This window comes from Scyliorhinus torazame, chromosome 6 (assembly GCF_047496885.1).
Source record: "Scyliorhinus torazame isolate Kashiwa2021f chromosome 6, sScyTor2.1, whole genome shotgun sequence".
In the NCBI taxonomy this organism is placed as follows: Eukaryota; Metazoa; Chordata; class Chondrichthyes; order Carcharhiniformes; family Scyliorhinidae; genus Scyliorhinus; species Scyliorhinus torazame.
Window position 1 is genome coordinate 5,331,277 of NC_092712.1, and position 60,948 is coordinate 5,392,224.

Below are 60,948 nucleotides of genomic sequence, written 5' to 3' on the forward strand. Positions count from 1 at the left end.
AGGCACTAGGACCCTGGGGAGCCGGGCTGTGGACACAGAATCACAGACAGGCTGCGGCAACTTCAAAGCGGGAGCTGCTGCTGCCACTGGATAGAACCCATGCACTTTAAGGTAGGTAGGGCTGTAGAGGCAAGAATGTGTTTTGTTTTTACAGATGGGGCACCCGACGATGTGGAGTTTGAGGATCTTGGCGATGGTGGGACCGGGAGAACTCCGCAGAGGCGAGACAGAAGAGTCCTTCGACTGACCGGGTTAGGGTGACTGAGGGCAGGCGGGTGTGTTTAACCTGTGAGGGGGACGTTCCTTTGGGGAGATGGTGGTGGCCCAGGAAGCTGAGGCTGGACATGAGGGATCGGTCCTCGGACTGGGAACGCCTGGACACCAACACCTAACGGACCATCACGGGGTCACCGGGTAGGATCACCGTTTGCGGGGATAAGGGGTGGGCTTCTGACCAGGGCATTTGTTTGTGTTCATGGGGATCTACCAAGACATGTCCACAAGGGGCATTAATCACTTTTGTAAGGTGGTGGCAGAACCCAGGGAACGGGATAAATTGACCGCAGTGGGGAGGGATGTGTAACGCCCAGGGAAGGGATGACTGTAGAAGCTACCGAACTGCTGGTTCAGGTAAAGCGACCCCTGCCCACAGCCCAACCGATCGACCCTCACAACTGTCCGATCACCACCAGGGGGGGGCCTGAGAATGGTTTAGTGTTTGCCCCCACAAAGGAAATGTTGTACAGGGGGTACATTATGCTGTCGCCTCAGTTGGACTAAACCTCTCAGCTGCAGGTATCGACGATGGAGGATAAATGAAGAGCCTTCAACGGGAAGAAGCGAAGTGCAGCCAAGAAAGGAGGATCCTTGGTGAAATAAAGAGATGCAATTGTAAATAGTTGTATGGATTCGCGGGTTTCAGTTACTTGATTGTGATATATGTACAGGGACCCTTACGTTTGGGGTTCCGGTGAAATGTGTACTTGATTGTGATATATGTACAGGGACCCTTACGTTTGGGGTTCCGGTGAAATGTGTATATGTTACTGTCTGCTTGAATTAAGTATGGTCTTGTCTTTCCCTTTCATTGAAACCAGGGGTAGCCTAGATTAAGGGAACTGTCTTGGGAATTGTAATTTCGCATGTTGTTGGGGGGGGCCTACGGTCCACACAAGAGGAAATGATTGCCCTTCACCTGTGTCGATACGGTCCAAGCAGGTAGGGACGTATCGAAGGGGCATCTGTAAGGTTTTCGGGCAATTCGGCCTTTTTGGAACTGCCCAAGAATAAAAACTCAGAGACTGTAAACTGACTTTTCAGCCAAGAGAACGGAACCAGTTTTCCCAGCAGGCCTGGTCCGCTGAGCTGAGTAGGGAACATAAGTATTTACAAACCCCCCCCTAGGAGCTACAAGGAAGAAGGAGCCAGACAACGAGATAAGATCAAAACACAGACCAAGGGGCACGGGAATACACAGGGGGCCTGCCTGCAAGCAGGACAATGGGATGGTCATAGCCCCATGCAGATGTAAATGACCTGGCCTCCACCAGAGCAGAATCCAATCAACACCCCATCAACATAGCAGCTATCTCCGGAGCAGATGGAAGTCTTTGAAAATCTTCAAGGGAGCTCAACCTCGTTATCTCAAAAAAACAGACTGGAGGCGGACCTAGGGGAGGTACTCCCATCTCGACAGGTCTGACCGGCTCAAAGGGGGCGGGACCAGCGGGAACTTTAAATCTTACCTTTTTCAATGCAAAAGGGGCTGGCCGATCACAGGACAAAGCCAGGTAAAACAATATAAAAGGGGCTGTGTTTTCGATTGGGGGGCTCTTCGTTCTTGGCTCGACCTCTGCACCCCTGACTTGACCTCTGCAGCCTGTGACCGTAAGTATCCTGCAGCAGCTTGCGAAACTCCCTTGACTTTAATAGTGGTTGAGGCTTTGGGGAAGGGAACTTGTTTTGTGCCTTGTGATATTGTTAAAAACTGTGTAATCATAAGAATTTTCGTTGTGTCCGCTATATTACCTTTGAATAGACTTAGTGTGTATTAGAGCATAAGATTTTATTGTGTTTCTTCTGTTGATGATTTTGACCTGGGTTTTGCAATAAACCTTGATTTGATGATAATTGGAGTCGTTTAAATTCTTCAATCTTTCACCAGCGATCTCTGACCAAGTCATTGTTAAAATACTCCTCACCTTAATTCCGGGTTCAAGAATCGAGGGTCATCTTGAGCGATTCACTCAGGACAGACTGCTGGTTAGGAAATAAACAGCAGTGTCCTATTCTCTCTCTTGGGAAAGCTACTCTAGTGGAGTAGGAACCGGGTGGGTGTTGTACCACCGGCAAGAGAGAGAATCACCTGGGTATTGGTAGGGGTCTGGAGATCTGTGTGATATAAGTCTCAGGCTGTCGGTTAGGAATAAACGGCAGGCTTGAATCAGTGCTCTCTTCAGTGGAAGTGTCCCAGTGCGACATCCCCTGGCCTCTGAAGTTTCAGTGCCAGCTGGAGAGAGACACACACAGATATTCAAACCCCAGATATCGGCCCAGTAGTGGAGTAGCGGAGATGGCACCCTCTACACCTCCGGTAGTGATGCAAACACTTCACTAGCCATACCTACCAGTTTTGTTTGAATCTGTAATACCCACATGTCCTGTGGCCATTTCATTTGTTTAGCCACCTTCTCAATGAAATGAAAAAGGCTTCTACCTCCTTCTCACCAAACCTTGGCAATGCTTGGACATAGTTAAATAGATCCCCACCAAGCCATCGACTATCACGCTCTTCCTCACTATCATCCAACTGTACGTTTCCCTTTACGTCCACCAATTTTAATTGACTGTCATGTTTCATGGCCATTTTCTGAAGTTCAAACTCTCTCTCTTTTTTCCCTTTCCTCTCTCTTTTTTCCCTTTCCTCTCTCTCTTTTTCCCTTTCCTCTCTCTCTTTTTCTATTCCCCTGATCTGTATCTCCCTTTCTCTTTCTTTTTGTTCTGCTAGGGCTATTCTTTCTTTGTTTCTTTCTTCTCTCTCCTTTTCTTTTTCCTCTTTCCCTTTTTTTTCTCCCTGATCTGTATCTCCCTTTCTCTTTCTTTTTCTCTCATTACGTATTCAAGCTGCTTTAATTATTTTTCATGTTCAAGTTGCTTGATTTCTAACTGAATTTTTGCCATTTCTAATGAGTCAGACTGTATCTCAGGCAATTTTAAATGCTCAGCTACCGCGGTAAGTACCTCACCTTTTCGCATTTTGTCAGGTAATGTTAACTGCAATGTTTTTGACAAATCTAACAGTCTGCTTTTAGTCTCTGTCCGTAAGGTATTGCGTGTGACCGTCTCCACCCCCAAAAACTTCAGAGTCTCTGAAAGAGCCATTGTCCACAACACACTCCCCACTTAAACTAGAATACCACACCTGAAAAGCACCCACAATATGCTCACCTCTCACTGTCTTTAAGTTCACTGAGCCAATCCAATAGATAGACTTTTATCCCCCTCGAGCTCCCAATTTGTTATGGCCCAGGGTTTAGAGAACCCCAAAGGGTATCATGGAGTTCACCTGACCCACAACTTTTAATAGATTGTGGTTATGGGGAGCAGACGGGCCTACCTTACAGGTGTGATGCAACAGAGAGTTAAAGTACTTTTAAATTAAAACAATGTTTATTTATGAAACCAGTTAACACTTTATAAACCCCCAGTAAACATCTTAACAACTATCAACACCAATAGATTCCCCAAAGAATACAGTACTCTATAAGTAATTCTTAATTTTTCCTTGCAACATCCATAAGACAAAAAAAAAGCTTTTTACAGAAAGACATCAGGTTTAAATTCTCTACAGAAACAGGTATCATTTTTAAATCACCAAAGGATCTGGAGACAGTCTTTAGATTGCAGAGAGAGAGAGAGACTAATGCACCTTCTTGCTGTGACTGCAGTGACCCAGCTCTCAAAACGAAACTAAAACACACCCTGCAGCAGTAAAGGTGCTCTCACAACACACCGTGTAGCAGTAAAGGTGCTCTCACAACACACCGTGTAGCAGTAAAGGTGCTCTCACAACACACCCTGTAGCAGTAAAGGTGCTCTCACAACACACCGTGTAGCAGTAAAGGTGCTCTCACAACACACCGTGTGTAAGGTTTTCGGGCAATTCGGCCCTTTTTGGACTGCCCAAGAATAAAACTCAGAGACTGTAAACTGACTTTTCAGCCAAGAGAACGTAACCAGTTTTCCCAGCAGGCTTGGTCCGCTGAGCTGAGTAGGGACATAAGTATTTACAAACCCCCCCCTAGGAGCTACAAGGAAGAAGGAGCCAGACAACGAGATAAGATCAAAACACAGACAAAGGGGCACGGGAATACTCAGGGGGCCTGCCTGCAAGCAGGACAATGGGATGGTCATAGCCCCATGCAGATGTAAATGACCTGGCCTCCACCAGAGCAGAATCCAATTAACACCCCATCAACATAGCAAGGTGAGAATAGCAGCCATCTCCGGAGCAGCTGGAAGACCTTTTGAAAATCTTCACAAGAGAGCCTAACCTTGTTATCCTAAAAAAGCAGACTGTCTGGGCTCAGTACATTGCGCTGGAAAAGCCCCTTGAAGATAAGCGGTAGAAAAAACCAAGTTGGAGGCGGACCTGGGGGAGGTACTCCAATCTTGACAGAAGCCACCGGCAGGAACTCACTGGGTGGAGGGGGCGGAGTCGGCACCAAATTCAAATCGCGGACGGTAGAAAAAACCAAGTTGGAGGCGGACCTGGGGGAGGTACTCCAATCCTGACAGAAGCCACCGGCAGGAACTCACTGGAAGGAGGGGGCGGAGTCGGCGCCAAATTCAAATCGCGCAGGTCTGCCTAGCTGGAAGGAGCGGACCTGCGAGGAATACCCGGAAACAAACAGCTCTGACCGGCTCAAAGGGGGCGGGACCAAGGCGGGAACTTTAAACCTTACCTTTTCAATGCAAAAGGGGCTGGCCGAACACAGGACAAAGCCAGGTAAAACAATATAAAAGGGGCTGTGTTTCGATTGAGGGTCTCTTGGCTCTTGGCTTGACCTCTCCACCTTTGACTGTAAGTACCCTGCAGCAGCTTGCGAAACTCCCTTGACCTTGATAGTGGTTGAGGCTTTGGGGAAGGGGACTTGATTTGTGTTCTGTGTCATTGCTAAAACTGTGTAACAATAAGATTTTTTGTTGTGTCCGTTATAGTACTTTCTGAATAGACTTAGTTTGTGTTAGAGTTTAAGATTTTATTATAATTTCTTCTGTTTGATGATTTTGACCTGGGTTTTGCAATAAACCTTGATTTGCTGATAATTGGAGTCGTTTAAATTCTTCAATCTCTCACCAGCGATCTCTGACCAAGTCATTGTTAAAATATTCCTCACCTTAATTCCGGGTTCAAGAATCTAGGGTCATCTTGAGCGATTCACTCAGGACAGGCTGCTGGTTAGGTAATAAACAGCAGTGTCCTATTCTCTCTCTTGGGAAAGCTACTCTAGCGAAGTAGGAACCGGGTGGGTATTGCACCACCGGCAAGAGAGAGAATCACCTGGGCATTGGTGGGGGTCTGGATATCTGTGTGATATAAGCCTCAGGCTTCCGGTTAGGGATAAACGGCAGGCTTGATTCAGTGCTCTCTCCCGTGGAGGTGTCCCAGTGCGGCATCCCCTGGCCTCTGAAGTTTCAGTGCCAACTGGAGAGAGACACACACAGATACTCAAACCCCAGATATCGGCCCAGTAGTGGAGTAGCAGAGATGGCACCCTCTACACGTGTAGCAGTAAAGGTGCTCTCACAACACACCGTGTAGCAGTAAAGGTGCTCTCACAACACACCGTGCAGCAGTAAAGGTGCTCTCACAACACACCGTGTAGCAGTAAAGGTGCTCTCACAACACACCGTGTAGCAGTAAAGGTGCTCTCACATGACAGTTGGTTAGGCTGCAGCCTCCTGGGGTGGCCACTTCCAGAATACAAAATGGACATTTGCAAAGATTGCAGGGAAAATGGACAATGTTAAGAAAGCAAGCAGGTTCAGAGCCTGTCTGCATATTGGAGAAACAGCTCCCAGCCAAGACTGAAACTGTCGGTCCATTAGCATATGGATGGCCCATCTCCGGGAACAAAGGAAGATACTTAAGTAACCGATCTGGCCCCAGACCTCGCGGCGCCAGTTCCCCAAACCGAAAGCAGAAAACAAAGCCAGGCCAACGGCCACCTAGGACACGCCCAGCCATCAGGGCACCCGCCCCTTTATTGGTCAAGATCAATGCGGATGATCGAGATACGGCCCACTTGCTTGGGGCCAAGTTCAAGGCCCCGCCCAAAAGCGCGCGGAGCCCCCCTTTGGGTATAAGAAGAAGGCTCCAAGAGAGAATCGCTCTCTTGGACTCGGCTCTCAAAATGGAGAGACCCGTCCACCAGCTACACCAGAGGCAAGTCAGTCCAAGGTCAACGCTCGCTACCAGACCGACGACCTTAGCTGTTCCCCTTCACCACTTCGACCCCAGCAGCCTCAGAACCGAACAACGGCCATTGTTCCTCTGTCTGAGTGGGCGCCGGAAGCTAAGTATAGGCGTTAGCAAGAGTGATAGTTTCGTCTGTAGTATTTTGTGCATGAGTACATATTACTGTGTGTGTAAATAAATAGTATTGACTTTGAACTAACTAACTGGTGTATTGGCTCTTTGATCAGTATTCGGGTTTGAACCTTGTGGCGGTATCGAGAGATGCCTGGCGACTCTAGAGCAAACATAATTAGGATTAAGGAAGACGACCATATTGTCCGCCATCTTCAGAGCAAAGCAAAGAGAGCAACAAGGCCACAGTTGTTCACCAGAATACCAGAAGGATGTGGAGGCTTTGGAGAGAGTACAGAAAAGGTTTACCAGGATGTTGCCTGGTACGGAGGGTATTAGCTATGAGGAGAGATTGAATAAACTGGGAGTGTTCTCCTTCGAGAGAGACGGAGGCTGAGGAGCTGATAGAAGTTTATAGAATGATTAGGGGTATGGATAGGGTGAACAGTTGGGGGCTTTCTCCCAGGGAGGAAATTACACTTACAGGGGGCACAGGTTCAAGGTGAGGGGGGAAAGGTTCAGTGGAGATGTGCGGGGGAGGTTTTTACACAGAGGGTGGTGGTGGCCTGGAATGCACGGCCCAGTGAGGTGGGTGAGGCAGACACGTTAGCGACCTTTAAGACTTATCTAAGCAGACACATGAACAGACGGGGGATAGAAGGATACAGGCGATCGGTCTGGATAGGACACGTGATCGGCGCAGGCTTGGAGGGCCAAAGGGCCTGTTCCTGTGCTGTATTGTTCTTTGTTTGTTTGTTCTCGGCAACCTGAGGGTGGGGGTCTCGGTTTGTCAGTCCCACGCTTGTTTTGGGAGGGGGAATGCCTACTTTGTACATTTAGGATCTTTCCTTTTAGTGCTTCCCACTGGTTTTCCACAGATTTATCCATTAGTAATGCTGGCCAGTCCACCTCAGCTAAGTCCCTTCTCATTTCTGCTAAATTGCCTTCCCTCAGTTGAAAATGTTTACACCTGCTTTATCTCTGCCCTTGTCCATGGTGAGGCTGAATCGAACTGAATTGCGATCACTATCCCCGATATGGTCATTGTCACTTCACCCACTGCCCTTCGTCATTCCCCAAGGTCTAGAATTGCATCTCCTCATCTTGGGTTTGTCAGTAATTCTTTGAAAACATTTTCCTGGACACACTGCATGTGTTTTTCACCCTCCGTTCCCCTTATATTGTTTGAATCCCAGTTTACATTGGGATAGTTAAAGTCTTGTACTATCATTGTCCTCTCCTTCTTCCAGGCAGACATCCACCGATATATTTGATCTTCAATCTTCCTTTCATTATTTGGGCGTCTGTAATGTACTCCCAGTATATTGCCCCTTTTGTATTTCTATGTCAACCCATAAAGCCTTGTTTGTTGACCCGTTTAGCATATCAGTTCTCAGTTCTGTTCGGACCTCACAAACAGTTAGGAGCTGGTTTAAACACTCTCTCCATCCATCCTGTGAAGGTTTAAATCTCGGATTGAAGGCTGGGGAGCTGAAGCTGACCTTTCTCTCTGCAGCCTGTTTAACCTGAGCCAATTGACCTGGAAGTGAATCTTGATCTGCAAAAACGGCAGACAAGCAGTCGATGTCTGGAGCAGTCGATCTCGGTTTAACTTCTCAGGTAGAGAATGTTAAAGTTGTCTCAGTGAGACTGAAAGTCAACCTGGTGGAAGCCTGTCAGGATGGAGCCGAGCTCAGTGGGGGGATTCTCAGAGTGAAGACCCCGGTGGTTAAAAGTGAAAATCTACAGGCTCTGGTTGAAGACACCATTAGAAGATCGCTGGCTACAAAGACCACTACCTCAGCAGCAAAGAGCCATCACACGCCGTTTAATTCCCATTACTTTCAATCCTTTCCTTACCCCCACCGTGTGTCTGTATTGTGTGTGTCTGGGTGGAGGGTGGGACGGGGTTTGGAGAATAGTTAGATTAGCAGAGCATTGTTCCATTCTTACCATTATATGTTCATCTTTTTCCTTGTTTCAATAAACAATTTTTAAAAATTATTTTACTTGCATATCTGGTGCTTGTAACTCATTGCAGCAGTTAAGGGTCAAAGATCTCAGCAAAATGCACAAATTATTGGCTAATTCACTTCTGTTGGGGTCTGTGGGGCTGGAGTTGACCGTGTTTCGGATATTGTAACACTGTTACCCAGCAGCTCCCACAATTTCTTCACCAAGTGAGACAAAACTGCTGTGAATGTTCTGCCCAATCCTCTGACTCCATGGATGGATACTAGCCGACCCCATGAGGAATGAAACACCTTGAAACAGCGATGTGACGACAACAGCCGTTTCCAAGCAGCAGAGCCTTTGAGTAGAACATAGACTTTCCCACAATGAGAGTCAAATGCCTCCACTACTCTGGGGGCAGCCTCCAGGACACACATGGCAGGGTTTCTGTTATGATAGGATGTTTGCTGCATGCTATACAGTCTGATGCAGCACAACGATGTGACACTCAATGTAGAAGAGGAGGAAGAATCCTCCTATTCCTCAGAGGAAGGAGAGGAGAGCAAGGGGACACGGAGGCTGAGACCTGTCAGTTGCAGGACCGAGGGTTGTTGCAGAGGAACAGGATGTTATTGTAACCAGGAACCAATCATTCAACAGCGGTTCAGCTCATCGATCCCTCAGGAGATAGTGAGCAGACATACCCCTGCCACTGGACAAAACCCTGCCCTGAACCATTACAGTGGCCAAGCAAAGCAACACAGTCAGCGTATGTGCAAAGTCTGCTGTCTGCAATATCCAGGTCCCTTATGGAGATAATGATGACAAGTGTATAAATAATTGCAATATCTATCCATTATCAATTGCACAAACAATTTTGCTGGAGTAAAACATGGATCAGCAAATGTTCTGGACTATGTTAATGTTCAAAACTATACACTGACCCATTCAGTGGCCTGTTTGGTGCCTTCATACTCGGACACTCCGACACAGCGCTGTCCTTGTTGCCTTGGAGAATGTCTTTCCCCATCCTCAGCCGTGAGGAACGTGTTCACAGAATCATAGAATTTACAGTGCCGAACGAGGCCACTCGGCCCATCGAGTCTGCACAGGCTCCTGGGAAAAGCACTTAAGCCCAAGCCTCCACCCTATCCCTGTAACCCAGTGACCCCACCTAACCTTTTTGGACACTAATGGCAATTTATCACAGCCAATCCACCTAACCTGCACGTCTTTGGACTGTGGGAGGAAACCGGAGCACCCGGAGGAAACCCACGCAGACACGGGGAGAACGTGCAGACTCCGCACAGACAGTGACCCAAGCCGGAATCGAACCTGGGACCCTGGAGCTGTGAAGCAACTGCGCTAACCACTGTGCTGTCATGCTGTTGGTCGGCCTCCTCATTCAGGGACCGGTTGGGGCAATTACTGGGACTGCAAAGCCTGCATTGCGACAGGGGTAGACATCAGTGATGGGCTCACAGATGGCGTCCTGACGGAGGGTCCATGGAAACCGGGATTCTCTCATTTTGCAGGGAACCTGACATCAGCCCTTGGTGTGGTCTCACGCTGGTTCAAAGAGATGTAACAGCAATAGCTTTGGGCCACCTGCGAGATAATGTTGTTCACCATTCCGTCTACAGATCTTGGTGCACTTGCACCAATTGCAGATGTTGCTGCATGTGCCTCTCCACGAGGTAGGCCACTCTCTCTCTCAGGTGGAGATCAGACATTCACCAGGAATGTGGTCAATTCTGGGATAATGGTGCAGAGAGGGTGGGATTTCTGTCTCACTGACACTCACCGAGCTGGAGAAAATGGAAATACAATAGAAATCGGACCTGCTGCATTCCCTTCTGTGATTGGTCCAATCTCCATGCTGCTCTGTGTCACATTTATAGAAAGACCAACAGCCAGGTTTTAATTCATTTGCTTTATTTTATGGAGATGCAGAAAGTCGGGGCCTGTGGACATTTGCTGCAACTGGTTGATTGTCTCTCTGGTTTAATTTAGAGGTCCCAGCGCCATCGAGTTCCTGATAACGTTCATCTCTGCCGCCGATAACTGTGAGAAACAGAATGAAACACAAGTTGTTCTCAATCAACATGGATGGAATCATCTAGAAAGCTTGGAAAGGGCAGGATTTTACAGCCCTTCCTGCCGGCACGGTCTCCCCGTGCCCCCCATGGTGAGCCGCTGTGGTGGGTTCCCTGCCGGTGGAATGGGCCATGCAGGCAACGTGCTGGATCCCCCCTTCTCCTGGTGGCCCTGACCTCTGCTGTGGTCACTGGGGGCAGCAACATCAATATATATTTAGATCACACCCATAACATAAGGACAACCTCCCAAGATGCTTTGTAACAACATGAACAAAGTTAGACACGGAGCCACAGGAGGAGATATTCGGTCAGAGGAGGATTCGAGGAGTTTCGAATGGAGGAAAGTGAGGCAGAGAGCGGGAGAGATGTTTTTTATTTTGTTCCCAGGGTGTGGGAGTCACTGACGAGGTCGCCATTTATTACCCACCCCGAATTCAGAGAATCCACTGACTCTCCACCTCGCCCACTCCCCCATCCTATCCCCATTACCCCACGCATTGATCACGGCCAATCCACATAACCTGCACATCTTTGGACTGTGGGAGGAAACCGGAGCACCCGGAGGAAACCCACGCACACACGGGGAGGACGTGAAGATTCCGCACAGACAGTGACCCGAGGTCCGGATCAAACCCGGGTCCCTGGTGCTGTGAGGCAGCAGTGCTAATCACTGTGCCACCGTGACCTTGTGCAGACAGTGGTGAGCTACTTCTCAAACCGCTGCAGTCCCTGTGGTGTAGGTACACCCACAGTGCTGTAAGGGAGGGAGTTTCAGGCCTTTCCCAGGATTGTGCCGACATCGCGGGATTTGTGCCGGGCACAACGTGGCCACAAGATCACCCCCATTGTGTGCAGCTTTGATTGTACTGGAGAGAGCTGGAGGATGGGGGTGTACAGGGAGAGAGCGGGAGGATGGAGTTGTACAGGGAGAGAGGTGGAGGATGGGGTTGTGCTGAGAGAGAGCTGGAGGAAGGAGTTGTACAGGGAGAGAGCTGGAGGATGGGGGTGTACAGGGAGAGAGCTGGAGGATGGGGTTGTACTGAGAGAGAGCTGGAGGATGGAGTTGTAGAGGGAAGAGCTGGAGGATGGGGTTGTACAGGGAGAGAGCTGGAGGATGGGGTTGTACAGGGAGAGAGCTGGAGGATGGGGGTGTACAGAGAGAGAGCTGGAGGATGGAGTTGTAGAGGGAGAGAGGTGGAGGATGGAGTTGTACAGGGAGAGAGCTGGAGGAAGGAGTTGTACACGGAGAGAGCTGGAGGATGGGGTTGTACAGGGAGAGAGCTGGAGGATGGGGTGTACAGGGAGAGAGCTGGAGGATGGGGTTGTACAGGGAGAGCTGGAGGATGGAGTTGTAGAGGGAGAGAGCTGGAGGATGGGGTTGTACAGGGAGAGCTGGAGGATGGGGTTGTACAGAGAGAGAGCTGGAGGATGGAGATGTAGAGGGAGAGAGCTGGAGGATGGAGTTGTACAGGGAGAGAGCTGGAGGATGGGGTTGTACAGAGAGAGAGCTGGAGGATGGGGGTGTACAGGGAGAGAGCTGGAGGATGGGGGTGTACAGGGAGAGAGCTGGAGGATGGGGGTGTACAGAGAGAGAGCTGGAGGATGGGGGTGTACAGGGAGAGAGCTGGAGGATGGGTGTGTACAGAGAGAGAGCTGGAGGATGGGGTTGTACAGGGAGAGAGCTGGAGGATGGGGGTGTACAGAGAGAGAGCGGGAGGATGGAGTTGTACAGGGAGAGAGCTGGAGGATGGGGTTGTGCTGAGAGAGAGCTGGAGGAAGGAGTTGTACACGGAGAGAGCTGGAGGATGGGGTTGTACAGGGAGAGAGCTGGAGGATGGGGTGTACAGGGAGAGAGCTGGAGGATGGGGTTGTACAGGGAGAGCTGGAGGATGGAGTTGTAGAGGGAGAGAGGTGGAGGATGGAGTTGTAGAGGGAGAGAGGTGGAGGATGGAGTTGTACAGGGAGAGAGGTGGAGGATGGGGGTGTACAGGGAGAGAGCTGGAGGATGGGGTTGTACAGGGAGAGCTGGAGGATGGAGTTGTAGAGGGAGAGAGCTGGAGGATGGGGGTTGTACAGGGAGAGAGCTGGTGGATGGGGTGTACAGGGAGAGATCTGGAGGATGGGGTTGTACAGAGAGAGAGCTGGAGGATGGGGTTGTACGGGGAGAGAGCTGGAGGATGGGGTTGTACAGGGAGAAAGCTGGAGGATGGGGGTGTACAGGGAGAGAGCTGGAGGATGGGGGTGTACAGGGAGAGAGCTGGAGGATGGGGTTGTACAGGGAGAGAGCTGGAGGATGGGGTTGTACAGGGAGAGAGCTGGAGGATGGGGGTTGTACAGGGAGAGAGCTGGAGGATGGGGGTGTACAGGGAGAGAGCTGGAGGATGGGGTTGTACAGGGAGAAAGCTGGAGGATGGGGGTGTACAGAGAGAGAGCTGGAGGATGGGGGTGTACAGGGAGAGAGCTGGAGGATGGGGTTGTACAGAGAGAGAGCTGGAGGATGGGGTTGTACAGGGAGAGAGCTGGAGGATGGGGTTGTACAGGGAGAGAGCTGGAGGATGGGGTTGTACAGAGAGAGAGCTGGAGGATGGGGTTGTACAGAGAGATAGCTGGAGGATGGGGGTGTACAGGGAGAGAGCTGGAGGATGGGGGTGTACAGGGAGAGAGCTGGAGGATGGGGTTGTACAGAGAGAGAGCTGGAGGATGGGGTGTACAGGGAGAGAGCTGGAGGATGGGGGTGTACAGGGAGAGAGCTGGAGGATGGGGGTGTACAGAGAGAGAGCTGGAGGATGGGGTTGTACAGGGAGAGAGCAGGAGGATGGGGGTGTACAGGGAGAGAGCTGGAGGATGGGGGTGTACAGAGAGAGAGCTGGAGGATGGGGGTGTACAGGGAGAGAGCTGGAGGATGGGGGTGTACAGGGAGAGAGCTGGAGGATGGGGGTGTACAGGGAGAGAGCTGGAGGATGGGGGTGTACAGGGAGAGAGCTGGAGGATGGGGGTGTGCAGGGAGAGAGCTGGAGGATGGGGTTGTACAGGGAGAGAGCTGGAGGATGGGGTTGTACAGGGAGAGAGCTGGAGGATGGGGGTGTACAGAGAGAGAGCTGGAGGATGGGGTGTACAGGGAGAGAGCTGGAGGATGGGGGTGTACAGGGAGAGAGCTGGAGGATGGGGTTGTACAGGGAGAGAGCTGGAGGATGGGGGTGTACAGGGAGAGAGCTGGAGGATGGGGTTGTACAGGGAGAGAGCTAGAGGATGGGGTTGTACTGAGAGAGAGCTGGAGGATGGGGGTGTACAGAGAGAGAGCTGGAGGATGGGGTGTACAGGGAGAGAGCTGGAGGATGGGGGGTACAGGGAGAGAGCTGGAGGATGGGGGTGTACAGGGAGAGAGCTGGAGGATGGGGGTGTACAGGGAGAGACCTGGAGGATGGGGGTGTACAGGGAGAGAGCTGGAGGATGGGGTTGTACAGAGAGAGAGCTGGAGGATGGGGTTGTACAGGGAGAGAGCTGGAGGATGGGGGTGTACAGGGAGAGAGCTGGAGGATGGGGTTGTACAGGGAGAGAGCTGGAGGATGGGGGTGTACAGGGAGAGAGCTGGAGGATGGGGGTGTACTGGGAGAGAGCTGGAGAATGGGGGTGTACAGGGAGAGAGCTGGAGGATGGGGTTGTACAGAGAGAGAGCTGGAGGATGGGGTTGTACAGGGAGAGAGCTGGAGAATGGGGTTGTACAGGGAGAGAGCTGGAGGATGGGGGTGTACAGGGAGAGAGCTGGAGGATGGGGTTGTACAGGGAGAGAGCTGGAGGATGGGGGTGTACAGGGAGAGAGCTGGAGGATGGGGGTGTACAGGGAGAGAGCTGGAGGATGGGGGTGTACAGGGAGAGAGCTGGAGGATGGGGGTGTACAGGGAGAGAGCTGGAGGATGGGGGTGTACAGAGAGAGAGCTGGAGGATGGGGTTGTACAGGGAGAGAGCTGGAGGATGGGGTTGTACAGGGAGAGAGCTGGAGGATGGGGTTGTACAGGGAGAGAGCTAGAGGATGGGGTTGTACTGAGAGAGAGCTGGAGGATGGGGGTGTACAGAGAGAGAGCTGGAGGATGGGGGTGTACAGGGAGAGAGCTGGAGGATGGGGGTGTACAGGGAGAGAGCTGGAGGATGGGGGTGTACAGGGAGAGAGCTGGAGGATGGGGGTGTACAGAGAGAGAGCTGGAGGATGGGGTTGTACAGGGAGAGAGCTGGAGGATGGGGTTGTACAGGGAGAGAGCTGGAGGATGGGGGTGTACAGGGAGAGAGCTGGCGGATGGGGTTGTACAGGGAGAGAGCTGGAGGATTGGGTTGTACAGGGAGAGAGCTGGAGGATGGGGTTGTACAGGGAGAGAGCTGGAGGATGGGGGTGTACAGGGAGAGAGCTGGAGGATGGGGTTGTACAGGGAGAGAGCTGGAGGATGGGGTTGTACAGGGAGAGAGCTGGAGGATGGGGTTGTACAGGGAGAGAGCTGGAGGATGGGGGTGTACAGGGAGAGAGCTGGAGGATGGGGGTGTACAGGGAGAGAGCTGGAGGATGGGGGTGTACAGGGAGAGAGCTGGAGGATGGGGTTGTACAGAGAGAGAGCTGGAGGATGGGGGTGTACAGAGAGAGAGCGGGAGGATGGGGTTGTACAGGGAGAGAGCTGGAGGATGGGGGTGTACAGGGAGAGAGCTGGAGGATGGGGTTTTACAGAGAGAGAGCTGGAGGATGGGGGTGTACAGGGAGAGAGCTGGAGGATGGGGTTGTACAGGGAGAGTGCTGGAGGATGGGGTTGTACAGGGAGTGCTGGAGGATGGGGGTGTACAGAGAGAGAGCTGGAGGATGGGGTTGTACAGGGAGAGAGCGGGAGGATGGGGTTGTACAGAGAGAGAGCTGGAGGATGGGGGTGTACAGAGAGAGAGCGGGAGGATGGAGTTGTACAGGGAGAGAGCTGGAGGGTGGGGTTGTACTGAGAGAGAGCTGGAGGATGGAGTTGTAGAGGGAAGAGCTGGAGGATGGGGTTGTACAGGGAGAGAGCTGGAGCATGGGGTTGTACAGGGAGAGAGCTGGAGGATGGGGGTGTCCAGAGAGAGAGCGGGAGGATGGAGTTGTACAGGAAGAGAGCTGGAGGATGGGGTTGTGCTGAGGGAGAGCTGGAGGAAGGAGTTGTACACGGAGAGAGCTGGAGGATGGGGTTGTACAGGGACAGAGCTGGAGGATGGGGTTGTAAAGGGAGAGCTGGAGGATGGAGTTGTAGAGGGAGAGAGCTGGAGGATGGAGTTGTACAGGGAGAGAGCTGGAGGATGGGGGTGTACAGGGAGAGAGCTGGAGGATGGGGTTGTACAGAGAGAGAGCTGGAGGATGGAGTTGTAGAGGGAGGGAGCTGGAGGATGGAGTTGTACAGGGAGAGAGCTGGAGGATGGGGGTGTACAGAGAGAGAGCTGGAGGATGGAGTTGTACAGGGAGAGAGCTGGAGGATGGGGGTGTACAGAAAGAGAGCTGGAGGATGGGGGTGTACAGATTGAGAGCTGGAGGATGGGGTTGTACAGGGAGAGAGCTGGAGGATGGGGTTGTACAGGGAGAGAGCTGGAGGATGGGGTGTACAGAGAGAGAGCTGGAGGATGGGGTTGTACAGGGAGAGAGCTGGAGGATGGGGTTGTACAGGGAGAGAGCTGGAGGATGGGGTTGTACAGGGAGAGAGCTGGAGGATGGGGTTGTACAGGGAGAGAGCTGGAGGATGGGGGTGTACAGGGAGAGAGCTGGAGGATGGGGGTGTACAGGGAGAGAGCTGGAGGATGGGGTTGTACAGGGAGAGAGCTGGAGGATGGGGTTGTACTGAGAGAGAGCTGGAGGATGGGGTTGTACAGGGAGAGAGCTGGAGGATGGGGTTGTACAGGGAGAGAGCTGGAGGATGGGGTTGTACAGCGAGAGAGCTGGAGGATGGGGTTGTACAGAGAGAGAGCTGGAGGATGGGGGTGTACAGGGAGAGAGCTGGAGGATGGGGGTGTACAGGGAGAGAGCTGGAGGATGGGGTTGTACAGAGAGAGAGCTGGAGGATGGGGTTGTACAGGGAGAGTGCTGGAGGATGGGGTTGTACAGGGAGTGCTGGAGGATGGGGGTGTACAGAGAGAGAGCTGGAGGATGGGGTTGTACAGGGAGAGAGCGGGAGGATGGGGTTGTACAGAGAGAGAGCTACAGGATGGGGGTGTACAGAGAGAGAGCGGGAGGATGGAGTTGTACAGGGAGAGAGCTGGAGGATGGGGTTGTGCTGAGAGAGAGCTGGAGGAAGGAGTTGTACATGGAGAGAGCTGGAGGATGGAGTTGTACTGAGAGAGAGCTGGAGGATGGAGTTGTAGAGGGAAGAGCTGGAGGATGGGGTTGTACAGGGAGAGAGCTGGAGGATGGAGTTGTACAGGGAGAGAGCTGGAGGATGGGGGTGTACAGATAGAGAGCTGGAGGAAGGGGGTGTACAGAGAGAGAGCGGGAGGATGGAGTTGTACAGGGAGAGAGCTGGAGGATGGGGTTGTGCTGAGAGAGAGCTGGAGGAAGGAGTTGTACACGGAGAGAGCTGGAGGATGGGGTTGTACAGGGAGAGAGCTGGAGGATGGGAGTGTACAGGGAGAGAGCTGGAGGATGGAGTTGTACAGGGAGAGAGCTGGAGGATGGGGTTGTACAGAGAGAGAGCTGGAGGATGGAGTTGTAGAGGGAGAGAGCTGGAGGAAGGAGTTGTACAGGGAGAGAGCTGGAGGATGGGGGTGTACAGAGAGAGAGCTGGAGGATGTAGTTGTACAGGGAGAGAGCTGGAGGATGGGGGTGTACAGAGAGAGAGCTGGAGGATGGGGTTGTACAGGGAGAGAGCTGGAGAATGGGGGTGTACAGAGAGAGAGCTGGAGGATGGGGTGTACAGGGAGAGAGCTGGAGGATGGGGGTGTACAGGGAGAGAGCTGGAGGATGGGGGTGTACAGGGAGAGAGCTGGAGGATGGGGGTGTACAGGGAGAGAGCTGGAGGATGGGGGTGTACAGGGAGAGAGCTGGAGGATGGGGGTGTACAGAGAGAGCGCGGGAGGATGGAGTTGTACAGGGAGAGAGCTGGAGGATGGGGTTGTGCTGAGAGAGAGCTGGAGGAAGGAGTTGTACACGGAGAGAGCTGGAGGATGGAGTTGTACTGAGAGAGAGCTGGAGGATGGAGTTGTAGAGGGAAGAGCTGGAGGATGGGGTTGTACAGGGAGAGAGCTGGAGGATGGGGTTGTACAGGGAGAGAGCTGGAGGATGGGGGTGTACAGAGAGAGAGCTGGAGGAAGGGGGTGTACAGAGAGAGAGCGGGAGGATGGTGTTGTACAGGGAGAGAGCTGGAGGATGGGGTTGTGCTGAGAGAGAGCTGGAGGAAGGAGTTGTACACGGAGAGAGCTGGAGGATGGGGTTGTACAGGGAGAGAGCTGGAGGATGGGGTGTACAGGGAGAGAGCTGGAGGATGGGGGTGTACAGGGAGAGAGCTGGAGGATGGGGTTGTACAGGGAGAGCTGGAGGATGGAGTTGTAGAGGGAGAGAGCTGGAGGATGGAGTTGTACAGGGAGAGAGCTGGAGGATGGGGGTGTACAGGGAGAGAGCTGGAGGATGGGGTTGTACAGAGAGAGAGCTGGAGAATGGAGTTGTAGAGGGAGAGACCTGGAGGATGGAGTTGTACAGGGAGAGAGCTGGAGGATGGGGTTGTATAGAGAGAGAGCTGGAGGATGGAGTTGTAGAGGGAGAGAGCTGGATGATGGAGTTGTACAGGGAGAGAGCTGGAGGATGGGGGTGTACAGAGAGAGATCTGGAGGATGGAGTTGTACAGGGAGAGAGCTGGAGGATGGGGGTGTACAGAGAGAGAGCTGGAGGATGGGGTTGTACAGGGAGAGAGCTGGAGGATGGGGTGTACAGGGAGAGAGCTGGAGGATGGGGGTGTACAGGGAGAGAGCTGGAGGATGGGGTGTACAGGGAGAGAGCTGGAGGATGGGGTTGTACAGGGAGAGAGCTGGAGGATGGGGGTGTACAGGGAGAGAGCTGGAGGATGGGGTTGTACAGGGAGAGAGCTGGAGGATGGGGTTGTACAGGGAGAGAGCTGGAGGATGGGGTTGTACAGGGAGAGAGCTGGAGGATGGGGGTGTACAGGGAGAGAGCTGGAGAATGGGGGTGTACAGGGAGAGAGCTGGAGGATGGGGGTGTACAGAGAGAGAGCTGGAGGATGGGGTTGTACAGAGAGAGAGCTGGAGGATGGGGTTGTACAGGGAGAGTGCTGGAGGATGGGGTTGTACAGGGAGTGCTGGAGGATGGGGGTGTACAGAGAGAGAGCTGGAGGATGGGGTTGTACAGGGAGAGAGCGGGAGGATGGGGTTGTACAGAGAGAGAGCTACAGGATGGGGGTGTACAGAGAGAGAGCTGGAGGATGGGGTGTACAGGGAGAGAGCTGGAGGATGGGGGTGTACAGGGAGACAGCTGGAGGATGGGGGTGTACAGGGAGAGCTGGAGGTTGGAGTTGTAGAGGGAGAGAGCTGGAGAATGGAGTTGTACAGGGAGAGAGCTGGAGGATGGGGGTGTACAGCGAGAGAGCTGGAGGATGGAGTTGTACAGGGAGAGAGCTGGAGGATGGGGGTGTACAGAGAGAGAGCTGGAGGATGGGGTTGTACAGGGAGAGAGCTGGAGGATGGGGTTGTACTGAGAGAGAGCTGGAGGATGGGGTTGTACAGAGAGAGAGCTGGAGGATGGGGTTGTACAGAGAGAGAGCTGGAGGATGGGGTTGTACAGAGAGAGAGCTGGAGGATGGGGGTGTACAGGGAGAGAGCTGGAGGATGGGGTTGTAGAGGGAGAGAGCTGGAGGATGGGGGTGTACAGGGAGAGAGCTGGAGGATGGGGTTGTAGAGGGAGAGAGCTGGAGGATGGAGTTGTAGAGGGAGAGAGCTGGAGGATGGAGTTGTACAGGGAGATAGCTGGAGGATGGGGGTGTACAGCGAGAGAGCTGGAGGATGGAGTTGTACAGGGAGAGAGCTGGAGGATGGGGGTGTACAAAGAGAGCTGGAGGATGGGGTTGTACAGGGAGAGAGCTGGAGGATGGGGTTGTACTGAGAGAGAGCTGGAGGATGGGGTTGTACAGGGAGAGAGTTGGAGGATGGGGTTGTACAGGGAGAGAGCTGGAGGATGCGGTTGTACAGGGAGAGAGCTGGAGGATGGGGTTGTACAGAGAGAGAGCTGGAGGATGGGGGTGTACAGGGAGAGAGCTGGAGGATGGGGGTGTACAGGGAGAGAGCTGGAGGATGGTGGTGTACAGGGAGAGAGCTGGAGGTTGGGGTTGTACAGAGAGAGAGCTGGAGGATGGGGTTGTACAGGGAGAGAGCTGGAGGATGGGGGTGTACAGGGAGAGAGCTGGAGGATGGGGTGTACAGGGAGAGAGCTGGAGGATGGGGGTGTACAGGGAGAGAGCTGGAGGATGGGGGTGTACAGGGAGAGAGCTGGAGGATGGGGGTGTACAGGGAGAGAGCTGGAGGATGGGGTGTACAGGGAGAGAGCTGGAGGATGGGGGTGTACAGGGAGAGAGCTGGAGGATGGGGTTGTACAGAGAGAGAGCTGGAGGATGGGGTTGTACAGAGAGAGAGCTGGAGGATGGGGTGTACAGGGAGAGAGCTGGAGGATGGGGTTGTACAGGGAGAGAGCTGGAGGATGGGGTTGTACAGGGAGAGAGCTGGAGGATGGGGGTGTACAGGGAGAGAGCTGGAGGATGAGGGTGTACAGGGAGAGAGCTGGAGGATGGGGTTGTACAGGGAGAGAGCTGGAGGATGGGGGTGTACAGGGAGAGAGCTGGAGGATGGGGGTGTACAGGGAGAGAGCTGGAGGATGGGAGTGTACAGGGAGAGAGCTGGAGGATGGGGGTGTACAGAGAGAGAGCTGGAGGATGGGGTGTACAGGGAGAGAGCTGGAGGATGGGGTTGTACAGGGAGAGACCTGGAGGATGGGGTTGTACAGAGAGAGAGCTGGAGGATGGGGTTGTACAGGGAGAGAGCTGGAGGATGGGGGTGTACAGGGAGAGAGCTGGAGGATGGGGGTGTACAGGGAGAGAGCTGGAGGATGGGGGTGTACAGGGAGAGAGCTGGAGGAGGGGGGTGTACAGGGAGGGAGCTGGAGGATGGGGGTGTACAGGGAGAGAGCTGGAGGATGGGGTTGTACAGGGAGAGAGCTGGAGGATGGGGTTGTACAGGGAGAGAGCTGGAGGATGGGGTTGTACAGGGAGAGAGCTGGAGGATGGGGGTGTACAGAGAGAGAGCTGGAGGATGGGGTGTACAGGGAGAGAGCTGGAGGATGGGGGTGTACAGGGAGACAGCTGGAGGATGGGGGTGTACAGGGAGAGAGCTGGAGGATGGGGTTGTACAGGGAGAGAGCTGGAGGTTGGAGTTGTAGAGGGAGAGAGCTGGAGAATGGAGTTGTACAGGGAGAGAGCTGGAGGATGGGGGTGTACAGCGAGAGAGCTGGAGGATGGAGTTGTACAGGGAGAGAGCTGGAGGATGGGGGTGTACAGCGAGAGAGCTGGAGGATGGGGGTGTACAGCGAGAGAGCTGGAGGATGGGGTTGTACAGGGAGAGAGCTGGAGGATGGGGTTGTACTGAGAGAGAGCTGGAGGATGGGGTTGTACAGAGAGAGAGCTGGAGGATGGGGTTGTACAGAGAGAGAGCTGGAGGATGGGGGTGTACAGGGAGAGAGCTGGAGGATGGGGTTGTACAGAGAGAGAGCTGGAGGATGGGGGTGTACAAAGAGAGAGCTGGAGGATGGGGTTGTACAGGGAGAGAGCTGGAGGATGGGGTTGTACAGGGAGAGAGCTGGAGGATGGGGGTGTACAGGGATAGAGCTGGAGGATGGGGTTGTAGAGGGAGAGAGCTGGAGGATGGGGGTGTACAGGGAGAGAGCTGGAGGATGGGGTTGTAGAGGGAGAGAGCTGGAGGATGGAGTTGTAGAGGGAGAGAGCTGGAGGATGGGGTGTACAGGGAGAGAGCTGGAGGATGGGGTTGAACAGGGAGAGAGCTGGAGGATGGGGTTGTACAGGGAGAGAGCTGGAGGATGGGGTTGTACAGGGAGAGAGCTGGAGGATGGGGGTGTACAGAGAGAGAGCTGGAGGATGGGATTGTACAGGGAGAGAGCTGGAGGATGGGGGTGTACAGAGAGAGAGCGGGAGGATGGTGTTGTACAGGGAGAGAGCTGGAGGATGGGGTTGTGCTGAGAGAGAGCTGGAGGAAGGAGTTGTACACGGAGAGAGCTGGAGGATGGGGTTGTACAGGGAGAGAGCTGGAGGATGGGGTGTACAGGGAGAGAGCTGGAGGATGGGGGTGTACAGGGAGAGAGCTGGAGAATGGGGTTGTACAGGGAGAGCTGGAGGATGGAGTTGTAGAGGGAGAGAGCTGGAGGATGGAGTTGTAGAGGGAGAGAGCTGGAGGATGGGGTTGTACAGAGAGAGAGCTGGAGGATGGAGTTGTAGAGGGAGAGAGCTGGAGGATGGAGTTGTACAGGGAGAGAGCTGGAGGATGGGGTTGTACAGAGAGAGAGCTGGAGGATGGAGTTGTAGAGGGAGAGAGCTGGAGGATGGGGTTGTACAGGGAGAGAGCTGGAGGATGGGGGTGTACAGAGAGAGAGCTGGAGGATGGAGTTGTACAGGGAGAGAGCTGGAGGATGGGGGTGTACAGAGAGAGAGCTGGAGGACGGGGTTGTACAGGGAGAGAGCTGGAGGATCGGGGTGTACAGAGAGAGACCTGGAGGATGGTGTGTACAGGGAGAGAGCTGGAGGATGGGGGTGTACAGGGAGAGAGCTGGAGGATGGGGTGTACAGGGAGAGAGCTGGAGGATGGGGTTGTACAGGGAGAGAGCTGGAGGATGGGGGTGTACAGGGAGAGAGCTGGAGGATGGGGGTGTACAGGGAGAGAGCTGGAGGATGGGGTGTACAGGGAGAGAGCTGGAGGATGGGGGTGTACAGGGAGAGAGCTGGAGGATGGGGGTGTACAGGGAGAGAGCTGGAGGATGGGGGTGTACAGGGAGAGAGCTGGAGGATGGGGTTGTACAGAGAGAGAGCTGGAGGATGGGGTTGTACAGGGAGAGAGCTGGAGGATGGGGGTGTACAGGGAGAGAGCTGGAGGATGGGGTTGTACAGGGAGAGAGCTGGAGGATGGGGGTGTACAGGGAGAGAGCTGGAGGATGGGGGTGTACAGGGAGAGAGCTGGAGGATGGGGTTGTACAGAGAGAGAGCTGGAGGATGGGGGTGTACAGGGAGAGAGCTGGAGGATGGGGGTGTACAGAGAGAGAGCTGGAGGATGGGGGTGTACAGAGAGAGAGCTGGAGGATGGGGGTGTACAGGGTGGATCAGCCATGCTCATGTTGAATTATGGAGCAGGTTCAAAGGGCCGAATGGTCTAATCCTGTTCCTATTTTCTATGATGCTGTGAGTTGTTACCCAATGGTGAAGGGACTTTGGACCCAGCCCCTCGCCAAACAATCCATCGGCTGTTTGAGGGAGGGATCACTGATCGGCTCCAAAACCTGAACCAGCTCCATGTCCTCAGGGCAGTACCACAGGGGCAGGTAGGGGGATAACATGGGGAATGGGATCAGAATGTGGACTGGACTAAACCCCAGGATCCCGAGGGGGTGCCGGCTGCCCAGGGGTTTGATCAAAGGTGAGACAACTTCACTTACCAGCTTTAACAGCCAACCCAACCCCTCTCGCTGCCGTAAATCTCCACCTCACAGAGACTCAGGTATTCATGTCTTCCTGGGATGATGACATTCACATAGCGACCACGCATGCGTCGACATTCAAAGGTTTCAGACTCACCAGCTGCGAGTGAGTTGATGGTGGCACATCTGGAAAAATAGCTTCATGTTAAAATGTGAATGTGTGACCCAAGTAGTAATAATAATAATCTTTATCAGTGTCACAAGTAGGCTGACATTTACACCGCAATGAAGTCACTGTGAAAATCCCCTAGTCGCCTCACTCCGGCGCCTGTTCAGGTACACGGAGGGAGAATTCAGAATGTCCAATTCACCTAACAGCATAGGCTGGATTCTCTGGAGCCCCGCGCAGTAATCGCGTTTGGGGCGGGGGCGGAGAAACACGAGAATCGGGCCCGGCAGTTCTCCGGTCGATCGCTCACCGACGAATCACGCCGCGTGGCTGGGGGGCCATTGCCAGAGGCCTTCCCAGCGATACTTGGCTCCCAGCAGGCCGAGTTCCCAGCGGAATGGTTCTAAACACGCCTGGCCGGTTGTGACACACGCGCGGCGGCTACGGACTCAGTCCGCGGCCGCCCTGGCGGGGGGGGGATCAAGCAACGGGGGTGGGGGCGGGTGGCTTATGGGTGGCCGGGGCAGTGCTCGGGTGAGTCAGATGAAGGGGCGCAAGGCAGATCGATGGCCATAGTTTCTTGGTCCTGGTCCGACTCACCATGGTGCTCGGCTTCGCCGCGATTGGCCGCTGCCGTGCGCATGCGCGGACTCTGAACCGGACGTGCGGGGGCCCGTATCCGCGGCCAAAGCTGCGTCAATTACTCTGGGCCCCTGCCAGCCCCTTCACGTTGAGTGAATAACTCTACATTTCTTTCAGGACAGTCGGGAGTAAAACGCCAGCGTTTTCACACTGGCCTGGGGGCATAGCCCCATTTTTGGAGAATCCGTCTTTCGGGACTTGTGGGAGGAATCCGGAGCACCCGGAGGAAATCCACGCCGGCATGGAGAGAACGTGCAAACTCCACACAGACAGTGACCCAAGCCGGGAACAAAGAAACAAAGAAAATAGAAAAATACAGCACAGGAACAGGCCCTTTGGCCGTCCGAGCCCGTGCCGACCATACTGCCCGACTAAACTACAATCTTCTACACTTCCTGGTCCGTATCCCTCTATTCCCATCCTATTCATGTATTTGTCAAGATGCCCCTTAAACGTCACTATCGTCCCTGCTTCCACTACCTCCTCCGGTAGCGAGTTCCAGGCACCCACTACCCTCTGTGTAAAAAACCTGCCTCGTACATCTCCTCTAAACCGTTCCAGTCTCACCTTAAACCTATGCCCCTAGTAATTGACCCCTCTACCCCGGGGAAAAGCCTCTGACTATCCACTCTGTCTATGCCCCTCATAATTTTGTAGACTTCTATCAGGTCGCCCCTCAACCTCCGTCGTTCCAGTGAGAACAAACCGAGTTTATTCAACCGCTCCTCATAGCTAATACCCTCCATACCAGGCAACATTCTGGTAAATCTCTTCTGCACCCTCTCTAAAGCCTCCACATCCTTCTGGTAGTGTGGCGACCAGAATTGAACACTATACTCCAAGTGTGGCCTAACTAAGGTTCTGTACAGCTGCAACATGACTTGCCAATTCTTATACTCAATGCTCCGGCCAATGAAGGCAAGCATGCCATATGCCTTCTTGACTACCTTCTCCACCTGTGTTGCCCCTTTCAGTGACCTGTGGACCTGTACACCTAGATCTCTCTGACTGTCAATACTCTTGAGGGTTCTACCATTCACTGTATATTCCCTCCCTGTATTAGACCTTCCAAAATGCATTACCTCACATTTGTCCGGATTAAACTCCATCTGCCATCTCTCCGCCCAAGTCTCCAAACAATCTAAATCCTGCTGTATCCTCTGACAGTCCTCATCGCAATCCGCAATTCCACCAACCTTTGTGTCGTCTGCAAACTTACTAATCAGACCAGTTACATTTTCCTCCAAATCATTTATATATACTACGAACAGCAAAGGTCCCAGCACTGATCCCTGCTGGACACCACTAGTCACAGCCCTCCAATTAGAAAATCACCCTTCCATTGCTACTCTCTGCCTTCTATGAGCTAGCCAGTTCTGTATCCACCTTGCCAGCTCACCCCTGATCCCGTGTGACTTCACCTTTTGTACTAGTCTACCATGAGGGACCTTGTCAAAGGCCTTACTGAAGTCCATATAGACAACATCCACTGCCCTACCTGCATCAATCATCTTTGTGACCTCCTCGAAAAACTCTATCAAGTTAGTGAGACACGACCTCCCCTTCACAAAACCATGCTGCCTCTCGCTAATACATCCAATTGCTTCCAAATGAGAGTAGATCCTGTCTTGAAGAATTCTCTCCCGTAATCAATGCCATATCACTGACGTAAGGCTCACCGGCCTGTAGTTCCCTGGATTATAAAGGAACAACATTGGCTATTCTCCAGTTCTCCGGGACATCACCTGAAGACAGTGACAGAAGACAGAAGATTTCTGTCAAGGCCTCAGCAATTTCCTCTCTAGTGTCCTTCAGTATTCTGGGGTAGATCCCATCAGGCCCTGGGGACTTATCCACCTTAATATTTTTTAAGACGCCCAACACCTCGTCTTTTTGGATCTCAATGTGACCCAGACTATCTACACACCCTTCTCCAGACTCAACATCTACCAATTTCTTCTCTTTGGTGAATACTGATGCAAAGTATTCATTTAGTACCTCGCCCATTTCCTCTGGCTCCACACATAGATTCCCTTGCCTATCCTTCAGTGGGCCAACCCTTTCCCTGGCTACCCTCTTGCTTTTTATGTACGTGTAAAAAGCCTTGGGATTTTCCTGAACCCTATTTATCATAGATAGAATTTACAGTGCAGAAGGAGGCCATTCGGCCCATCGAGTCTGCACCGGCTCTTTGAAAGAGCACCCTACCCAAGCCCACACCTCCACCCCATCCCCATAACCCAGTAACCCCACCCAACACTAAGGGAAATTTTGGACACTAAGGGCAATTTATCATGGCCAATCCACCTAACCTGCACATCTTTGGACTGTGGGAGGAAACCGGAGCACCCGGAGGAAACCCACGCACACACGGGGAGGGTGTGCAGACTCCGCACAGACAGTGACAGATATAATCTAACACCAACATATGGACTAGACCTGTACTTACTGCTGGGAGCCGAACGTAGCCAGTAAGATCCCACCAATGGCAATGACAGAATGGACCAGTTATTTTTTTGAGTGACGTTAGTTGGGAGAAATGTCGGCAGGAATACGGCAAGGTTCAGTTGCAGCAACCACGACGCACATTCCCACCACATCCACCCCTCCTCCTACACAATCACTGTGGCCCCTTGCTCCCACCCTCACCCCACTGGAGGCTTTACCCTCCTCTCCAACTTACATAGGGTTGTTGTTGCCATTATTGTCCAGCGAGTCTCCAATCCGAATCTCTGCTCCGTTGAGACGTTCGGGACAACAGTCCCCTCTGTTGGTGATTCTGACTGAGTGTATCTCCTGCGACCTGTGTAAATCTGCTCTCCACCAAGGATTCAGGTCGTTTTGTGTAGCCGTACAGGATGATCTCCCCCAATTGGAATCTGTGTTTCCATCCACAGCATTAATTGGACCACTATGAAAATCATAGACACTGGACTGTGTAGCTCGAGCGGTGCCAGATAGATTCACTGCAAGAACAAACACAGTCACTGAAACCTCACGCACCATCATTGCCACATTGATAGACTTTCACTGCAGGAAAGGTGGAACAAGCTGAACATCCCAGATCTGCCAGAGAATCAATGGAAGCAGCAGAAAGCTTAAAGCTCAGAATTGGGACAATATTGGGCTGGAATCTGCTGGGGGAATAACCGCGAGTTAATGACACACGCTGTGGGCAGCAAGGTCAGGATAAGTGCTGCTCTGCGAATTGCGAGTTTGAAAGTTGGTCCACACTGAGTTCTGAGGTCACCCTTCAACATTTTTATGAGACAAACGAAACCCAGCCTGACAATCCTTTCCTGATATGTACGCCCACACGTTACTGGTATCGTCCTTGTGATGTGCGATCAATGACCACTAAAGCGAGGCTGTAGTCCAACTGAAGGCTTTAATAAGCTAGATGATTCCCCCAGCAGCTCAGGTACAGAATGAAGGCTGCACGGGTTCTTATACCCCGCCTAGCAGGGCGGAGCCATCATACATTCTAACCAATAGAAAGCATACAGTTTCCACCAATGGTGCTTTAGCCTATCAAGTACCGTAATACCTATAATACCACACCTTGTAAATCTACCCTGTCCAGTGCCTCTATGTCCATGTTACAGTATGGAGACCAGTACTGGACTCAGTCCTCTAAGTAGTCAAACCAAGTTGCAATACAGGTTTAGTGTAATTTTCATACTTTTCAATTCATTCCCAACCGATAAATAAATCTGGTGTTTGGGGTCTTCCTCAGATCCCTTTGACCCTCTCGCCCACCCAGATCCTTCAATCTCATTGTTTCTGAAAAGTAACAAAAACACTGGTTCCTAGTCAATCGTAAGGGGAGTAGACCGGCGTTTCTGTGGTCGAAAACGAGACTCCTGAATGGTACGTTGCCTCCCAGGTGCACGGGCCAGGGATGTCTCAGATCGGCTGCAGGGCAGACTGAAGGGGGAGGGTGAACAGCCAGTTGTCGTGGTGCAAATAGGCACCAACGATATAGGTAAAAAATATAATGAGGTCCAACAATCAGAATTTAGGGAGATAGGAGATGTTAGAAAGTAGGACCTCAGAGGTAGTAATCTCAGGGTTGCTACCAGTGCCACGAAACAGTCAGAGTAGAAATTCAAGAATAGTCAGAATGAATATGTGGCTTGAGAGATGGTGCAGGAGGGAGGGGTTCAGAGTTTTGGGACATTGGAACCGGTTCTGGGGGTGGTGGGACCATTACAAATCGGATGGTCTACACCTGGGCAGGACTGGAATCAATGTCCTAGGGGGTGCTTTTGCTAACACTGTTGGGGAGGTTTTAAACTAATGTGGCAGGGGGATGGGAACCAGATTAGGAAGTTATTGGTCAGTAAAGAGGCAGCAACTAAAGCCAGTAAGGTACTAGATAATAAACTCAATGTGACTAAGGGGAAGAGTAGACAAGGAAGAGATGATGAACGCAAAGGGACAGGTGGTCTGAGTTGCATTTGTTTCAATGCGAGAAGTGTAGCAGGTAAGGCAGATGAACTTAGGCCTTGGATTAGTACCTGGGAATATGATGTTATTGGTATTACGGAGACTTAGTTGAGGGAAGGGCAAGACTGGCAACTAAATATCCCAGGGTATAGATGCTTCAGGAGGGATAGAGAGGGAGGTAAAAGGGGTGGAGGAGTTGGATTACTGGTCAGAGATGATATCACAGCTGTGATTAAGGAGGGCACAATGGAGGATTCGAGCACTGAGGCAACATGGGTAGAGCTAAGAAATAGGAAGGGGGCAGTAACATAGTTGGGACTTTACTACAGGCCTCCCAAAAGCGAGCGTGAAGTAGAGGTACAAATATGTAGACAGATTATAGAAAAATGTAGGACAATAGGGTGGTCTTGATGGGAGATTTTAACTTCCCCAACATTGAATGGGACTCATGTAGTGTTGGAGGCATAGATGGAGCAGAATTTGTAAGGAGCATCCAGGAGAGTTTTTTAGAGCAGTATGTAAATAGTCCAACTCGGGAAGGGGCCATACTGGACCTGGTATTGGGGAATGATCCCGGCCAGGTGGTTGAAGTTTCAGTCGGTGATTACTTTGGGAATAGCGATCACAATTCCGTAAGTTTTAGAATACTCATGGACAAAGACGAGAGTGGTCCTAAAGGAAGAGTGCTAAATTGGGGAAAGGCCAAGTATAACAAAATTCAGCAGGAGCTAGGGAATGTGGATTGGGAGCAGATCTTTAAGGGTAAATCCACATTTGAAATGTGGGAGTCTTTCAAGGAAAGGTTGATTAGAGTGCAGGACAGACATGTCCCTGTGAAAATGAGGGATAGAAATGGCAAGATTAGGGAACCATGGATGACGGGTGGAATTGTGAGACTAGCTAAGATGAAAAAGGAAGCATACATAAGATCTAGGCGACTTAAAACTGATGAAGCTTTGGAGGAATATCGGGAAAGTAGGACAAATCTCAAACGCGCAATAAAGAGGGCTAAAAGGGGTCATGAAATATCTTTGGCTAACAGGGTTAAGGAAAATCCCAAAGCCTTTTATTTGTATGTAAGGAACAAGAGGGTAACTAGAGAAAGGATTTGCCCGCTCAAAGACAAAAGAGGGAATTTATGCGTGGAGTCAGAGGAAATGGGTGAGATTCTTAATGAGTACTTTGCATCGGTATTCACCAAGGAGATTAACATGACGGATGTTGAGGCTAGGGATGGTTGTTTAAATACTCTAGGTCAAGTCGACATAAGGAAGGGAGAAGTTTTGGGTATTCTAAAAGGCATTAAGGTGGACAAGTCCCTAGGTCCGGATGGGATCTATCCCAGGTTACTGAGGGAAGCGAGGGATGAAATAGCTGGGGCCTTAACAGATATCTTTGCAGCATCCTTGAGCACGGGTGAGGTCCCGGAGGACTGGAGAATTGTTAATGTTGTCCCTTTGTTTAAGAAGGGTAGCAGGGATAATACAGGGAATTATAGACCTGTGAGCTTGACGTCAGTGGTAGGCAAACTGTTGGAGAAGATACTGAGGGATAGGATCTATTCACATTTGGAAGAAAACAGACTTATCAGTGATCGGCAGCATGGTTTTGTGCAGGGAAGTTCATGTCTTACAAACCTAATAGAATTCTTTGAGGAAGTGACAACGTTAATTGATGAGGGAAGGGCTGTAGATGTCATATACATGGACTTCAGTAAGGCGCTTGATAAAGTTTCCCATGGCAGGTTGATGGAAAAAGTGAAGTCGTATGGGGTTCAGGGTGTACTAGCGAGATGGATAAAGAATTGGCTGGGCAACAGGAGACAGAGAGAAGTGGTGGAAGGGAGTGTCTCAAAATGGAGAAAGGTGACTAGTGGTGTTCCACAGGGATCCGTGCTCGGACCACTGTTGTTTGTGATATACATAAATTATCTGGGCGAAGGTATAGGTGGCCTGATTAGCAAGTTTGTAGATGATACTAAGATTGGTGGAGTTGTAGATAGTGAGGAGGACTTTCAGAGAATACAGCAAAATATTAATAGATTGGAGAGTTGGGCAGAGAAATGGCAGATGGAGTTCAATCCAGGCAAATGCGAGGTGATGCATTTTGGAAGATCTAATTCAAGAGCGGACTATACGGTCAATGGAAGAGTCCTGGGGAAAATTGATGTACAGAGAGATCTGGGAGTTCAGGTCCATTGTACCCTGAAGGTGGCAACGCAGGTCGATAGAGTGGTCAAGAAGGCATACAGCATGCTTGCCTTCATCGGACGGGGTATTGAGTACAAGAGTCGGCAGGTCATGTTACAGTTGTATAGGACTTTAGTTAGGCCACATTTGGAATACTGCGTACAGTTCTGGTTGCCACATTACCAGAAGGATGTGGGTGCTTTAGAGAGGGTGCAGAGGAGGTTCACCAGGATGTTGCCTGGTATGGAGGGTGCTAGCTATGAAGAAAGGTTGAGTAGATTAGGATTGTTTTCGTTGGAAAGACGGAGGTTGAGGGGGGACCTGATTGAGGTCTACAAAATTATGAGAGGTACGGACAGGGTGGATAGCAACAAGCTTTTTCCAAGAGTGGGGGTGTCAATTACAAGGGGTCACGATTTCAAGGTGAGAGGGGGAAAGTTTAAGGGAGATGTGCGTGGAAAGTTTTTTACGCAGAGGGTGGTGGGTGCCTGGAACGCTTTGCCAGCGGAGGTGGTAGAGGCGGGCACGATAGCATCATTTAAGATGCATCTAGACAGATATATGAACGGGCGGGGAACAGAGGGAAGTAGATCCTTGGAAAGTAGGTGACAGGTTTAGATGAAGGATCTGGATCGGCGCAGGCTGGGAGGGCCGAAGGGCCTGTTCCTGTGCTGTAATTTTCTTTGTTCTTGTTCTTTGTCTTTGTTCTTTGTTGATATAACCTGACAGATTAATACAAACTACTGAGAGGTGGAACATAGATGAGAAATAGGTGGAGGCCAAGGAGAGATTGTTGGGGGAGACCAGAACTACCTCAGCAGGAGCAGAAAGAGAAACCATTGGAAAGGATTGTCTGGCTGTGATTAGATGGATAAGAATGGACCTGGGAGGGAGCAGCCCCACCCAGCTGGACAGCAGTGTTGGAGGAGGATGCTGAGGTCAAACCATGTCAAAGCTGCAGACAGGTCGGGAGGGATGAGGAGGGGAGTTCACTTTTGTCACAGTCAGAGAGGATGTAATTCTGACTGCTCTGAGCCGTTTCAGTCATGTGGATGGACAGAAAGATGATTGGAGGGATTCAACAGGAAATTTCCTGGATCATTGGCATGGATTTGGGAGACGGGAGCACTTTCTGGGACTTGGGGGAGGAAAGGGAGGTTGGAAAGGGAACAGACTGTATAGATGGAGGGGGTCAAGGGTTTGTTTTTGAGGAGACGGGTGACAAGGCTTAGATAAGCCAATGGAACAGGGCCTGAGCGGAGGAAATCTTCATAACATTAAAGTCTAAGTCACTCCTTCAATGGAAATACTATTCGCTATTAGTGTAAGGTTATCTGTAAACTCGAGTCAGCAGTGGGCCAGAAACCCCCAGATAAAGCCCCCAGTATCTTAGAGAAGGTAACCCAGAAATTGCCCAGGAACAGGAAAATCACTAGATTTCACCAGCAATCCTGGGATTCTTACCGTGTGCAAGTCCAAATTTGAGGATCAGAGTGAAGCAGAGAACTGTGGACAGCATGATCATCCTCATCCTCAGGATCAAAACAGAAGAGGCACCAAATTAGGTTAGAATATACACTGACCCTGCCTCACATCACAAATGCTCTTTTCCCAGCTCCCCCCCAACTCTGCAACACCCCTCCCACCTGGCCCTGGTCACTGTGAATCCTCCCACCCTGTCCCTGGTCACTGTGAACCCTCCCACCCTGTCTCTGGTCACTGTGAATCCTCCCACCCTGTCACTGGTCACTGTGAATCCTCCCACCCTGTCCCTGGTCACTGTGAACCCTCCCACCCTGTCCCTGGTCACTGTGAACCCTCCCACCCTGTCCCTGGTCACTGTGAACCCTCCCACCCTGTCCCTGGTCACTGTGAACCCTCCCACCCTGTCCCTGGTCACTGTGATCACTCCCACCCTGTCCCTGGTCACTGTGATCACTCCCACCCTGTCCCTGGTCACTGTGAATCCTCCCACCCTGTCCCTGGTCACTGTGAATCCTCCCACCCTGCCCCTGGTCACTCTGAACCCTCCCACCCTGTCCCTGGTCACTGTGAACCCTCCCACCCTGTCCCTGGTCACTGTGAATCCTCCCACCCTGTCCCTGGTCACTGTGAATCCTCCCACCCTGTCCCTGGTCACTGTGAACCCTCCCACCCTGTCCCTGGTCACTGTGAACCCTCCCACCCTGTCCCTGGTCACTGTGAACCCTCCCATCCTGTCCCTGGTCACTGTGAATCCTCCCACCCTGTCCCTGGTCACTGTGATCCCTCCCACCCGGTCCCTGGTCACTCTGAACCCTCCCACCCTGTCCCTGGTCACTGTGAATCCTCCCACCCTGTCCCTGGTCACTGTGATCCCTCCCACCCGGTCCCTGGTCACTCTGAACCCTCCCACCCTGTCCCTGGTCACTGTGAACCCTCCCACCCTGTCCCTGGTCACTGTGAATCCTCCCACCCTGTCCCTGGTCACTGTGAACCCTCCCACCCTGTCCCTGGTCACTGTGAATCCTCCCACCCTGTCCCTGGTCACTGTGAACCCTCTCACCCTGTCCCTGGTCACTGTGAATCCTCCCACCCTGTCCCTGGTCACTGTGAATCCTCCCACCCTGTCCCTGGTCACTGTGAATCCTCCCACCCTGCCCCTGGTCACTCTGAACCCTCCCACCCTGTCCCTGGTCACTGTGAACCCTCCCACCCTGTCCCTGGTCACTGTGAATCCTCCCACCCTGTCCCTGGTCACTGTGAATCCTCCCACCCTGTCCCTGGTCACTCTGAACCCTCCCACCCTGTCCCTGGTCACTGTGAATCCTCCCACCTTGTCCCTGGTCACTGTGAATCCTCCCACCCTTTCCCTGGTCACTGTGAATCCTCCCACCCTGTCCCTGGTCACTGTGAACCCTCCCACCCTGTCCCTGGTCACTGTAAATCCTCCCACCCAGTCCCTGGTCACTGTGAATCCTCCCACCCTGTCCCTGGTCACTGTGAAGCCTCCCACCCAGTCCCTGGTCACTGTGAATCCTCCCACCCAGTCCCTGGTCACTGTGAACCCTCCCACCCTGTCCCTGGTCACTGTGATCCCTCCCACCCTGTCCCTGGTCACTGTGAACCCTCCTACCCTGTCCCAGGTCACTGTGAATCCTCCCACCCTGTCCCTGGTCACTGTGAATCCTCCCACCCTGTCCCTGGTCACTGTGAATCCTCCACCCTGTCCCTGGTCACTGTGAATCCTCCCACCCTGTCCCTGGTCACTGTGAACCCTCCCACCCTGTCCCTGGTCACTGTGAACCCTCCCATCCTGTCCCTGGTCACTGTGAACCCTCCCACCCTGTCCCTGGTCACTGTGAACCCTCCCACCCTGTCCCTGGTCACTGTGAATCCTCCCACCCTGTCCCTGGTCACTGTGAACCCTCCCACCCTGTCCCTGGTCACTGTGAACCCTCCCATCCTGTCCCTGGTCACTGTGAACCCTCCCACCCTGTCCCTGGTCACTGTGAACCCTCCCACCCTGTCCCTGGTCACTGTGAATCCTCCCACCCTGTCCCTGGTCACTGTGAACCCTCCCACCCTGTCCCTGGTCACTGTGAATCCTCCCACCCTGTCCCTGGTCACTGTGAACCATCCCACCCAATCCCTGGTCACTGTGAACCATCCCACCCAGTCCCTGGTCACTGTGAATCCTCCCACCCTGTCCCTGGTCACTGTGAATCCTCCCACCCTGTCCCTGGTCACTGTGAACCCTCCCACCCTGTCCCTGGTCACTGTGAACCCTCCCACCCTGTCCCTGGTCACTGTGAACCCTCCCACCCTGTCCCTGGTCACTGTGAACCCTCCCACCCTGTCCCTGGTCACTGTAAAACCTGCAATAGGGGTTCAGTAATAAACCTGTGATGGGGGTTCAGTAATAAACCTGTGATGGGGGTTCAGTAATAAACCTGTGACGAGGGTTCAGTAATAAACCTGTGATGGGGGTTCAGTAATAAACCTGTGATGGGGGTTCAGTAATAAACCTGTGATGGGGGTTCAGTAATAAACCTGTGATGGGGGTTCAGTAATAAACCTGTGATGAGGGTTCAGTAATAAACCTGTGATGATGGTTCAGTAATAAACCTGTGATGAGGGTTCAGTAATAAACCTGCGATGGGGGTTCAGTAATAAACCTGTGATGAGGGTTCAGTAATAAACCTGTGATGAGGGTTCAGTAATAAACCTGTGATGGGGGTTCAGTAATAAACCTGTGATGAGGGTTCAGTAATAAACCTGCGATGGGGGTTCAGTAATAAACCTGTGATGGGGGTTCAGTAATAAACCTGCGATGGGGGATTCCAGCCAATGGGAAACCTGTGATTGGGGTTCCCGTCGGTAACAGGAAATTGCAGCCCTAATGTTTGAGCAGTTTGATAAGGAGTAAATCTGATCCCCAGGAAAGACTATCAACCCTTCAGTTTAGAACATAGAACATAGAAAAATACTGCACAGAACAGGCCCTTCGGCCCACGATTTTGTGCCGAACCTTTGTCCTAGATTAATCATAGATTATCATTGAATTTACAGTGCAGAAGGAGGCCATTCGGCCCATTGAGTCTGCACCGGCTCTTGGAAAGAGCACCCTACCCAAAGTCAACACCTCCACCCAACACTAAGGGCAATTTTGGGCACTAAGGGCAATTTATCATGGCCAATTCACCTAACCTGCACATCTTTGGACTGTGGGAGGAAACCGGAGCACCCGGAGGAAACCCACGCACACACGGGGAGGATGTGCAGACTCCGCACAGACAGTGACCCAAGCCGGAATCGAACCTGGGACCCTGGAGCTGTGAAGCAATTGTGCTATCCACAATGCTACCGTGCTGTCCTTAAGAACAAATAAATGTACACTATATCATTTTACCGTAATCCATGTACCTATCCAATAGCTGCTTGAAGGTCCCTAATGTTTCCGACTCAACTACTTCCACAGGCAGTGCATTCCATGCCCCCACTACTCTCTGGGTAAAGAACCTACCTCTGACGTCCCCCCTACATCTTCCACCATTCACCTCAAATTTATGTCCCCTTGTAATGGTTTGTTCCACCCGGGGAAAAAGTCTCTGACTGTCTACTCTATCTATTCCCCTGATCATCTTATAAACCTCGATCAAGTCGCCCCTCATCCTTCTCCGTTCTAATGAGAAAAGGCCTAGCACCCTCAACCTTTCCTCGTAAGACCTACTCTCCATTCCAGGCAACATCCTGGTACATCTCCTTTGCACCTTTTCCAAAGCTTCCACATCCTTCCTAAAATGAGGCGACCAGAACTGTACACAGTACTCCAAATGTGGCCTTACCAAGGTTTTGTACAGCTGCATCATCACCTCACGGCTCTTAAATTCAATCCCTCTGTTAATGAACGCGAGCACACCATAGGCCTTCTTCACAGCTCTATCCACTTGAGTGGCAACTTTCAAAGATGTATGAACATAGACCCCAAGATCTCTCTGCTCCTCCACATTGCCAAGAACTCTACCGTTAACCCTGTATTCCGCATTCATATTTGTCCTTCCAAAATGTCTATGTCTCTTTGCAGCCGACAACAGCCCTCCTTACTATCCACAACTCCACCAATCTTCGTATCGTCTGCAAATTTACTGACCCACCCTTCAACTCCCTCATCCAAGTCATTAATGAAAATCACAAACAGCAGAGGACCCAGAACTGATCCCTGCGGTATGCCACTGGTAACTGGGATCCAGGCTGAATATTTGCCATCCACCACCACTCTCTGACTTCTATCGGTTAGCCAGTTCGTTATCCAACTGGCCAAATTTCCCACTATCCCATGCCTCCTTACTTTCTGCAGAAGCCTACCATGGGGAACCTTATCAAATGCCTTACTAAAATCCATGTACACTACATCCACTGCTTTACCTTCATCAACATGCTTGGTCACCTCCTCAAAGAATTCACTAAGACTTGTAAGGCAAGACCTACCCCTCACAAATCCGTGCTGACTATCCCTAATCAAGCAGTGTCTTTCCAGATGCTCAGAAATCCTATCCTTCAGTACCCTTTCCATTACTTTGCCTATCACCGAAGTAAGACTAACTGGCCTGTAATTCCCAGGGTTATCCCTAGTCCCTTTTTTGAACAGGGGCACGACATTCGCCACTCTCCAATCCCCTGGTACCACCCCTGTTGACAGTGAGGACGAAAAGATCATTGCCAACGGCTCTGCAATTTCATCTCTTGCCTCCCATAGAATCCTTGGATATATCCCGTCAGGCCCGGGGGACTTGTCTATCCTCAAGTTTTTCAAAATGCCCAACACATCTTCCTTCCTAACAAGTATTTCCTCGAGCTTACCAATCTGTTTCACACTGTCCTCTCCAACAATATGGCCCCTCTCATTTGTAAATACAGAAGAAAAGTACTCGTTCAAGACCTCTCCTATCTCTTCAGACTCAATACACAATCTCCCGCTACTGTCCTTGATCGGACCTACCCTCGCTCTAGTCATTCTCATATTTCTCACATATGTGTAAAAGGCCTTGGGGTTTTCCTTGATCCTACCCGCCAAAGATTGTTCATGCCCTCTCTTAGCTCTCCTAATCCCTTTCTTCAGTTCCCTCCTGGCTATCTTGTATCCCTCCAATGCCCTGTCTGAACCTTGTTTCCTCAGCCTTACATAAGTCTTCTTTTTCCTCTTAACAAGACATTCAACCTGTCTTGTCAACCATGGTTCCCTCACTCGACCATCTCTTCCCTGCCTGACAGGGACATACAGATCAAGGACACGTAGTACTTGTTCCTTGAACAAGTTCCACATTTCACTTGTGTCCTTCCCTGACAGCCTTTGTTCCCAATTTATGCACTTCAATTCTTGACTGACACAACATCGTATTTACCCTTCCCCAATTGTAAACCTTGCCCTGTTGCACGCACCTATCCCTCTCCATTACTAAAGTGAAAGTCACAGAATTGTGGTCACTATCTCCAAAATGCTCCCCCACTTTCAAATCTATCACTTGCCCTGGTTCATTACCAAGTACTAAATCCAATATTACCCCTCCTCTGGTCGGACAATCTACATACTGTGTTAGAAACGCTTCCTGGACACACTGCACAAACACCACCCCATCCAAACTATTTGATCTAAAGAGTTTCCACTCAATGTTTGGGAAGTTAAAGTCACCCATGACTACTACCCTGTGACTTCTGCATCTTTCCAAAATCTGTTTCCCAATCTGTTCCTCCACATCTCTGCTACTATTGGGGGGCCTATAGAAAACTTCTAACAAGGTGACTGCTCCTTTCCTATTTCTGACTTCAACCCATACTACCTCAGTAGGCTGATACTCCTCGAACTGCCTTTCTGCAGCTGTTATACTATCTCTAATTAACAATTCCAACCCCCCCCCCCCACCTCTTTTACCACCCTCCCTAATCTTATTGAAACATCTATAACCAGGGACCTCCAACAACCATTTCTGCCCCTCTTCTATCCAAGTTTCCGTGATGGCCACCACATCGTAGTCCCAAGTACCGATCCATGCCTTAAGTTCACCCACCTTATTCCTGATGCTTCTTGCGTTGAAGTATACACACTTCAACCCATCTCCGTGCCTGCAAGTACTCTCCTTTGTCAGTGTTCCCTTCCCCACTGTCTCATTACACACTTTGGCGTCCTGAATATCGGCTACCTTAGTTGCTGGACTACAAATCCGGTTCCCATTCCCCTGCCAAATTAGTTTAAACCCTCCCGAAGAGTACTAGAAAACCTCCCTCCCAGAATATTGGTGCCCCTCTGGTTCAGATGCAACCCATCCTGCTTGTACAGGTCCCACCTTCCCCAGAATGTGCTCCAATTATCCAAATACCTGAAGCCCTCCCTCCTACACCATTCCTGCAGCCACGTGTTCAGCTGCACTCTCTCCCTATTCCTAGCCTCGCTATCACGTGGCACCGGCAACAAACCAGAGATGACAACTCTGTCTGTCCTGGCTTTTAACTTCCAGCCTAACTCCCTCAACTTGTTTATTACCTCCACACCCCTTTTCCTACCTATGTCGTTGGTACCAATGTGCACCACGACTTCTGGCTGCTCACCCTCCCCCTTAAGGATCCTGAAGACACGATCCGAGACATCCCTGGCCCTGGCACCCGGGAGGCAACATACCTTCCGGGAGTCTCGCTCGCGACCACAGAATCTCCTATCTATTCCCCTAACCATTGAATCTCCTACAACTATTGCTTTTCTATTCTCCCCCCTTCCCTTCTGAGCCCCAGAGCTAGACTCAGTGCCAGAGACCTGACCGCTAGGGCCTTCCCCCGGTAGGTCATCCCCCCCAACAGCATCCAAAACGGTATACTTGTTTTGAAGGGGAACGGCCACGAGGGATCCCTGCACTGTCTGCCTGTTTGTTTTTTTCCCCCTGACTGTAACCCAGCTATTCTTGTCCTGTACATTGAGTGTGGCTACCTCCCTGTAACTCTTCTCAATCACCCCCTCTGCCTCCCGGATGATCCGAAGTTCATCCAGCTTCAGCTCCAGTTCCCGAACACGGTCTTTGAGGAGCTGGAGTTGGGTGCACTTCCCGCAGGTATAGTCAGCGGGGACACCGGTGGTATCCCTCACCACCCACATCCTACAGGAGGAGCATGCAACTGGCCTAGCCTCCATCCCCTCTTACCTGACAGAATATAGCTGCCCTGTGGACCAACTGGATCTCCGCCCTCCGACTCTGCTCCCAGTCAGCTGCCCTCTCTGTAAACTCCTGGCTCTCTTCTCACTCTTTGCAGAAATGTAGGAAACAAAATGAAAGGAGCACCTTACTCCCTCGTCACCTAACTCCCTCAGTCACCAAACTCTCACTATAGCACGCAAATGCACCAAATTCAGCACTCAGTGCAAACAAAGTCTGCACTGTAAGGGATCACTTTTATACTGTGAATCTAGCCTCTCAAAACTGGCCTAATCCAATTAACTAATTAACAAGCTCCAGCTGCAAGTGCCTACAAGTAGAAGCCTGTTTAAAGCTGATTGAAAATTCACCTTCTTCTAAACCAAACAGCAACTTTTAAGTTAATGAACGAAATAAAAGCAAGACTAGACTTTAGATAAAAATGAAGCCTTATACTCCCTCAGTCACCAAACTCTCACTATAGCACTCAAATGCACCAAATTCAGCACTCAGTGCACAGTTTACAGCTGTCCTTGTGAATGAGCCAATCTCAATGTGATTTTTCTGTCTATGTCCTGAGTCTTTTACAATTCTCTTTCTCCAAACTCCTACTTTTGTGCCGTTAGCATCTCAAATATTTCTCTCCACTCTCATCCAATCACATGGCAAGAGATGTGAATCACACTCTGCAATGTCTCTGCAAAGCTGTGTCCAAAGCACCCATTAACTCGAACCTTTCTCTTCCTGTCCAATGGGTAACTTTGTCCCAATGCTGACACATTCTCCTTCAATCATCTGATGGAACCGTTTAGGATGAGGCTCTTCAGCCCATCAGGCCTGTTCCACCATTCAATTAAATCATGGCTGATATGCATTGACCAGCTATTCCTCCGTGTCCATTATACCAGAAAAATCTGTCCATCTCAGTTTTGCAAGCTCCAATTGACCTGCAACATCCAGAGCTTTTTCCGGAGGAGAGTGTTCCAGATTTCCACTGCCCCGTGGGTTAGGCTGTGCTTCCTGACATCACCCTGAATGGCCTGGTTTCCAACTGTAAGGTGATGCCCCCCTGTTTTGAGCGCCCCCCCCTCCCCCCCCTTCCCCCCCCCACCCACCTACCAGACGAGACCTGTTCTCTATCTACCCTACCCAGCACGGAAGCATAGTGGTTAGCACAGTTGCTTCACAGCTCCAGGGTCCCAGGTTCGATTCCGGCTTGGGTCACTGTCTGTGCGGAGTCTGCACGTCCTCCCCGTGTGTGCGTGGGTTTCCTCCGGGTGCTCCGGTTTCCTCCCACAGTCCAAAGATGTGCAGGTTAGGCGGATTGGCCGTGCTAAATTGCCCTTAGTGTCCAAAAAAGGTTAGGTTGTGTTGCGGGAATAAAGGGGATGGGTTGGAGATGTGGGGCTCTCTTTCCAGGGTCGGTGCAGACTCGATGGGCTGAATGGCCTCCTTCTGCACTGTAAATTCTATGATTCTATCAAATCCCTTTCTAATCATCTGAAAAGGCCTCTTGTCAGATATCTAGTGAAATATTCCAGCTCCGGGATTCCTCTTTTTAACCCCACAGTTTAATTTGTGATACATGGCGAGTCCCGTCAACACTCAGGGAACTCAGCAGCACCCCGGGCAGAGCTTGAGTGGGTCCCCGTTCACTCCCAGAGGCAGCTGTGTGTACCGTGTGAAAGATACACTGCAGCAACTGGCCAGGGATCCTTCGACAGCCCCTTCCAACCCTGCGCCCTCTACCACTTAGAGGGACAAGGGCAGCAGGCGCACAGGACAACCATCACAACCTGAAATCTCCCCTGGAAAGTTAGACATTTAAAATCCACATTTTCCTGTACGGAGACAATCCGCTAAATTTTATTGGTTTATTGGAGGAGGAATTTCAAAGAGATGAACATTAAAAGTATCAGAATGATTGATCTCACCTTATACTTGGTTGGAATTCCGTTCAGAAGGACAAGAGTCACAACAGATTGTCCAAGGATCTGAAAGTGAGAATCAGGCTCTCCTTACCTAGACATACAGATGTAATTTCATTCTGGACATGATCTGTCTCACCCTGCACAGTAAACCCCTCAGTATAGCTCCAGTTAATCACCAGGATATTAGAACATCCATTAAGCTAAATTCTAAACTCAATACTAGAACTAAATTAAGGAGATATGGATAAGGTTCCCGAGCGATTCATACTTTTGCTTACCTCAATCAGGGTCTTCTCCAGTCTAATGGTCTCCACTCACTCGCTGGGTTAAATAGAGAGCACGGCAGTCACGAGGAAATTATACGGCCACACGATTGGTGGGAAATTACTCATCATCTGAAACTCGGTCAGGAGATTTCACAAAGTTCTAATTGTGAAGAATTATCAATAACCTGGGTGGATGTTGTGTGTTCTCTTGTTCAAATATTGGAACTCGTCTTTAAGATTCTGAGAAGGAGCTCCTGAAAGGAATGTTTAATTTTGAACGATCAAAAACTAAACATTCAGGCTGTGCCTGTTTAAATCTATATTTCCTTATGGTGCAGCTCTCATATTCTGAGCACGATGCACAAACACGTTTCCATCTCAGAGGTGAATTCTCCCTCACTGTTGTCTCCCAACATCTGCCGTTTCTAGACTCCTTTCTGTAATATTGCCCACACTCAGCGCTGCTCCCAATTCCATTCTCTGTCTGTGCAGAGGGTTTTCCACCATTTACTGGATTTGGGCTCACTGGCGAGGCCAGCATTTATTGCCCAACCCTAATTGCCCCTTGACAAGATGCTGGTGAGCTGCCTTCTGGAACCGCTGCTGTCCCTGAGATGTAGGTACACCCGCTGTGCTGTTAGGGAGGGAGATCCCGGATTTTGACCCAGTGACAGTGAAGGAACGGCGATATATTTCCAAGTCAGGCTGGTGAGTGACTTATAATAATAATAATATTTATTGTTGTTACAAATGGTCTTTCATTGACACTGCAGTGAAGTTACTGTGAAAAGCCCCTAGTCGCCACACTCCGGCTCCTGTTCGGGTACACTGAGGGACAATTCAGAATGTCCAATCCACCTAACAGCACGTCTTTCAGGACTTGTGGGAGGAAACCGGAGCACCCGGAGGAAACCCACGCAGACACGGGGAGGATGTGCAGACTCCGCACAGACAGTGACCCAAGGCCGGGAATCGAACCTGGGACCCTGGCGCTGTGAAGCAACAGTGCTAACCAATGTCCAATTGTGCCGACTTGGAGGGGATCCTCCAGGTGGTGGGGTTCCCAGGTATCTGCTGCCCTTGTCCTTCGAGATGGGAGTTGTTGTGGGTTTGGAAGGTGCTGCCTGAGGGAATCTGATAAGTTCCTGCAGTGCGTCAGGTAGATCAGCTATTTTCAAACTCAGGGTCGCGACGTGGGTCAGGACGGGCTTCGGGAGGGTCACAGAGCAATTGGTCCTGCTGTTCCCGCGGGTCCCGATCGCAGGAGAAGCGCCAAACAGTCGCTATCGGCTTTTACAAGGAGAATTGTGGCCACGGCCACCTTTTAAATGCAGATTGAGATGAAGCTGCGAGCGGAGTCTTCCGGCCAGTAGTGGCAGCAGAGAGTAGATCACGTGAATTGATGTGAAGCTCCGTCCAGGGACATCCTTTTGGCACCAAAGCAGGGAGCAGATTTGCTTCGATTTTGCAGCTGTCGGCGAACAAGACAAGTGAACTGTGAAGGTCAATGTTTTTTTTAAAGGATGTGATGGCCAGAGAGTCAGATAGACAGTTTACCTGTTGGACAGGATCTCACAACAGACCCTGCTGGAGAGAGCTGCACAGGAGAGTCCAGGGCAGGACAGAGCAGTGGTGTTGTTAGAGCTGCAAGGCCTCTGGTTAACAGCCCTGAAAATAGAAACTTAACTCGAAGGAATGAACTTTCTCGAGGTATGGTTTTGTCAATAGTGCCAATGCAAATAAGGAGGCAAAGCCCATGGGCGGGATTCTCCAAAGATGGGGCTATGTCCCCATGCTGGCGTAAAAATGCTGGTGTTTCACACCCCAGTTTCCTGCAAAAAATAATTCACTTACCTGCAGGGGGCTAGCAGTGACCCGGAGTTCTTCAGCTTTGGCTGCGAGTACAGACCCGCACTTTCGATTCCGAGCGCCATGGTGGACTCAGACCGCGGACCACCACCAAGAAATAAGGTCCCCCCAATCGGTCCCGCGCCCCAGCATCGGGCTGGCCGATCGCTGCCCCGGCCGCCCATATGGCCCCCACCCGGTGCTGGATTCTCCCGCCCCCCACCAGGGTGGCAATGGACTGAGTCCGCAGCCACCGCGCAAGAGTCCTGGCAGGCCACACATGGTCAGAATCACGGCATCGGGAAATCGGCCGGTCGGGATGGGAGCATCACTGGGAGGGCCTCTGGCAATGGCCCCTCAGCTGCGTGTCTGATTGACGGACGAGCGATTCCCTGGGGCTCGGAGAATCGCCGGAGCGATGTCGGCTGCGATCGGGTTGGGAACGCCGATTCTCCGCCCCCGCCCCAAACGCGATTTCGGCACGGGGGTGCGTAAATCCAGCCTCACGTGTGATATCGGCAAAGGACTGGCAAATGAGAGAGGTTGCAGAATTTGAAAGAGGAGTGGTGGGTGAGAAATTCCATTAGAGGTTGGGACCCCAGAGTCAGTTATTCACTGCCAGCTGACTCCAAATGAAAAGACTGCGCTGCTGCATCTTATCTATAAAACCACATTAGAAACACACCAAAAGCCCTTGAGGCGGTCAGCATTCTGGAGTAGCATCTCCCAGGAGTATCCAGTGCTGAGTACAACACACATTTTGTTGCTGTTGTTCTTCACAACGACCTACATGTGCCAGGTGGGATTTTACGTTTCCATAAAGATGAAGACAGCACAATGGGACTGTCTACACCTGATGTGCGCATTGCCCTCTCCTGCTTTGGACCTGATTGGAGTGAGTTTGTCAGGACCAAGCAGGCTCCCCTTCCGCATTAAAAGGTAAGCGAAGGTGGTGTGTGTCGCGAAGGTTGGTTGGCAAAAGTGAGTCTCGGGAGAAAAGGTTTGCACATCTCTGTGTAGATGGTGCACACGGCTGCCACTGTGTGTCGGGGGGGGTGGGGGGAGTGAATGTTTGTGGAAGGGGAGCAATCAAGCGGGGCTGCTTTGTCCTGGATGGTGTCGAGCTTCTCGAGTGTTGTTGGAGCTGCGCTCATCCAGGCAAGTGGAGAGTATTCCATCACACTCCTGACTTGTGCCTTGTAGATGGTGGGCAGGCTTTGGGGAGTCAGGAGGCGAGCTCGTCGCTGAATGGCTATAATTTCTTAACAGTAATCATCATTGTTAGTGTCACAAGTAGGCTTACATTAACATTGCAATGAAGTTACTGTGAAAATCCCCTCGTCGCCGGTCCCAATCCAGACTGGTTTTTAAAGATCAGGGGCGGGATTCTCCGCAATCGACGCGATGTCCGCTACCCGGCGCCAAAAACGGCGCGAATCAGTCCGGCATCGGGCCGCCCCAAAGGTGCGGAAGTCTCCGCAGCTTCACCCTGAGGGGCTAGGCCCGCGCCGGACTGATTTCCGCCCCGCCAGCTGGCGGGGAAATGACTTTGCCGGGCGACGCATGCGCGGGAGCGTCAGCGGCCGCTCACGGAATCCCGCGCATGCGCAGGGGAGGGGGTCTCGTCCGCCTCCGCCACAGTGAAGACCATGGCGAAGGCGGAAGGGAAAGAGTGCCCCCACGGCACAGGCCCGCCCGCGGATCGGTGGGCCCCGATCGCGGGCCAGGCCACCGTGGGGGCACCCCCGGGGCCAGATCGCTCCGCGCTCCCCCCAGGACCCCGGAGCCCGCCCGCGCCGTCTGCTCCCGCCGGTAAGAGAGGTGGTTCAATCCACGCCGGCTAGCGTGGGTTGACAGCGGTGGGACTTCGGCCCATCGCGGACCGGTGAATCGCCGGGGGTGGGCCCGCCGACCGGTGCGGCGCGATTCCCGCCCCCGCCGAATCTCTGGTGGTGGAGAATTTGGGACACGGCGGGGGTGGGATTCACGCCAGCCCCCGGCGATTCTCCGACCCGGTGGGGGGTCGGAGAATCGCGCCCCTGGTTCACAAACACCAGTTGCTAGGCCTCCCCCTCAGTGGGGGAGCTCCTCTTCCACAAGCCCCACCAGAAGATCAGTTGGGCCATTCATTTAGGTCTGGGTCCTCCCCGTGGGTCTGGGTCCTCCCCGTGGGTCTGGGTCCTCCCCGTGGGTCTGGGTCCTCCCCGTGGGTCTGGGTCCTCCCCGTGGGTCTGGGTCCGCCCCGTGGGTCTGGGGCCTCCCCGTGGGTCTGGGTCCTCCCCGTGGGTCTGGGTCCTCCCCGTGGATCTGGGTCCTCCCCGTGGGTCTGGGTCCTCCCCGTGGGTCTGGGTCCTCCCCGTGGATCTGGGTCCTCCCCGTGGGTCTGGGGCCTCCCCGTGGGTCTGGGTCCTCCCCGTGGTCCTCGTGAGGGTTATTACAATGGCCGCTCCTGTTCTAGAATAGTTTACTTGTGCTCCTATAACCGTGAACACCGCCCAGTCCATCACACGAACCTGCCTCCCATCCATTGACTCCATCTACACCTCCCGCTGCCTGGGGAAAGCGGGCAGCATAATCAAAGGCCCCTCCCACCCGGCTTACTCACTCTTCCAACTTCTTCCATCGGGCAGGAGATACAGAAGTCTGAGAACACGCACGAACAGGCTCAAAAACAGCTTTTTCCCCGCTGTTACCTTTTCAAATAGTTTCTCAGGATGTTAAAAGTATCTCGGGATTTCCAATGCCAAGGAGCTGATTTTATACCCACGTTCCCCGTCAGCGAGACAGCCGCAGAATGTTGTGAGAGTCACACCTGCCCCGGAAGAGCTCCCAGTGGTCCAGATAACGGAAACCCTCCCTCCTACACCAGCTGTTTAGCCACGTGTTTGTCTGCTCTATCTTCCTATTTCTAGCCTCACTGGCACGTGGCACAGGGAGTAATCCCGAGATTACAACCCTAGAGGTCCTGTCTTTTAACTTTCTGCCTAGCTCCCTGAACTCCTGCTGCAGGACCTCATGCCCCTTCCTGCCTATGTCGTTAGTACCAATATGTACAACGACCTCTGCCTGTTTGCCCTCCCCCTTCAGGATGCCCTCTACCCGTTCGGAGACATCCTGGACCCTGGCACCAGGGAGGCAACATACCATCCTGGAGTCTCTTTCACGTCCACAGAAGTGCCTATCTGTGCCCCTGACTATAGAGTCCCCTATTACTATTACTCTTCTGCGCTTTGACCCTCCCTTCTGAACATCAGAGCCAGCCGTGGTGCCACTGCTCTGGCTGCTGCTGTTTTCCCCTGATAGGCTATCCCCCCCGACAGTATCCAAAGGGGTATACCTGTTCGAGAGGGGGACAACCACAGGGGATTCCTGCACTGACTGCCTGCCCTTTCTGGTGGTCACCCATTTCTCTGCCTGCACCTTGGGTGTGACCACATTTATATAACTGCGATCTATGACGCTTTCCGCCACCTGCATGCTCCTAAGTGCATCCAATTGCTGCTCCAACCGAACCATGCGGTCTGTGAGGAGCTGCCATTGGTTACACTTGCTGCAGATGTAGTCGACCGGAACGCTGGAAGCGTCCCAGATCTGCCACATCTCAGAGTTGGAGCACTGCGCCCCGCTGAGTGACATTTAAGCACTAATTAATTAATTTTTAATAAACACTGAATTATTGTTATATTGAGTTACAATTCAATATACGGCCCTGACGCGCGATGGTTTTTACTGTAAAATTAACTGCTAAATACCGATCTCCGCCCTCAGGTTTAGTTACTCCACTATCTAGTTAATCAATTAGATTTTTTTTGCAATAATATTTTTTTTTCAAATTTAACAGATTCCCAACAGATTCCAATCCCGTAGGTTCCACGGCCCCGAAAGCGGCCCTGACCCCGGAGCGACTCAGGACATCCTAATGGGTCCTCCCCGTGCCACGTGGAACTAGCGCAACTCCAACGAACGCTGGCGTGTGATTCGCTGGGGTGGGGATTGGCTCTCGAGTAGCTGACAAGCTGCAGCCACATATAAACACTCCACTCCCCACACACCCTCATTCCAGCCAAGCAGCTGGTACCCGGGAGAGCAGCAGTGAGGTTCACTGATGCCGAGCTGGAGACAGTGTTGAATGCCGTGGAGGAGAGGCAGCACCCTGTTCCCCGGGGTGGGAAGGAGGCTGCCACCCGCAGATGTCATCCATGCCTGGACACCCCGGTCCCGTGGGGACACCCCTACCCCCTGGTCCATCCCCTGGTCGCCCCCCGCTACTCCCCCCGGCCCTGACAGAAGCCCCCCAGACAGCGGCAGGACTCTCAGACAACGACTGTGACTTTGGCAACATTTGTGACCCCCCTCCCCCCGCCCGCCCTCCTCAGCAGCCACGTCACCAGTTTCAGAGAACAAAGAAAATTACAGCTCAGGAACAGGCCCTTCGGCCCTCCGATCCTGTGCCGATCACGATGCCCTAACCAATACCTTCTGCCCTAATTTTAAGATAAAGATAGATAGTTTTTTGAAGAATAGAGGGATTAAGGGTTATGGTGTTCGGGCCGGAAAGTGGAGCTGAGTCCACAAAAGATCAGCCATGATCTCATTGAATGGTGGAGCAGGCTCGAGGGGCCAGATGGCCTATTCTTGCTCCTAGTTCTTATGTTCTTATGTTCTTACTCGGTCCGTATCCTTCTATTTCCTCCATATTCATCGACCCATCCAGATGCCTCTTCAATGTTGCTAATGTGCTGCTTCCTCCACATCCTCTGGCAGCGCGTTCCAGGCACCCACCACTCTCTGCGTGAAAAACTTACCCCCCACATCTCCCTTAAACTCCCCCCTCTCACCCTGACCCTGGGCCCTGTGTAATCGACACTTCCATCCTGGGAAAAAGCCTCTGACTATCCACCCTGTCTATTCAATGATAATCTATGATTAATCTAGGACAACGGTTCGGCACAACATCGTGGGCCGAAGGGCCTGTTCTGTGCTGTATTTTCTATGTTCTATGTTCTCAGAATCGTTGTGATGAACCACTGTTACACCTGTATTAGGTGATGTAAGGTAGGACCTGCATTACAGGTACGGCGGTAGTCCCTGCCTGCTGGCTCCGCCCAGTAGGCGGAGTATAAATATGCGTGTCCTCCATGCAGCAGCCATTTCGCCAGCTGCTGTGGGAGGCCACACATCTTAGAGCAATAAAGCCTCAGTTGTACCAACTCAAGTCTTTGTGCAATTGATCGGGCATCAATCTTGTAGACGTCTATCAGGTCTCCCCTCAGCCTCCGTCATTCCAGTGAAAACAATCCTCGTTTATTAAACTTCTTCCCACACCCAACACCCTCGAGACCCGGCAACATCCTGCTGAACCTTCTTTGCACTCTCTCTAAAGCTTCCACATCCTTCTGATAATGTGATGACCAGAACTGCACGCAATACTCCAAATGCTGCCTAACAAAGGTTTTATATAGCTGCAACGTCATTTCCACTCTGTCCATGCCGCTATTAATCTTGTAGACTTCATTCAGGTCGCCCCTCAACCTCCGTCGTTCCAGTGAGAACAAACCGAGTTTATTCAACCGCTCCTCATAGCTAATGCCCTCCATACCAGGCAACATCCTGGTAAATCTCTTCTGCACCCTCTCTAAAGCCTCCACATCCTTCTGGTAGTGTGGCGACCAGAATTGAACACTATACTCCAAGTGTGGCCTAACTAAGGTTCTATACAGCTGCAACATGACTTGCCAATTCTTATACTCAATGCCCCGGCCAATGAAGGCAAGCATGCCTTATGCCTTCTTGACTACCTTCTCCACCTGTGTTGCCCCTTTCAGTGACCTGTGGACCTGTACTCCTAGATCTCTTTGACTTTCAAAACTCTTGAGGGTTCTACCATTCACTGTATATTCCCGACCTGCATTAGACCTTCCAAAATGCATTACCTCACATTTGTCCGGATTAAACTCCATCTGCCATCTCTCCGCCCAAGTCTCCAACCAATCTCACAGTAACTTCATTGCAGTGTAAATGTAAGCTTACTTGTGACAATAATAAAGATTAATAAAGATCTATATCCTGCTGTATCCTCTGACAGTCCTCATCGCTATCCGCAATTCCACCAACCTTTGTGTCTGATGTGACCATCAATTCACACGAAACCAGGAGTAGAAGTAAACTGTGGCTGTCATCAACAAAACAGTGCCTGCCTGCGACTGATCTGTTAGTGGGAGCCGCCTACAGGCGACTGCTCTTTGTTCCTCCCCTCAAGGGGTGGAGCCAGGGGCGGAGCTCACACAGGCACCAACATGCTACATCATAGGTAATACCTTACAATGGTCCAAAGGTGGAGCCCACAGCGTAATACAGATATGTACATGGTGACTTGTTACAGCAATACATTCACCACATTCACCCCCTGTTAAAAAATGAAGTCCGGCGGGGGTGAAGTTTCCTAGGTTCAGCCTGTCCGGCGCACGGATTGTGCGCTGTGATCGCTGAAGCCCTGGTATCGCAGCTGGCCCGGGTGTTGAACTCAGCCGTGCTGGCATGGGTAGTGAGGGCGGCGGTGCGGGCACAGACGCGGACTCCGGGAGCGTGTCTTCTGGAGCTTCATTCCTGTGGGTCGGTGAAGGGGGAATGACGGGCGGGAGGGGGTGCGGGTGCCATGTAGGGGCGGGGGCACTGGTCAGCGTAGGTTGGGCGGGGTAAGATGGGGTGGCGGTGGTAGTGGAACCGGCGGGTGCCAGGTCCCGGAGGGAGACCGTATCCTGGCGGCCGTCGGCGTGTTCGATGTATGCGTACTGGGGGTTGGTGTATAGGAGCTGGACCCTCTCGACCAGGGGGTCGGACTGATGGCTCCTGACGTGTTTGCGGAGCAGGACGGGCCCCGGTGTCTTCAGCCAGGACGGAAGCGAGACCCCGGACGTGGATCTCCTGGGGGAAACAAATAGGCGGTCATGAGGGGTCTCGTTTGTGGCCGTGCAAAGGAGGGGCCTAACAGAGTGGAGCGCGTCGGGGAGGACCTCCTGCCAGTGGGAAACTGGGAGATTCCAGACCGCAGGGCCAGGAGGACGGTCTTCCAGACAGTCGCGTTCTCCCTCTCCACCTGCCCCTTTCCCCTGGGGTTGTAACTGGTCGTCCTGCTCGAGGCGATGCCCTTACTGAGCAGGTACTGACGCAGTTCGTCGCTCATGAACGACGAGCCCCGGTCACTGTGGACATAGCTGGGGAAACCAAACAGGGTGAAGACACAATGCAGGGCTTTAATGACGGTGGCCGCGGTCATGTTGGGACAAGGGATTGCAAAGGGGAAGCGGGAGAACTCTTCGATGATGTTGAGGAAATATGTGTTGCGGTTGTTGGAGGGGACGGGCCCTTTGAAATCGATACTGAGGCGTTCAAAGGGCCGGGACGCCTTCACCAGGTGGGCCTTATCCGGTCGATAGAAGTGCAGCTTGCACTCCGCGCAGATCTGGCAGTCCCTGGTCATGGCTCTCCTCGGTGGAGTAGGGCAGGTTGCGGGCCTTGATGTAGCGGAGAAGGGGCAGGGGCTGTTTAGCATAGGACTAAATCGCTGGCTTTGAAAGCAGACCAAGGCAGGCCAGCAGCACGGTTCAATTCCCGTACCAGCCTCCCCGAACAGGCGCCGGAATGTGGCGACTAGAGGCTTTTCACAGTAACTTCATTTGAAGCCGACTTGTGACAATAAGCGATTTTCATTTAATTTTCATTTCAGAAGCCGGGTGACCCCCGGGTGGCAGATAGCACATAGTCGGTCATCTCGCGCGCTGGCGCATGTGCCTAGGGACAGGGCATCTGGGGGCTTGTTGCTCTTATTAGCCTTAGTTTTATTAGCTCTAATTCTGTCACCTTTGCTCACGAGTCGCCAGGTATCTTTCTGATACCGCCACGTGGTTCAAGCTCGAGTAATGATTAATAATACAGCACACTGCTTAGTAAATGTTAAATCAACCATCATTTATTATATACAGCAATAAATACTTGTACAATAATCCTACTTCTAGACTACTACCTACCACGAAAGGCCAATACCTAACTTTGGTGATGGCCCACCAGGTCAGGGGAACGAATGGTCTATCGAATTGGGTCTGGCCTGCGGGATTCAAAAAGGCTGGTACGAGTCGATAGTCTGGAACACCTATCTGGTAGCGATCGCTGGAGTAAGACTTACTTGTTCTTTAGTCGAAGGGTCTCGAAGGTTGCGAGTAGGAGAAGAAGGGTCGATCTGAACTTGGCCCCTATTTTTATAGTTCCCAGGGGCTTCCCGCCTCTCGGGGCGCACCTTGACCCTGGTTCCAAATGATTGGACTTGGTCCCAATCACTGGGTTCGATATGCTCCAATAATGGGGCGATTCCTTGATCGGGGGGTGGTCGTTCACCTTTCTTTGTCTCAGCCACTGCTGGCGCCGAAAAGTCTGGGTCGGCTTTATGTTGCTAATGTGTAGCAATTGTTCCTGGGGATGGCTGATTAAACTGCAGATGTCTGGGTTGATGTGCTGCTACTGTCTGCAGGTATCGGTCTGGGCCGACTTCCCCAGAGCCGAATACACTGTTTTGCCTGCAGCTGTCCGTTTCAGTCCTGTTGGCTGATTTTCCCATCAGCCTCTTTTGTTCGCCATTTTAGATCGGGGTTTGACCATTTTACTCGTGAATCAGCCATTTTAGGTGGCTACAGGCTCGTTGAACTTCCGACTTTGATACACTATATCGTAATTATAGGTGGAGAGTTCGATCCTCCACCTCAAGATCTTATCATTCTTGATCTTGCCCCGCAGCGTATTATCGAACATGGAGGCTCCCGATCGTTGGTCGGTGAGGAGGGTAAACCTCCTACCAGCGAGGTAGTGCCTCCAGTGCCGTACGACTTCCACGATGGCTTGGGCCTCCTTTTCGACTGAGGAGTGTCGAATTTCGGAGGTGGTGAGGGTTCGTGAAAAAAACGCTACTGGCCTGCCTGCCTGATTGAGGGTAGCGGTGAGAGTGACCTCTGATGCATCGCTCTCCACCTGGAAGGGGACGGACACGTCCACCGTGCGCATCGCAGCTTTGGCGAAGTCCGCCTTGATGCAGCTGAAGGCCTGGCGGGCCTCAGCCGCCAGTGGGAAGATGGTGGCCTTGATTAGTGGGCGGGCTTTGTCCGCATAGTTGGGGACCCACTGGGCATAATATGAAAAGAACCCGAGGCACCTTTTCAGGGCCTTGGGCAGTGGGGGAGGGGGAATTGCAGGAGGGGGCGCATACGGTCAGGGTCGGGTCCTGGAACCCCGTTTTCCACGACGTAGCCGAGGATGGCTAGTCTGGTTGTGCGGAAGACGCATTTCTCCTTGTTGTAAGTGAGGTTAAGGGTTCGGGCGGTTTGGAGAAATCTCTGGAGGTTGGCATCGTGGTCCTGCTGACCATGGCCGCTGATGGTGATGTTGTCCAAGTACGGAAATGTGGCCCGCAGGCCGTACTGGTTCACCACTCGGTCCATCGTTCTTTGGAAGTCCGAGACCCTGTTCGTGACGCCAAAGGGGACCCGGAGGAAGTGGAAGAGCCGGCCGTCTGCCTCAAAAGCCGTGTAGTGGCGGTCCCCCAGGCAGATTGGGAGCTGGTGGTACGCAGCCTTCAGATCCATCGTGGAGAACACCCGGCAGTGCGCGATCTGGTTAACCATGTCTGCTATCCGGGGAAGGGGGTACGCATCGAGGTGCGTGTACCGGTTTATCGTCTGGCTGTAGTCTACAACCATCCGGTTCTTTTCCCCGGGTCCTGACGACCACCGCCTGAGCTCTCCAGGGGCTATTGCTGCCTCGATGATTCCCTCCCGCAAGAGTCGCTGGACCTCGGACCTGATAAAAGTCCTGTCCTGGATGCTATACCGCCTGCTCCTGGTGGCGACTGGCTTGCAGTCGGCGGTGAGATTTGCGAAGAGCGGGGGAGGGTCGATCTTTAGAGTCGCGAGGCTACATATGGTGAGTGGGGGTAGGGGCCCCCCGAATTTCAGGGTTAGGCTCCTGAGGTTACATTGGAAATCCAGTCCCAATAGGAGAGGAGCGCAGAGGTCTGGGAGCACATATAGTTTAAAATGAGCGAACTCCGCGCCCTGTATTGCGAGGGTTGCGGTAATGCACCCCCGGACCTGCACCGAGTGCGACCCGGAGGCGAGGGAGATGGTTTGATGCGCCGGGAAGATTGGGAGCGAGCAGCGTCTTACCGTGTCTGGATGAATGAAGCTCTCCGTGCTCCTGGAGTCGAACAGGCAGGGTGTCTCGTGTCCGTTTACCCGGACGGCCATCATAGAGCTCCGGAGGTGTTTGGGTCGCGACTGGTCCAGGGTGACCGCGCTGTGTTGCGGGTATCCGGCGTGGTCGGAGGTGCTGGGGCGGTTCCAAGATGGCGGCCCCCGTTGGTCGCACGTGTCGGGCGGCGTTGCAGATTGCGGCCAAGATGGCGGCCCCCATCGGGCGCACGTGTCGGGCGGTGAGGAAGATGGCGGCCAAGATAGCGGCCCCCGTGAATCGCACGTGGCCGGCCGTGTAGGCGAGGATGGCCAAGATGGCGGCCCCCGTGGGTCGCCCACAGTGGGTGGAGTGGAAGATGGCTGCCCCCACGGACAACACGAGGCCGATGGCGCGTCCGGGGGGGGCGGAGCCGGCAGACACGCTGCCACACTGCGGGATCTGTGGGCCTGTGAGTCTGAGGGTCGGGCCTGCGATTGAGAGTTTTTGGGCCTGGCCAGGCAAATGTTAGCGAAATGTCCTTTTCTCCCGCAGTCGCTGCAGTTGGCGTTGCGGGCCGGGCAGCGCTGCCGGGGGTGTTGGAACTGGCCGCAGAAATAACAGGGTAGCCCCCCATGGTGGGCGGGCGGCCGCGCGGCACAGGCTTGGGGTATTCTTTGGTCGGGGGTCCACGAGGAGGTCGCGTGATCGGACAGGAACGCGTTAAGGCTTTGGAACGCTACTTCTAGAGAGGAGGCTAATTTTACCGTCTCTTCCAGATCTAGGGCACCTTTCTCGAGTAGGCCTGACTCCAGCCACATAGGCAGCCCGGACGGCGAGGTCCATATGTTGAGTGGCCGTAACGGCCTGGTAATTTCAGCTTCGTGCAAGGACTTTGAGGTCGCGTACTTATTCTTCCAGTGATTCCCCGGGACACTGGCGGCGAGTAGCGAGGAGATGCCGCGCGTATACCTCGTTCACGGGCCGTACGTAGAGGCGTTCGAGCATCACGAGGGCGTCTGCGTAGGAGGAGGCCTCCTCGAGTTGGACAGAGATTCGATGGCTCACCCGTGCGAGGAGGAGGCTCAGCTTCTGTTCGTCGGTGACGGAAGGCGTGGAGGAGGCGGCGAGGTTGGCCTCGAAACAGCGGAGCGAAAAAATCCCTTGTGCCTCCGCGGCCTGCGGGTCGAGTGCCAGTCGGTCAGGTTTGAGGGCCGATTCCAGAGTGGCGTTGTCGGTGATTAAATTGATGCGACCATCAATTCACACGAAACCAGGAGTAGAAGTAAACTGTGGCTTTAATCAACTAGAACAGTGCCTGCCTGCGACTGATCTGTTAGTGAGAGCCGCCTACAGGGCGCCTGCTCTTTGTTCCTCCTCTCAAGGGGAGGAGCCAGGGGCGGAGGCACAGGCCCCAACATGTTACATCATAGGTAATACCTTACAATGGTCCATAGGTGGAGCCCACATGGGCAACAGCGTGATACAGATATGCTCCTGGTGAATTGTTACAGCAATACATTCACCAGTGTCGTCCGCAAAATTACGAATCAAACAAGTTAGATTTCCTTCCAAATAATTTATATATATTACTAACAGCAAAAGTCCCAGCACTGATCCTTGAGCAACGCCACGAGTCACAGCCCTCCACTTCGAAACGCACCCTTCCACTGCTACCCTCTGTCTTCTATGGCCGAGCCCGTTGTGTCTCCATCTTGCCAGCTCACCTGATCCCCTGTGACTTCACCTTTTGTATCAGCGATAGGGGCCAGGGCACGAACCTGTCAGGAACTCCCCCCTTGCTGAAGCGGCGGCCCCGGAGAATACCGGGTCAGACCCCCTGATGATAGGCCAATGGTGTCTAGTGTACGTGTGGAGTGGGACACATTGGCGCCGCTGTCGAGGCGCGAACCCGGCGCGGGCACAGTTTCAGCATCAGGACAGATTGTCTGCCCAATCTCCTTTCCCGATTTCGCTGTCGGCTGACGGAAAGTCCCGCCCCCGATATTTCACTGAGATCAAAACTTTTCATGAACAAACTATTGACAACATTTGATGACATCAGTAACATTTGAACAAGGAGGTTAGAATGAGTACAATGCACACTGTAATAAATTACCTGTGACAGAATCAACAGCCAAAGCTGATTGATTTGACCACATATTAGCATTGGTGTCAAAGTCGCAAAGTACACGTTTAATGGCTTCTTCAGTGACCTTTACTGAAATAATATTGTGGTCATGTGAAAGGGAGTTAGAATAAATGTCAATAATTCACAGAATTCATGGGCGGGATTCTGTGTTTCTGAGACTAAGTTCTGAGCCAGGGTTGAATCTGGGGACTCTCAGGACACATCGATCGATTGTGTGAGTGATTTATTGTCACGTCTACCGAGGGACAGTGAAAGGTATTTTCTGCGGCCAAAGCAATGTACACAGTACGTACACAGCACACAAAACAAACAATCGATAAAGTACATTGACAAATGTAGGATGGGGAAAGAGGGTGGGTATAGAGGGTGGGTATAGAGGGTGGGTAGAGAGGGTGGGTATAGAGGGTGGGTAGATAGGGTGGGTAGAGAGGGTGGGTAGAGAGGGTGGGTATAGAGGGTGGGTATAGAGGGTGGGTAGAGAGGGTGGGTATAGAGGGTGGGTATAGAGGGTGGGTAGAGAGGGTGGGTAGAGAGGGTGGGTAGAGAGGGTGGGTAGAGAGGGTGGGTAGAGAGGGTGGGAAGAGAGGGTGGGTATAGAGGGTGGGTATAGAGGGTGGGTAGAGAGGGTGGGTAGAGAGGGTGGGTAGAGAGGGTGGGTATAGAGGTTGGGTATAGAGGGTGGGTATAGAGGGTGGGTATAGAGGGTGGGTAGAGAGGGTGGGTATAGAGGGTGGGTAGAGAGGGTGGGTAGAGAGGGTGGGTAGAGAGGGTGGGTAGAGAGGGTGGGTATAGAGGGTGGGTATAGAGGGTGGGTAGAGAGGGTGGGTATAGAGGGTGGGTAGAGAGGGTGGGTAGAGAGGGTGGGTAGAGAGGGTGGGTAGAGAGGGTGGGTAGAGAGGGAGGGTATAGAGGGTGGGTAGAGAGGGTGGGTAGAGAGGGTGGGTATAGAGGGGCAGTATCGGGGGCAGTGTCGGGGTCGTGGCCAGTGTCAGGGGCAGTGTCGGGGGCAGTGTCGGGGGGCAGTGTCGGGGGCAGTGTCGGGGGGCAGTGTCGGGGGGCAGTGTCGGGGGCAGTGTCGGGGGCAGCGTCGGGGGCAGTGTCGGGGGCAGTGTCGGGGGCAGTGTCAGGGGCAGTGTCGGGGGGCAGTGTCGGGGGGCAGTGTCAGGGGCAGTGTCGGGGGCAGTGTCGGGGGCAGTGTCAGGGGGCAGTGTCAGGGGCAGTGTCGGTGGGCAGTGTCGGGGGGCAGTGTCGGGGGCAGTGTCGGGGGCAGTGTCAGGGGGCAGTGTCAGGGGCAGTGTCGGTGGGCAGTGTCGGGGGAAGTGTCGGAGGGGCAGTGTCGGGGGAAGTGTCGGAGGAAAAGTGTCGGGGGGCAGTGTCTGGGGGCAGTGACGGAGGGCAGTGTCGGGGGGCAGTGTCGGGGGGCAGTGTCGGGGGCAGTGTCGGGGGCAGCGTCGGGGGCAAGTGTCGGGGGCAGTGTCGGGGGCAGTGTCGGGGGCAGTGTCAGGGGCAGTGTCGGGGGGCAGTGTCGGGGGGCAGTGTCAGGGGCAGTGTCGGGGGCAGTGTCAGGGGGCAGTGTCAGGGGCAGTGTCGGGGGGCAGTGTTGGGGGCAGTGTTTGGGGCAGTGTCGGGGGGCAGTGTCGGGGGCAGTGTCAGGGGCAGTGTCGGGGGCAGTGTCAGGGGGCAGTGTCGGGGGGCAGTGTCGGGGGGCAGTGTCGGGGGGCAGTGTCGGGGGCAGCGTCAGGGGCAAGTGTCGGGAGCAGTGTCGGGGGCAGTGTCGGGGGCAGTGTCAGGGGCAGTGTCGGGGGGCAGTGTCGGGGGGCAGTGTCAGGGGCAGTGTCGGGGGCAGTGTCAGGGGGCAGTGTCAGGGGCAGTGTCGGGGGGCAGTGTCGGGGGGCAGTGTCGGGGGGCAGTGTCGAGGGCAGTGTTGTGGGACAGTGTCGGGGGCAGTGTCCGGGGGCAGTGTCGGGGGGCAGTGTCAGGGGCAGTGTCGGGGGCAGTGTCGGGGGCAGTGTCAGGGTGCAGTGTCGAGGGCAGTGTTGGGGGGCAGTGTCGGGGGCAGTGTCGGGGGGCAGTGTCGGGGGCAGTGTCGGGGGGCAGTGTCAGGGGCAGTGTCGGGGGGCAGTGTCGGGGGGCAGTGTCGGGGGGCAGAGTCGGGGCAGTGTTGGGGGGCAGTGTCGGGGGCTGTGTCGGGGGCAGTGTCGGGGGCAGTGTCGGGGGCAGTGTCAGGGTGCAGTGTCGAGGGCAGTGTTGTGGGGCAGTGTCGGGGGCAGTGTCCGGGGGCAGTGTCGGGGGGCAGTGCCAGGGGGCAGTGTCGGGGGCCGTGTCGGGGGCAGTGTCGGGGGCAGTGTCAGGGGCAGTGTCGGGGGGCAGTGTCGGTGGCAGTTTCGGGGGGCAGTGTCGGGGGGCAGTGTCGGGGGCAGTGTCGGGGTCGGGGGGCAGTGTCGGGGGCAGTGTCGGGGGCAGTGTCGGGGGCAGTGTCGGGGGGCAGTGTCGGGGGCAGTGTCGGGGGCAGTGTCGGGGGCAGTGCCGGGGGCAGTGTCGGGGGCAGTGTCGGGGGCAGTGTCGGGGCAGTGCCGGGGGCAGTGTCGAGGGCATTGTCTGGGGGCAGTGTCGGGGGCAGTGTCGGGGGCAGTGTCGGGGCAGTGTCGGGGGGGCAGTGTCGGGGTCGGGGGGCAGTGTCGGGGTCGGGGGGCAGTGTCGGAGGGCATGTCGGGGGGCAGTGTCGGGGTCGGGGGCAGTGTCGGGGGGCAGTGTCGGGGGGCAGTGTTGTGGGGCAGTGTCGGGGGCAGTGTCCGGGGGCAGTGTCGGGGGGCAGTGTCAGGGGCAGTGTCGGGGGCAGTGTCGGGGGCAGTGTCAGGGTGCAGTGTCGAGGGCAGTGTTGGGGGGCAGTGTCGGGGGCAGTGTCGGGGGGCAGTGTCGGGGGCAGTGTCGGGGGGCAGTGTCAGGGGCAGTGTCGGGGGGCAGTGTCGGGGGGCAGTGTCGGGGGATGTGTCGGGGGAAGTGTCGGGGGCAGTGTCGGGGGCAGTGTCGGGGGCAGTGTCAGGGTGCAGTGTCGAGGGCAGTGTTGTGGGGCAGTGTCGGGGGCAGTGTCCGGGGGCAGTGTCGGGGGGCAGTGCCAGGGGGCAGTGTCGGGGGCCGTGTCGGGGGCAGTGTCGGGGGGCAGTGCCAGGGGGCAGTGTCGAGGGCAGTGTCGGGGGGCAGAGTCGGGGGGCAGTGTCAGGGTGCAGTGTCGAGGGCAGTGTTGTGGGGCAGTGTCGGGGGCAGTGTCCGGGGGCAGTGTCCGGGGGCAGTGTCAGGGGGCAGTGTCGGGGGGCAGTGTCGGGGGACAGTGTCGGGGGCAGTGTCGGGGGGCAGTGTCGGGGGGCAGTGTCGGGGTCGGGGGCAGTGTCGGGGGGCAGTGTCGGGGGCAGTGTCGTGGGCAGTGTCGGGGGGCAGTGTCGGGGGGCAGTGTCGGGGGGCAGTGTCGGGGGCAGTGTCGGGGGGAGTGCCGGGGGCAGTGTCGGGGGCAGTGTCAGGGGCAGTGTCGGGGGGCAGTGTCGGTGGCAGTTTCGGGGGGCAGTGTCGGGGGGCAGTGTCGGGGGCAGTGTCGGGGTCGGGGGGCAGTGTCGGGGGCAGTGTCGGGGGCAGTGTCGGGGGCAGTGTCAGGGGCAGTGTCGGGGGGCAGTGTCGGGGGGCAGTGTCGGGGTCGGGGGCAGTGTCGGGGGCAGTGTCGGGGGCAGTGCCGGGGGCAGTGTCGGGGGCAGTGTCGGGGGCAGTGTCGGGGCAGTGCCGGGGGCAGTGTCGGGGGCATTGTCTGGGGGCAGTGTCGGGGGCAGTGTCGGGGGCAGTGTCGGGGCAGTGTCGGGGGGGCAGTGTCGGGGTCGGGGGGCAGTGTCGGGGTCGGGGGGCAGTGTCGGAGGGCATGTCGGGGGGGCAGTGTCGGGGTCGGGGGCAGTGTCGGGGGGCAGTGTCGGGGGGCAGTGTCGGGGGGCAGTGTCGGGGGCAGTGTCGGGGGCAGTGTCGGGGCAGTGCCGGGGGCATTGTCTGGGGGCATTGTCTGGGGGCAGTGTCGGGGGCAGTGTCGGGGGCAGTGTCGGGGCAGTGTCGGGGGGGGCAGTGTCGGGGTCGGGGGCAGTGTCGGGGTCGGGGGGCAGTGTCGGAGGGCATGTCGGGGGGGCAGTGTCGGGGTCGGGGGCAGTGTCGGGGGGCAGTGTCGGGGGGCAGTGTCGGGGGGCAGTGTCGGGGGCAGTGTCGGGGGCAGTGTCGGGGGGCAGTGTCGGGGGGCAGTGTCGGGGGGCAGTGTCGGTGGCAGTGTTGGGGGGCAGTGTCGGGGGCAGTGTTGGGGGGCAGTGTCGGGGGGCAGTGTCGGGGGCAGTGTCGGGGGGCAGTGTCGGGGGGCAGTGTCGGGGGGCAGTGTCGGGGGGCAGTGTCGGGGGGCAGTGTCAGGGGCAGTGTTGGGGGGCAGTGTCGGGGGCAGTGTCGGGGGCAGTGTCGGAGGGCAGTGTCGGGGGCAGTGTCGGGGGCAGTGTCGGGGGCAGTGTCGGGGGGCAGTGTCGGGGGGCAGTGTCGGGACTTGGTCCCAATCACTGGGTTCGATATGCTCCAATAATGGGGCGATTCCTTGATCGGGGGGGTGGTCGTTCACCTTTCTTTGTCTCAGCCACTGCTGGCGCCGAAAAGTTTGGGTCGGCTTTATGTTGCTAATGTGTAGCAATTGTTCCTGGGGATGGCTGATTAAACTGCAGATGTCTGGGTTGATGTGCTGCTACTGTCTGCAGGTATCGGTCTGGGCCGACTTCCCCAGAGCCGAATACACTGTTTTGCCTGCAGCTGTCCGTTTCAGTCCTGTTGGCTGATTTTCCCATCAGCCTCTTTTGTTCGCCATTTTAGATCGGGGTTTGACCATTTTACTCGTGAATCAGCCATTTTAGGTGGCTACAGGCTCGTTGAACTTCCGACTTTGATACACTATATCGTAATTATAGGTGGAGAGTTCGATCCTCCACCTCAAGATCTTATCATTCTTGATCTTGCCCCGCAGCGTATTATCGAACATGGAGGCTCCCGATCGTTGGTCGGTGAGGAGGGTAAACCTCCTACCAGCGAGGTAGTGCCTCCAGTGCCG

At 53.7% G+C, this 60,948-nt stretch overlaps 1 protein-coding gene across 1 annotated transcript; it reads right to left on the minus strand.

Moving 5' to 3' along the window:
* Positions 1-10,463: 10,463 nt before the first annotated feature.
* Positions 10,464-41,663, minus strand: LOC140424653 (fucolectin-like). Its single transcript, XM_072507897.1, has 6 exons — positions 41,645-41,663; positions 41,370-41,429; positions 32,240-32,307; positions 26,821-27,103; positions 23,345-23,512; positions 10,464-10,609 (listed from the first exon to the last, which is right to left on the minus strand). The coding sequence occupies exons 3-5, from the start codon at positions 32,304-32,306 to the stop codon at positions 23,350-23,352; spliced, it is 513 nt and encodes a 170-aa protein (XP_072363998.1). The 5' UTR covers position 32,307; positions 41,370-41,429; positions 41,645-41,663; the 3' UTR covers positions 10,464-10,609; positions 23,345-23,349.
* Positions 41,664-60,948: the final 19,285 nt, after the last annotated feature.

Coding starts and splice junctions, on each gene's coding strand:
- LOC140424653 (XM_072507897.1), bottom strand. CDS start 32,306: ATGAGGATGATCATGCTGTCCACAGTTCTCTGCTTCACTCTGATCCTC. Junction 27,104..32,239: donor CAAATTTGGACTTGCACACG/GTAAGAATCCCA, acceptor TTGTTCTTGCAG/TGAATCTATCTGGCACCGCT. Junction 23,513..26,820: donor AATGGCAACAACAACCCTAT/GTAAGTTGGAGA, acceptor CTATTTTTCCAG/ATGTGCCACCATCAACTCAC.